The sequence below is a fragment of the Serinus canaria genome, chromosome 1A (genome assembly GCF_022539315.1).
Source record: "Serinus canaria isolate serCan28SL12 chromosome 1A, serCan2020, whole genome shotgun sequence".
Lineage (NCBI taxonomy): Eukaryota > Metazoa > Chordata > Aves > Passeriformes > Fringillidae > Serinus > Serinus canaria.
The window spans coordinates 44,572,956-44,645,044 of record NC_066314.1 but is presented as its reverse complement, the minus strand read 5'-3'; positions in this window follow the sequence as shown (position 1 = coordinate 44,645,044).

The following is a 72,089-nucleotide window of genomic DNA, read 5'->3' as shown; positions in this document are numbered from 1 at the left end:
CAGGATTAATTTCAAGGAAAATGTATATCTTCTTTTTAGACAGCTGCTACTTTGAGACTAAAAAAATATTTGGATAAGACAGTTTGTTTAAAAGACTAAGAATATAAACACTGCATAATTAGCTGTTAATGATATTGTAAATCTGTTCCTTAAGACACATATTTGTCTGCTGATTTTAGAACTAATCATTAGATGTACATTAAAATATAATCTACTCTCTCAGTTTCTGTTCTAATGTTCAAAGATGTCCTTTTTCTCTGTAAACATATTGACACAGAATCATTGCAATAAACTGTTTTATAAGTTTCTGTCTTTCAGGTATTAAAATACTAAAGACGGAATGTGAATGTGATAATATCAAATTTCACAAAATCAAGGGGTGTTCCTTTTCACATGATGAACATTTTACCTACAGAAGACATGATAAATCAAAGGTACCTTGGAGGGAAAGGGTAGGCTTCAGCCTGCAGCTGTTGGAAGCAGGCAGGATCTTTATTAAAGCACACAGGGTTACACCAAATGAAACAAGGATCTGGTCAGGGCTTGTCACAGTTGGAGTAATGCAAGTTGCAGCCTTGAGAGAGAAAAAAAAAATATTTGAAGCCCACAAAAATAAAGTTTGCTGAATTTTACTGTCATGAAGGTTTTTGCTGGCATTTGTTGCCTTATCTTGCAGCCAGGTTTAGTATTTGACAGTATCACTTGACATGCCCAGGCAAAGGGCTTAGGTTGCTAGGTTTTTTTGCTTCCCAAAAACTTACCTTGATGCAGATCTCCACCTTTCCATCATGCTTCTTAGCAAGGCTAAAAGAAAAAAGAGAGATGAAGGGTTGTAATTTGGAAATAATTTTAGACACTATAGGATTATGAAGACCTTTGAAATACATTCTGAGTTTCATGTAACACCGTTTCTTCAAAGCAATGAATAACTTAAATTAGTGTTGCTTGAGAACATTTCAAGACCGATTTTTCTGTAAATTAATTTCTTTTGCATTTTTAACTGGTTTTGGCTGGCAGTAATTTAATCAGAGTCTGTAATCTTCTATCAGTTTTTGTGCCAACCCATAATGTTCCTTTACACTTCAATGGAGTCCCCAAGTATGCTTCCATCCCATTGAGAGAACAGATTCTAGGTACTGCTGGTCCTAAATGTCATGTTTCAGTGTCTGAAAAGCAAAGAGATAATTGAAATAGGTCAATGTCAACTTCAAGTATTCTATTTTTCTCATTATATGCATTGAGGATAACATATTCTCACAGAATTATTAAGTTCTGTATTCTATTGATAGTTTTTTCTTGTCTCAGCAGAAATTGTTTTGAAAATATGGAGATTCCCTAAATAGCAACATATCTTTCATCTGAAAGTATGAAATAATTTAGGAAAAAAAAATCCTGATTGTGCAGACCAGTTGCATAAAAAATATTGTTTCCAGCTGTAATTTTTATTTGTAGTTTATGGCAATTTAAAATGGGCTTTTGCCACAAATCCTAGGTGGAATCTATCAATCTTTCTGTCATAAAGTGAAATAATGCTTCACTCCTTTTGTGTGACCCGGTGCTATAATATTTTTCTAATTAATATCACCATAAATTCATATTTCTTCTACTTCCTCCTCCACATCCCACTCCTAATTTTCTCTCAGAATAAGAAGGCTACTGTTTCTTTCTACTACCAACATAAATCAATTCCTAGCAAATAGCCTAGTGTGATATCTATTAACTTGTCACCAGGGAAAAAATTTATTTAAAAGTTAAGAAGTGTTTTGCAATATAAAATTCTACCTAGAGCTGTAGTGAATAGCATGTGCTTTCTTCATAAAGTACTTTTTCAGGCACCACTTCTAGAAATGCAACTTCCTGATCCTGGAATGCTGAATGAAATTCACAAACCATGAACATCTTTAGTGATTAGTGTCTCAAGAGTAACAGTCACTTTTATGGACAGGTTGCCTTTCATTATATCAAACAGATTTTCCATTGCTTTGCTCTCCCTTCCTTTTTTTTTTCTTGTTTTCTCAAACAAGCAAGTAGATCACATCTTTTGGATGGGGCTCTAAGAAAAAAAAAAAGCATATGAATACTGCAAAAATTTTTCTGATAAAAATCATGGCATGAAACTTGGCTAATTGCATTTTTCTCTTCTCTAGGCTTTACAGTAATTTGATTTTAGTTGTACAAATATGAATGCATTTGTTAATCAACTCTGGCATGTCCAAAACTCTGTAAGAAATCTCATAGTTTCTAAGCGGACTTGAAAAACTCCTTTTTGGAGGAAATACTTCACTTCATGGGTGTACAGAATAAAATAGGGTAAAATATGCATGATATGATTTGTTTTTGAAGTCGTAGCATTTGTATTTTTCTGTTTTTCTCAGTTTACTAATAACTAATAAGAAAGAAAAAAGGGAAAGAGATGCAGAAGTCACAGGCAAAAGAAAACAAATCACAATAAACCAGTATTTCAGCATATTACATGCAAAACCAGAAGAAAAGAGTTCATCTCCAAAGAGGTACATGAATCTTTTCAAAGATAACAAGCATAAAGAAAATAGTTGGCATTTCATTTTAGAGTTCACTTTAAAATCCCAACCATTTGTAAAGGAGAAAATATCATTGTATTTTTCCAGTTCCATGAACCACCCTGTGTTAACTTCTCCTCAGAGATATGTTGGATAGGTCATTTAGGAGTTTTGCATAAAATGGAATGTTTCAGATTTCCCTTACCTAAGTATGATTCATTTAGCCACTAAAATTGCTATTGAAAACCATTTTGCATTGTTAGCCAGTATTACTAAATCGTTCAGCATGCTTGGAAAACACAACCCTGGGAAAACATATGTTCATGTGAAGCACTTTTGATAAGCTGTTATAAAGAGAGTTCCAGTACATAAACCCATAACTCCTGCCTGTAAAATGAAATATGCAACAAGTAGTCCAAAACCTGATTATATCTCGGATATTAAAGCAACAATTTTGGTTGATTTTGCCATGCAGTAATTATACCATCTGTGATGGAACCCTTTAAACTCCTCTGCAGCATTCTGTATAAAGTGAGAAAGAGTAATTTTTATGGTTTGCTTCCATTTAATATTTAGCTTTTGGTTTAGTTGGTCCATGATTGCTGGCCTGGAATAGGAATAAGGAGTTTTCAGGTTTTCCTCTCAGCCCCCAGACCTCTGGCCAGTAACTACACTGAAGCTCTGGGATGAACTCCCTAAGTCACTGAAGCAGTCAGACCAGAAACTCCAAAGAATTTCCCTGTTAACAGAGTGTGGTGAATTCATATCTTCCTTCCTCATAATAGTCAAGCAAGGCAAGAACTACAATAAAACAATTTTACAAGCGACAAGTTGCCAGTTTCTTTAAAAACCCATATTGATTCTTTGCTGGAAAAAGACACAGGAGATCCAAAGCTACGTTCTTTTGACTATATGACCAAAGCTCTTTAAAAAACAATAGGGGCTCCCTTCCAGAAATCCAGTTAATTAATTGGCATAATTTATGCCTTGCAGGTTTTTGCATATTAATCAAAAGACAGAGCGGTTCCATGATGCCATGAGGATCAAAGTGCTTGGGCATTTAGAGGCAGGTCTGCTCCAACTAGTTCCTGCCCCATCCATCTGTCCTTTCCAATGGCTTGCTCCTGGCTGTGAATCAGGGTGTGCCTTCTGCTGCATTTGTGTCCATGAGGTCAGGTAGGCTGGAGGAACTTGACTCAGCTGAAGAATATCCTCTGGAAGAAAAGAAATAATCAAGAATATTTACTTTCCAGCCTGCTTCATTTCTTTCCCAAAATAAAACAGCTGTGCCAGCATGGGACTTAGGGATGAGGAGAGAAGCACAAAACACAGGGCAAGAGCCAGCAGCAAGGGCAGCTGCTGCTTGTGCTGATGTGCCCACCAGGGAGCTGTTTGGGGCACTGTGCCCACAGCACCCTGCCTGTCACCTACTTGATTTTTATCCTTCTCTCTCTAAAGTGATGTTCTGTCTCTTTCCTTTTGTTTCTCAACAAGCAACTCCTCAATGTGCAAAGCTCCACTTAGCACTCGCATCTCTGCTGCTTTTTGCAGAGGGAGAAGCTCTAGCATGTGCTCAGGCAAGTCACCAGAAGCAACCATCCTTCTGCCTGGTCAGCAGCATCAGTGAGGTCACAGCTGCTGGCAAACATTTCTTCACTGCCTTGATCCACCAGCAAAACAAATCTCTCACAAAATCCAGTTAAATATAGCAAACCCACCATTCATCTTCCTCTCTGAAAGATATCACAAGGACATTTGAAAATTAACCTGAATGATCATTAAACATCCTTCTGACACAGGGCAAAGATCAATCTCACCAGCAGGTAGCACATGCAGGTTGTCAATGAGATGCCCTTGCAGAGGGAACGGAAGAAAGGTGTTGAAGCCTCCATGAATGAAACATCCTTCCCAAAGCACTTTCCCTTGCATTACATGGGCCCTCCATGGCAGAAGGGAGCCTGCATGACTTGGTCCCTTCAGTGTGGGCACAGAGGATCCTGCCAGGAACACTTGGTAAGTTGCATGTACTAAGCAGTGCTCTAGCAGGCAGCCACTCGTCACTTTAGACTTATAACCAGCACAGAGAGCCAACTCGAAATAGCCACAAGGAGCGAGAAAATGCTCAGAAACATCAATGTCTCCACTACCTAACTTTCAGACATGCTGTGGAGGTAAAGATGAAGTGGGATACCTTAGGGCAAGAGCAAGTTGCTGCTAAAAAATTGTGAGGTCTAAAATGACCCTTTTGGTGGCTTATCAGTCCCCACAGCACCAAAGCAAGACAGAGACAATCGACAGCTTATGAGAAGTACAACACCCTTTCACCTAACCCATGAGTCATCAAAACATTTTTATGCCCTGACTTCTGGTGAGAATAACTCCTAGACAAAGCTGACAATGATAGGCATACCATGTTTGCTGTAGACTATCACCTCTCAATATGGACACAAAAAAAGATGAGGCTTTTTAAAACTCATGGAAATACCACCACTGTCTGAACCTCCACAACACAAACTGAAACATTTTCTCCTTTCCGACAGCCCAGCAGGCTGGCTGGCTCCAGCTGCTGAGGTGCTATTTTTGTATCACATCACTCAAAGCCATTGCATCTTGCTGCAGAGAGGGGTGCTGGGCGCGAGGATGAAAGGCTCGGATGCTGCGTCTAAGGAGTCGTTTTTAAAGCGCCATGGGTTTAGCTGCACAGAGCAAGGGAGGGTTGCTGGCTGAAGGGATGCTCTCTGCCATTAATTAAAGTCTGTTTACTTAGGGATCATATCCCAGTGCAAAAGAAGAGAATTATTTTTAGAGAGATTTCACCTTTATTGCCATTGAATGAAATTAACGTTAGCTGAATGGCTCACTTGGAAACATAAAAAGCAAAAGCATCTTAGAGTGCCAATTACAAGCATAAGGTCTGGAATGGCTCTCACCAGCAAGCAGTAGCTACTGGTCCTTGTGAAACAACTCCACAATGCCCTCTCTCTCTCCCTTCCTGCTGCTGAATTTGCTGGCTTGTGATTGTGCAAAATGGCTCATTTTACTGCAGACAGGAGCAAGGACAATTAGCTCACTGTCCAAGCTGACTAAAGCTGTCCATGTTCATGGCAGAATGGCTACAACCCCAAACCTGCCCCTTTGAGTGAAATCATTATACATTGTTTATTCTGAGATGTTTGCCTGGTTTTAGAGTGTATGTTTTGATGAGCTGAAGAAGCACCTTTCCCTGATTAAACCAGGCAGTTCAGGGAGAGCTTTGATCTTTGCATGCCTTCTGTGCAGCAAAAGGATTTTGCAAACAGTAACCTTGGAGGAAGTTGGCTTTCAGCCATGAGCAGGAAAAAGTAAATATTACATGTCAGTTGAGAATTTAATAGAGAATTTGGGGGTAAGACTTTTAATAGAAAGCAAATTTGTGAGAACTGAATTTTTCTGCCGTGTTTCAATTTCTGATGTGCAAAATGAAAATGAAACAGATTGGCTTAGGTTGGACTGATCCATGCAGGGCTAATTTAGTTTCCTAAATACAATTAAAATATCTTGTCTCAGTACGGTTCAACATTAATCTTTCCTCAAGCTGCCACAGTGATTCACGGGAGCTGCAGTTCATTCTCTTTTGAGACAGATACCTGACAGACCTCATACCTCATGGTTCACACCATTTTCTAAACGAGATAAGGCAAAATAAAGCCATCACTTCACTGAATTTCATTTTGATATACTATCTTTGGTTAAACCTGAAAATGCAGGGGAAGTTGGGGTAAGAATTTAGGAATCCACCTGCATGGTAAGATAGAAATCTCTTTGTACCAGGGCCTGTAAAGTACAGAAGTAGATTATATCTGGCCCTTCAAAGTGCAGAAAGAGAAAATATCTGGCCCTCCAGGCAGGTGTTAAACCACCTGGTTCTTTGGAAATGAATGGCTTCTCTGGATAAATTTGGAGACCATGACAGTGATGCATAAACAACAGCCCAGATCCCTCAAGGTGGACCAGGTAAACAAACTCAAGGTCCACTGCACATACTTTTACATTGCAAGACTTCTGTGCAGAAATCATTCTCCGTGATTGCCAAAGGTGCGATTTCATTGCTCTAAAAGCTCTCTGAATTGTGCCATTCAAGAATAAAGGCAGCAGTTCTCCCCTCCAAACAGCCTTGCACGGCTGGATACCTTACCATTGAATACTTACCTCTCGGGATTTTCTTCTTTCCAGCACAGTTTCCAAATTGTTCCCTTTTCTTTCAATAAACTCAGGATTTGAAGGGTTCAGCTGCAGATGTAACAACCAGTTTTCAACACAGAAAATGTAAGGGTGGAACAGTATACACTTAGAAGCAGAGTTTCAACATTTCATTTTCACAGAAAGGCTATTTCTTTCCAGGACACTAATGAGTAGAAGTTTGAATGGGAAAAAAAAATTAGATACACAGGTGGTAAAGAAACTGCAGAGAGTTTCACCCTTTAGTGAAGGCATATTAATGCCAGCCTGCTGTTACTCTGGCTGCTGGCTGAGGGGACGTGAGTTTCTCTGACCACTCCCACTGGAGCTCTGTCCTGGGAGGACAATTTGCACAGGGCAGTCAGCTGAAAACTTCCAATTGATCTTTCAATTGATCTTCTATCATGGGTATATAAAGCATTTAGTGGTTTGGGGGTATGTGTTACAATTTTAGAAGAATCTCTGGTTAAATGGTAGTTCCTCTGTTCTGGTGCTAGCTTTGAATCTGTGCATGCACACTCACATATGCTCCAGCACTGCTTGTGCACAAGATAAGATAAACAATTGCCTTCTTTTCACTTCAACTATACCACAAGCAAAGACAAGTACATAATGCAAACAAATCCCTGAGCAGTGGAGTTCCTGGAGGACACTGGTTGCACCAGCTGAATAGTCCTTGTTTCTTCCCTAGGATATTTTTTTCCTTAGGCTTCATGGATCATTGGAAATGAGATAATTGTAAGAAGATTTTAAAGATATTTTATAAAAATAGTGATTAATTTTAATGTAATCAATACCACATGAGAGGCTATACACTACACTAGATGGAGTTGTTAGGCATTATGCACAAATAAAGAAATTGCCCTTGCCAAACGTATCTACCTCCTAGCTTCTCACTGCAGGTAGCTTTTCTAACTTCCACAATGCAGCAACTTTCTAAATTTTCATCATAGAGTCACAGAATAGCCTGGGTTGAAAGGCACCTGAAAGATCATCTAGTTTTCCAACTCCCAGACTGTGAGCAGGGTCAACTTTTTATTTTTAAAGTTTTCCCTGATCACAGCTTAATGTTCTGTGCAAGTTCAGGTTCATCTGCACCTGCTGATTCAAAGTGTTACATAAAAAGAACTTATTAATAAATAAGTTTTTCTGTCATTCTCACTCATTCATTGCAATCACAAGAAAGAGAATTTTATCAGCAGCAAAAAATTTAAAAATATAGCAAAAAATAATGACAAATCTCAAAGAGATCACTTTTAGAGATATAAACTTCAAATCATGATTATCCATTGATGGATGCAAAGGCATTCTATATTTTAAGTCCTACTATTTGTGGCCTTGTAATGTGCTTTAAAAAGTGCCTTTCCAAAGGAGCATATTGGAACATATAACAGTGGGCATGATTCTGATTTCTCTTGTGTAAACACTGTGATTGACAGCTGTGTGCTGATATTCTCTAATTCAAAATTTATTTCACCATTTTCACTGCATTAGCCCTTACTTCAAGTCTGCTTTAATTTACCTTCTAATTATTTTTAATGGTATGTGAGCTGGGGAAATGGGAACACTTGATCTTCCTGTATCCAGGACACAGCATATCCAGATTTTGCAGAAATCCTTGAAATCACACAGGATCTGGAAAAAGAGTTACATTTGATAGCAAATTTGAAATATCTTACCCAGCAGAGATAGAGAGCTATGCTACGCTGTGCTCCTCTTGTCTCTTCTTCTGGGGAAAGCAAAAGAAAATCTGGCTGGTCCTTGACTTTCTGGATTAAGAGGGAATGTTAGAATTTTGTTTCAGCTTCGCTGACACTGAAACTAAGAGGAGAAAAAGATTGGAATAAAGGGACTCAGAGGAATGGAAAAAGGTGAGAGAGGGTATCTGAAACCTGCACTGTCTCTGTCTAGATCAGCCAGTGCATGGGAAGTTTTCCATCTTTCTTTTGATTACCCAATATTCCCTGATAAGATATAAGATCACTATTACTTTTGTACATACATTTTGTACACTGCTTAAATATAAGAGCTGGAAATCAAATCTGTTAGGTAAGGTTACCATGTGAACCATTTACTATTCATCTTGCTAATTATAGACACAATGAGAAGCGAATGAACTGCAGTGTGAAACATTTGACTTCTTTTTCACCCAAGAAATCAATGTCAGGTGCTGTGAAGGATCATAACGGGCTTGGAAGAGGAACAGACTTCCACTATGGTCCTCCATATCCAGAGAAAGACAAGATATGTGTACAGTCAGCACATTTTATCACTAAGCAGCATCTTCAAATGCCAAACTTATTTACTGAACTTACACTTCTATGTTATCTCTTACAAGCACTGCAAAAGAGTAATATGCTTCGTATAGATTAATCCTCATAATTCTATGCTGCTTATTCAGACAGATAACTCTCACTCACTTTGTCTTCTCATTATCTAAACAGGCATGCCTTTCCTTAAGTCATCAACAGAGGTCATCACACAAATGCCCTTGTGGAATATTCATTAATCAAACAACTAATTTGAAATGGATCTTCAAAGCATTATTCATTCCCCATCATTCTTCATACATCAATTTAAATGCTTTATGTGTATAATGATTAGGTTGATGTTTAATTAATTGTGAAAATGTGAATTAAAGCTAAATTACAAGACAAATTATTCCAAAGCACAAAAAAAAAACCCCTTAATTCTCTGCTGTTAGGTTTGAAATCTCATCAAGTTTCCATAAACACCTTTTCCAGCTTTTTACTGTGTGGTTATAGCAGATCAGTTGGCTACACTGTTTAAAAGAGGTTATAGTCTCAGTGCCACTAATTTACTTCTGCAAATGGCAGAATAAGCAAAGGTTAATGCAAGTACACATCACCTATGTGTAATTAAGAATAAATAGGATATTCACTATTTGAGAGGCAACTTAAGAAGGCCCAAGACAGAGGAAGATGCAATAAATATATTCTACTTCAGCTTCAGAATTTATTTAATTTCATGAAGCCACTAGATCTAGTAATTAGTTTCTCAGACATCACCAAAAATAAGCTACAGAGTATGAAGTAGGTGATACACTGCGTGATATGTCTTAGGCATGGCAAAAGTCAGATGGTTTTATGACAGAGTAGCGTCCAAATTGCAGCATGTGAATTACACCTGTGCCATTTACAAACCACTGGCTCCACGTTTCAACTGGATAAACCATTATTTATGTTACTTCCTACAGGTTTTCACACATTGTTGCTCTTGCAGAATGGATATTGCTTTTAAATGCCAGGAGGGCATTTAATAAATGGATGGCTGATCTCAGTACATTGCAGCCCAAAGAACATTGGTAAGCCTTCTGCTGAAATACATAAAATGACAAAACTGATTGCATTGGAACAGCAACAAGCTGATTTACAAGAAGAAGTTTTTCAATTTGCAGGTGAAAAATAATAAAAAAAATTATGTAACAAGAATTAGAACAACTTAAAAATTTCTAATTCAGTGTATATGAAGTCCATATATATGAATACCAGTAGAGACTACATATATATATATGGACAAAGAGGTCCAAGAGAATGATGCATGATTAAAAAATAATTCTGGAAGGTAAGAATGTCATCTAATTATTATTACAAAGTAAATATGACATCTAATCAGGTTTATAAGTGTCTGGTTATTTAATGGAGGTCAAAATAGGCAACTCAGATTAAAAATCTGAGGACAAAAAAGGCAACTCAGATTACAAATCTTTCTTCTGCTCACAAAACGAATATGAAAAAAAACTGTACAAATGGCATCATATTGAATTCACCCAGAATCAGAACAGGGAATGCACTTTACAGGACAGTGTGACAGCAATTGGTTCCAGTGTGGCAGGCCAGTAAGCACACACATTTGTTCTGAGCCTTACTTGTTTTGAGTTCACATGTACTCCAGCAAAAGGACTTAAACCCACATCCTTTGGGCCTCTCCATATGCAGTGTCACGCCAAATCAACAATTAAGGTTCAATTAGATATATGCTTATATGTGTTGTATGATAAGGCTGCATTATTAAATAAGTGATGCCTGAAGGAGAAGCAGTAAGATATGAACCAAGCTGCTCAGAATGAGACAATTTTTTTGTTTTTCTTTTGAAAAGCCTGCATGAGTCAGTATAAGGTGTCTTCAATGAGAAGTGGTGTCCATCTGAATCTCTCACTAACTCAGCATCAATGCGCATTCAGTAATAGACCAATTCTCTCAGATTTACTTTCTGCAAGCATTCAAGTAAAACCACCAACTTTTAAAAAATACTGCTGCTTTATCAGCAAATCCTTGAGTGTACAGACCTAAGCCACCAAAGAAATTTGAATATTAAAGATGTTGACTCTTGGTTAAAATGAAATTTCAGTTCAAATCAATGTCAAAATACAGTGCAAAAAACCCCGTAGTCAAGCAGCATTTCATTCCTTTTCTTGTTTGGGGAGAGTTCAGTTGAGGTTTTCAGATGAACCAAGAATCCTCAATCTGTTCAAGTGTCTTGAATAATAAGTACCTTCCCCCCCCACTTTTTTTTCCTTCCTCCTCTCCCCCATCTGGGATAACAGCTTTATGGTCTACAAGCCACACATGTTAAGAAGAAGCAGAGTCCAAATCCTGCTTCATCACATGACATCCCTTAGCAGGTGACAAAGCAACATTAATAAACCTGGTCTCATCCTAGTCAAAGCAGATATCATTCAGAAGACACAAAGTGAAGCAAGAGGGATGGAATTATGTGTCTAGTTTTCAGTGATTTATTTATGAAATTCCTAGGGGACATAGGCATACCAAGGTCTCAAAGCCATCGTCTGTGGTAAATAGTATGTCATAATATATTTAACAAATGATAATTCAAACCACAGAATACTATAAGGAGAAAGGTTGAGAAAATGTTTCTAGATGGGAAGTTACTGAACACTTGGTTTCAACAGTTTTATTATAGCTTAGGGGTACACTCACTGATGACTGTACAAATAAATAATTCCCCCCCTCCGTAGTAGAGGAGATTTTTTGCTCACAGTAAGGTTGTTCAAATACTAGAAAATTTAGAGGTCAAGATGTAGAAGTTTCCATGAAAATGTCCCTGTGGATTGTCAGACACTAATGAAGGAACAGTTTCATATATGGCAGTAAGCTTTCAGAGGTTATTCAGAACCAATAACTAGAACAATAAAATATGAGCAACAGAAAATTGATTCAGCATCAGAGAAAACCTCAGGTATAAATCATCCCAGCTCTCAGAATTAATCACTGAAAAAATAAAGGGAAATACTGTACAGGATCCTGTACTCTATTCTGTAGTGCAAAGTGTCTGTTTGCAAGTAAGTGGCCCATAGAACAGTGATGCTATGCTTCTAATTAAAAGGTCATCCCCTCATCTGGTACTGCTGCTAGAATCAGCATTTAAAAGAATCAGCCAGAATTTTCAAGCTTCCTATTCCACAGCATTCCCCCCCTTTATACTGCCACAAGCAATTGTGTTCTCCCTTTGATTCTCATATATGTGGGGTACTATATGGAAAGTGGATTATCCAACTTCATGGGTGCCTCTCTTGTACTGCTGCATGTTGCATTTCCCAGGAGTTTACCTACATCACCTTTCACTGTCCCATGCTACAATTTATAGGATATTTCCTTATATTATATATGTTTTCAGTGCTGTCTGCTTTTACTAACTGGGTTTCCACTGGGTTTCCATTTTTACAAAATACTGAATAGTGTTAATAAACTGGGAAAAATTTACAAGAATTTAGTTGAGTTCTGACATCCTACTGCACTAGATAAAGTTTTAGTCTGGAGTCTGTCATGCTACACACGCTAGGCCTGTTTTCAGTCCAAATGCTCAGAAAGAAATTCTGGATGTCAAGAAACCCTAAGCTCTGGCTTTCTGTCAGAGGAAACCTCTGTCAATGTACTTTTGCTTGCTGCAAATAGCTTGGTTCTGACTTTATTTTCCTTGTTGCTTCTTTCTCTCTTCTATAATTGCCACCTGCTTTTTCTGTTAAAAAAACCCCAAACTAACCAATGAACAATCACAAAAGCCATAGAGTCTCATTAAGCTTGGATACAAAGTTCATCATTTGCAATGATGAGGACTGTGCAGAAATGTCATTCTTTATGTGCAAGCAAGACACTTCAAAATCCCAGCCATATCTCTGCCTGGCTCCCAGGAGATCATCCTGTAACTTGTCATACTCACATTAATTAATTCAGAGCTTATTTGTTTTGTCCTAGATTTTTTTCCCTCCTCTTTTATAAGGGAAGGCTACTGGATGGTAACAATGAAAAGGGTAAAAGTCACATATACAGTATCTTCAGAAAGGTCAAGTCATTCAGAATTTGCTTATATCCTTCTTTGTGTCTGCACTTTTGGTACTGATATGGAAGTCCCAAAGCTGAGCAGGAGAGGCAACTCTCCCGCTCCAGCAGGACACTGCATCAGCCTCCATTCATCTGCTCTCCGTAACCCAGCTCCACCCAAGGTTCTCACTGAAATTACCTCCAGTGTTCAACATCACAGCCCTTCCACTCTGTGTAAGCAAAATACCAGAAGCCATTGGTTCCCCCTTAGAAAAATTCCATCCCTGAAATCCTTGACTACTGTGACAGAGTGATGAAATATGTTGATTAAACAATATATTATCAAAAAATTTGCAGTGATTACAGTGAGGTAAGGGTTATACTTGCCACCAATTCTCCAGCCATGTTGGCTGTCTGCTTTAAGGCTCTTCCTTATTCTTTTTATTGATTTAAGAGTATAGTATTTGAGGACATCTATATTCCTGCTACACACAAATGATCGTCAAGTGAAGATAACCATCATCAAAGAAAAAGACTAATTTATTCTCATTTGCCCCTTGAACAATACCTGTTCAATCAGGAGAAAAATCAGGAAGAAGAAAGGATGAAATAAAACTCTTCTAGAAGAAAACACTTATACCAACAAGAAAAATAGCCTATTGAGTTAGCTTTTACTGTTCACTTCCCTTAAAAATGGTCTTACCCACTGACTTCTATTTTCTCCTGGATCTCCAGAAAGATAATTCTAGCTGATGACTTGTGGAGCTTCCAATTTCCACCTTTTACTCTTTATCAGGCAGTCAAGAGAAATGTCCTTAACAGCTTAAAGCTTTAGTTCCTTTACTGGCATTATTGCTTGTCTTCAAATATGTTTTCTATCACCCATCCAATATAATTTCCCAGTGCTGATGCAATACAATAGCAAAACCGTGGTTTACCAGTACACTTCAAATTCCTTGCATTAAAAATATTTGCTACAAAAAACAACTCTGTCTCAAGAAAATAAAAACCCATGGAAAAGGCACCATTAGTCAGCAAAGTAATTAATTGCAAGGACCTTTATTCTAAAAAACAGTGGAAAGTGCTTCATTTTCTTGTTATTTTTTAAAGACAAATTTTAGAAGAAAGAGCCATGTGAATGAGAATTCTGTATTTTATTTTTACTATCATTTGTCCTAAAGTCACTGGATTAAATTTGATTCACTCCCTATTTTAATTTTTCTAAAAAATGTGACAGTGTTATCCAGTAGATTTCAATAGCATCATGATAGTGAACTTGGGGCACTTACGATAACTTATCCAAGCCAGCATGAACGTGGCTTTGGTATCCTCCAGAAGCCCAACCCCTGCTGTTTTTCCTTTCACAATACCCTTTACTGATTTTACCTTTGATTTCTGCTCTGAAAACAGTGTCGGACATGAATGCTTTCCAGGCTAATCACGCAGCCTCCAAGATCTCTCATTTTGCTTTTGTGAAAAGAAATGTGAGTGTTTCTGGATCTTAAGGACATCTTAGGACAGTCCTGGGCATGCTGACTTTCAGATCATTAAGCACAGTACCAAGCCTGCAGTGTCTCCAGGCTGTGAACTGCGAACCAGAGGTGATGCAGACACCAGCTATAGGGCAGCTGCTCTGTAGAAGGTTACAGAAGCCTTGAAAAATAAGGGTTCCTGGGGTTCTCTGATAAGTTTTGGGGAATGGCAACAGTCTTTGATACAACAGCACCCCCCAGGATGTTCATCTCAGTGGTATTTAAAACAGTTGCACTTCTAACATACTTGGATTGGTCATCCTTGCAGCATGGCAATGGAAAATACATAAATAATACCAATGGCACCCTCCTTACCAGTCGCAGCTGACCTGTGTCTCAGAACTTGGCTCACCCTGAAAACAGCATCCCCAGCAGATCTCACCCACATCTTGTGCCAGTGCAGGGGACAGGCCTTTCCCCCATATACAGTTAAGGTGTTGTTCCAGCAGTGTGAGGCAGCCTGACAGTCACTTCTAGATAAAAGGATAATGCCCTGACACATTCACAGTCTTTAATACTCCAGGGTCAAAATTGGACATGAACACAGATGCACCCACAGAATATGCTTGTATCAGCACAAGTTATTGGCTTATTTCCCACAGAGTAATAAACTACTGGTAGAAGGTAGAGTTATCTAATAGTATCTGTATTCAGAGTAACACTCTGGGAGAAAAAAGCTTATATCCCTCTCAAACATAGTTACAGCAATTAAAATACTGCAGCCAAGTGGAAGCCTAGAAAGCCATAAGCAATATACATGCACAAAAGCTGATGTTGTTTTGCTTGTGTGGACCTCAGGCCAGCTGGGAGTACACACGGGAGGATGACTGGTGCCAACACCCTGGAGCAGAGTCCCATCTCCCCTGGCCACCTCCCAACCTAATCACACATGCACATTTCAGCATTATCAGCACAGCTGCTTCTGCACCACACAGCAAACCGGCCTGGGGGTTAATTGGTTGCAAAATTAACCCAGAAGGTAAAGAGAAAGATAAAGTTGGGGGGTCTTTTGTTTCAACTCACAGACCTGTCACATGCAACCAGTGCTGCTGGATGGGAGGGTGTTCCCTTTGAGGGCATTATTCTGTTTGCTCAGCAAAGGTTTTGCACCATATTGTCACTTCCTTGCCCCCATCACCATTTTAAGGCATTATGCAGATGCATTGCTTGTCTGTCCAGCCAGACATGGATCTTCCATTTCCACACCAAGTGCACCACCCCCATCAAAACAGAGCATATATTTCAAGTTCTTTAGCACTGTAGAAACAAGTTTTCATCACCACATCTCATTTCACTGCTCTCTATGCGCTTTGCAAATGGGAGAGAAGTTGTAAAACCCTTTTTACTACACATGCATGCCTTAGTTGACTAGGTAGAGCCTCAGGTACCTGGATGTATACCAGAAAGCTCTTAAAATACCAGCCAGCAAAACCCATGTATAATTTCAGATGATATCTGCCCTTCTCTTGCAGTCTAACCACAGTTTCTCTTATCAAAATCAGTTCTGCTACAGGAACACAAGACACCAGTAATACCCTTGATTTCTCCTGCTCTCTCCTTCTGTGCTGCATAGGTAAAAAAAAAAGGGGTTTATTATCTTGTCGGGGTGCTTTTCATCATTTTCAGTGCACTTCTCCCTTGGAGCAGGGTTTGGCTGAAAAGCTCTCTCTTTTCAGACTGCAGACATCATCTGCAGATTGCTAACTGTGGGAACAGGGATATCTAGCATCAGAACTGACCTGGGTGGGATTTAGAAACCATTCAAACAGTGACAAGCTGCAATGAAAAAACCATAAGGCTTCCAGAGGAAATGATATGGAAATGCAGAAAAACAGGCTACTCTTAGCTGCACTTGGAGTTCTTTCAGTCTCTGTTAAGAACAACCACTGAATCTCAATCACAGTCTTGTTCACCATATCCATCAAGCCAATGTTGTATCCTCCTGCTCTGAACAACAGCTCAAATATTTACTTACAATTCAGTCAGAATCCTTTTGGAATTCCTTTATACATCATGCTGTTGTTCTAGTTCTGATATAACTTACTTGACTGAGAATTAAACCAATAAAACTCTGAAATTCAGTGACATATGAGACAATACTTCATAAACAGGGGCAAAATTCCAGTTGAACAGTGCTCCCTTCCTGCTGTGAGGAAGTCTCTAAATTCTGCAGTTAAATTCTGGAGACAAAGAGTGAAAAAGTGATAGGATTATCTGTTCTGCCTCCCTTCAGCAGACAGCAAACTCTTGTCTATATAAGCTGAGTGTTCATGGTTATGTGGCAAGCTCATACTTAGGACTAAGCCATAATTTTTATCTGTAAGTTAAAATATTTAAGTCATAAATAAACCAAAGGACAGCAGGCCACCCAAGTGTATTAGGTGACATAATTGGAAAGATAACATAAGCCTCTCTACCCCTTAGGTACCAGAAATGTAGTAGCTTAGAGTGCAGTTTTCTCATACCTTCTCATTAACTTCAGTGAGAATTGTGGGGTCTTAGAACTTCCTAATTTAGAGACTTGAGTTAGAAGCATTCTCAAGCTGTAGTGCTGAAAATATCACCTTATACATGAAAAGCACAGGCAAAATGTTAGAATCTCCCTTTCCTCCCTGCACAGCCTTGTGCTGAGGTCTTGGTCTTTATCTGGCTCCAGAGCAGCTGCTGGAGGGGTGCTTGGAGCATCCTGCCAAGGCAGTGCCACACAGCCACAATGGTAGTGCTATCAGTAATGAGGTAACTTTGGACCATATTACCTTTAAATGAAAAGGGATGCTGCCCCTACTGTTGGCAGCAGAGGACCTGAACAGTCACAATTTTAATTGTGCTCCCTGTGCTGCTATTTAAAGACATAAAGAGACAAATTTCCAATCTGTCTTTGCTGACCCCAAGACCCTTCCTGTTTCAGGTTCATTTTGGTGCTTCTGCCTTAGGTCAGATGAATACAGACGTCTCTACCTCTCTGTGACCTAAGTGCTCACACAATTTAATTTGTGGATTTGTACTAGCAGAATGAGAGGTCAGCTCCTGAAAACCCAGCCTTAATGTGTCCTGTTGACAGCTTCTCAGATATTGCCTATCTGCTACCCATATGACAGTGCCTGTATTCTCTCCTCATAACAGTAACAAACCTCCCTTCATTCTCCAGCCTGTCATCTTTTTGCCCTGTGAATTTCCAATAACATCCTGAAAAAAAGAGCAGAGCCTGAATGAAAGAGCTGAGAAAATACTGCAGTCGATGCTCCTGCATAATCCTCTAAACCATGGCATATATTAATATAAATCCATAATGAGAGAAAATCCTTGGAACAAAACAGCACAGGTTTTCCCTTGTCTGTTTGTTTGGGTTCCTCTTTGTCACTCCATGTATGTTAATATAAAAGACTGTAAGCAGAGGTACACGTCCAATGCATTACTCTCAGCTAATGCATGCCTATGAGGCATTCCAGCTGCTCCTTCAACCTGAGCTGTTTTGTAATGCCTGTGAACCTTGTTTGAGCTGCATGATATAGTATCTGGAAGAGCAATTTAATGCAATCTCTCATCTATTTCACTGATTGCAACCATTTAGTGCAATCTTAAAGAAAGATGATTAGAACTCTCTGGTTCTTAATGCTTAATTTATTTACATTCATGTCAGCTAGAGAGCCATTTCATTCATCTCCTAAATGATAGCATAAAATCATTGAAAAAGGATGTGCAATAAACATTATTATTATAGTGCTGTCCTCACTAGCAGATAACAACTGCTGTCATTCGTAACACTGATTGACCTATATGGCACTGGTCTTTAAATTCTAGCCATAATAAAACACATTACATGCATAACCATTCTCTATTGATGCCTGGCACAATAACAGGTTTTTAGTTAAAATAAAATTCAAGCACGACTGGCATTTCTGTGCAAGTAGGTTGAAACACAGCCATGCTGTGAAAGAAAAAAAAAAGACGAGACACATAAATGTCATATTAGCTGAAAAGAAAGGGTGAATTTTTGGAACCAGGACTGCATCCTAATTGGCACTTCTGGTGATGTTGCCTGGTGCAGAGGCATTTATATTAGGCTGAGCAAATGCCACATTTGCATTTCCGGTAAGTGATAACATTTTTCACATTTCTCATGCAACTCTCAGTTTAAAAAGCATACCTGAAAAGTTGTCTAAATTAGTCTGCCAGGAGAAATTACTATCTCATTCTCATTGGCAGAATTGTGAATTTTTTGCAATAATAGCCTTGATTCAAGGTAAAGAACCCTGCCAACAACATTTGGGGGTTTAAAATTAGAGCAATATCAAAAGTTGAAGTGCCTGCAAAATATACCTTCTAACAAAGCAGCAAGCAGCCTGTGCCATCAAACACTAAATGCTTAACTAAGTTTCCAGTAAATGAAGATATCCATGAGTAAAAATTTTATTTTTTTTAATAATGTAATACAGCTATGTTGTGATTGCAATGCTCTCAAGTGCTATTACTTTCATTTGATAAAAATCAATATTTTTCATATTATTACTTCTTTCAAATATACAGCACCATTAGGAAAGAAGGTATCCATTTTCCACGGTGTTATCAAGGTACTAAATAATTGAGTCACTCCTCATTGCAGCTGTGCAGTATGGTTTCTAAGTTTCCAGTACAAAAATTGGAAGTAAAAAAAAGTTATTCCTGCCTAATGTGTGAATATGTGTAATAAATAAAGAAATAAATGGAAAATACATAAATAAATTAATTATATTTTTAAAATTATACTTCTTCCTAGACATAACACTGATTAAACCTATCAGGTTCCTCTAACAAAGAACCTGGCCTCCAAAAGCATCGCCCTTTCAGGAAAATGTGTGAAATGGGAACTTTCCATTTACACCAACTAAAAAAACTTCTTACTTTTCAAATTTACAACATTGAAAGAGACAGACATACAGATGGAGGGAGCGATGGATGGATGGATGGATGGATGGATGGATGGATGGATGGATGGATGGATGGATGGATGGATGGATGGATGGATGGATGGATGGATGGACAGACTGTTTTCTCCACATTACACTGCCTTGCGATCTGAATTCTAGGTAAATTCCAGCCTGTCACACATAAGCAAACTCTGGATGGCTGGTGAGGTTGCCCAGGTGCCACTGTAATTATCTAGTAAAACTGTTGTTACCTGGAAAAACTGAGCCTAATTCTGACTACAGGCTGCAGTTCCACAGCTGGAAAGCAAAGGAGCAACTTATTTCATTTGATGGAGGCTGAAAATACTGCACACAAAATTAGTCAAGTGTAAGAATCCCATGCTTCTTGCATAATGTGAATTCTGTGACATAACTCTTGAGCAATCAGGATCGATAAATTGCCATTGCTTCTTATACAATCATAAAAAAAAAGCTTAGAACCACAAACAACCTACTCCACACAACAGAGTTTCAATTCAGACTTAAAGTTGTACAAATGGTACTGACTTTTCCCTTATAAATTGTATGGTGTCTTTTACCAGATTTAATTAGTTCCTCTTAAAATTCTGGGTCTGCTGTCTATTAGGAAGCCCTTCTTGGGACTACTGGGATAGGAGGTTGAGAGCAAAGGTTGTTCAGGACTTGGTGCACTCACTTCTCTTTGCAAAGCACTGAAGCAAACCTCATCTGATACCAACGGGCGGCTCTGGCACCTCTCAGTATTCCTGCCTGACTTACATTGCATCAGTTGAAAAAGAATAAAATGAGAAATGTTTCTCTGATGTCCTCTCAATATACCTAACTTATATACAGTACCCTGAGTGTCTGAGGGCACCAGCTCTGGGGGTATCCTTGGGTCTTAGTTCACCGGGTTATCTTTGGGTTTTAAATCTCTCAGGATTCTTCAAAACCCAGCAAAGGTTGCTCAATATATCCAGGCCTTCAATGAACCTCTTTGTTGACCAGACCCACACTGTCATTGCATGAGGACAACTTGTTTTCTCTTGAAAGCAAAGGTTCATCTGTTTCAAGTGAGTTTAGAAGCACTTTTATTGCTTTCATTGATTTAGGGTGGGTTCCCCACTTTCCTCCATGTTGCCAGCAGAAAGGAGAGAGAACATTTTCTCCAGCTGTGCTGTCTCTCCAGCGTGGTGTACACATTGTCACCAAGAACAGCTTTAAACAGATGAATAACAGTCTTAAACTGGAGAAATTAAACTAGGACGATTTAAGATATTTGATGTAAATATCAAGAAGATATTTGATGTAAAAGAAAACTGGTTTCCAATGACCATAGCCACTATCATCCAGCTAGACTAGAACAGCCTAACAGCTCCAGTTGTGTTTGTTCATGCTTGCTCAGTGCAAGAGTGGATTCAAAAGCACTGGGACCAGAACTATGCAGATCAGCAAGACTCTCTTAATGCTTTGTGATCACTACTATCCTGAATACTAACTGCCCTGATTGCTACAATTCTGATTTGGGCTTTCTGATAAAAGCAGGTTTTGGTGCAAAGGTTAATAAATTCAAATTATGTATCAGAGGTGAGGGAGCAGTGGAGGGAGCCATTAGTCAACCAAGTTGCTTTGAACTGGTAAAGTCCAAACCAGGGGCGTACAACTGTGCCAGCCAAGCCTGGAGTGTCCCTGCCTCCAGTCTCCTACAAGTGGCATGCATTCCTTCATTCATTCATTAATTCATTCATTCATCCCTTTAGTTCCTATCCCACCCTTCCTAACTACTTAGGCTATAGGCACATGAGTATGTTGACTCTTGCAAGCAATCTTGATTTTACCAAGCTGTAAATGACAATACAACTCTTAAAAGCAGTGCAGGCTTACCTGAAGAGCAGCAAAACCACAGTGGATGACTGGGGGCAAATCATGTCACACTTCCAATCACTTGCACAGTGTAATTTGCTGCAGGTTTATGACTTCAATGTCAGCTCCTTGCTCAGGGGTGCCTAGTCTTACAAAGTCTGAGCTAGTCACACAGCAAGATTTAATGCCAATAACTCTACCTCCCAAATCCTTGTTATGTGTGTGCTGTGGATAGCAAAGGATGGAGCAGGGAAAAGGCAGCAACTACTCTCTTAAGCTCCTTTTGAAGCTTCTGGTATTTCATGGCTATCCGAGTGCCAATTAGGACTCTGATTTAAAGTTTCAGCAGTCCCCAAGGACAATAGCAGCCACAGCAGAAAGCAAATACTTGAGCTTTCCTTTTCCTTACACTGATCAAGGGAACACTGATGCCAATACATTTTCTCATTTCTCTGTGACTATTATTCTCCTCCAAAAAAACACCTCTAGAGAGAATCAGGCAGAATGGTGAATTGGGCACGGTGTGTTTCATTCTTAGGAAACAAAATTATTATATTGTGCTAACCAGAACAAGGCTGCAAGAGCCAACCTACATGGATAATTCCTTTTATTCTGTATAATAATTCCTCTTACACTGTACACATAAGCAGAGCTGCCCCTCTTCTTACCTCTAAACTGGCCCTTCCTTCCTCCATGCTTTATAAATTTTTGAGAAGAGTAGGCAAATTATGGGCCTGGAAGTCTACATGGTTCTGTTTTGTACAAAGCATTGTGACCTTTTTCTGCTCTCCAATAACCAAAAAGTGTCTTGCTTTTAAAAGTTCAAACTTGTCATGTTGTTAATCCTGGAAGATGACAAGTGCACACCATATATTTCGAAGATAATGGCTGGAAAATAAGAATGATATTAAGATTCAAATTGATTAACCTTTGCAGGGATATTGTATTATACTGGCAGAAGATAGGCTGAATATAAACAATACTCTTTCAGATACCTAGTTGAAGCTGTCTGATTCATCACAGATCCATTTCTTCCCTCTGGCTCAGGGGTAAAGTTGACCCCTCCATGGCAACTACTGCCTCCTCCACTGTTTCCTTTACCATGCTTTAAGGCATGACACAGCTTCAAACCACTGCTATCCAAAGCATAGAAGGATGGAAGAACAGGGCAGTAGAAATCTTTTGACAATAAGTCTAGGGGCTTTACAGTTTTCATTGCTGGCTGGCATTCCTTGGAGCATCCTGCAGGTATGGTCCCACCTCAGGTGGGGGTGCCACGGCTCCGCACAGAAACATTCCCGTTGCCCCTTTGCTGTGGCATCAGCCAGCACGGGGCACAAGGCCAGGTGATGCTACTGGTGACTGCTTCCTTTGGAACACTTGAGTTCAGCTTTTTGAGCACTCCTTTTGTCCTTCAGTGCGAAATCATCAAGCTCAGCTTCAAGGCAACTGTGTCAGTCTCATTTCTCTATCAAGCAAGGACCTGCTTGAAGCTATTCCCCAGTCAGGCACAGAGTCCAGCTGGAAGTAGCCAAGCCTTTTTTATGCTTTTAGTAAAGCCAAGCCTTTACTAGAGGGTAAAAATGGTCAAATTCCTCATGAAGAATATATTTGAAAAGGTTCTGAGATTTCTGAAATCCATCATGAAAAATAATACTACCATATCTCCCATTCAGTTTGGGCACCAGAATTTGGAGTGTTATAAGTTTTAATTTTTTTTTCCTTTCAGAAAAATCTCCTATTTTAGAGAGAACTATATCTTCTTTCTTCTAAAATCAGCAACCGGGAGTGCAAAGTGAAGAATGAAAAACCTCAGGTTCCTGAGAAAGACAGTGAAGGCTGCTACACACGGCAGCTTCTGCTCATTTCCTTTTCTGAGTCCGTGTTTAAGAGTGGGCTCACTCTACAATAAGCAGCATTGTGAAACAAAGGAGCAAATGGCAACAATGAACACATCTTGGAAAGAGAAGTGGGAATTAGGGAATGGGAGCTGTCCTGGAGAAAAAAAGTAATATGCAGAAGATACCTGGCTAAACTTTAAAGGTATTCAGCTTCTTCACCAACCTACAGACCAATTGCCTTCTCAGGCCATAAAATTTGAGAATGGGAACAACTAGAATCTGAGAGTGCTTTTACAAGTACTACTCACTATTTCTGGAGCAATTACATTTTCAAAGGTTATTACCATTACATGTCAAACTGATTAAAAAGGTAAAACATAAGGCTTCTATTTATAAGTAGCATTAAATAATCTCTGGATATTTTTTAATGTACAGAAAAGGTATATTGGAATTTAGAAGTGTTGTTAAAGCTGCTGTTATTAGCCAGACAGAAATAATTTAAAAACATTCTGGAAATCATGTATAAGGCACTAAAAGTGCACAGAGTTCAGATCCTGCTTCTATTTAAATAAATAATTTTGGTTTTTGCCCCCCAATTTCTAGAGATATAGTTGAATCTGGGAACTCTGTAGACAGAGACTCATCTGGTACAGGTCACCTTTATTTTCTGTATGTTGTTCACTGCCAATCTCCACCCCATCATCCTGGTTTCAGGCCTCTAATGGGCTCCAACAATTTAACAGAAAGGTTAGAGTCCAAAGAGTATTTTATTTCCTCACTGTGCTAAACACGAGGGTGAGAAAGGGCAAGCCTGAGCAACACTATCTCCAGTCCACAGCATCATCAGGTCACAGAATCATAGAATCCTCAATCATAGAATCATAGAACATGATAAGTTGGAAGGACCATTAATTCAAACTCCTGATCTTGCACAGAGCACCCCAAAAGTCACACCATGAGCCTGAGAGTACTGAGCAGTTTCTTTTTTAACTCTGTCAGGCTTGCTGCTGTGACCTCTTCCCTAGGGAGCCTCTACCAGCGCTTTGGGTGAAAATATTTTCCAGATGTCTAACCTAAACCTCCTCAGGTTCAGCTTCATGGCATTTCCTCTAGAACTGTTAAAAGAGTCAAGGTATGGGCACTTGCTTCTCCTAGTCTGCTTTTGGGGTACCAGACAACAAAAATCAGCTACTGAACTACAGCCAGCCCTACATACCGGCTGCTAAACATATCATTTTATTTTCCTTTGGTAGTTCTGAGGGTACTTCCCTATTTCAATTCTTCTCAAATTGCAATCATGGTAACTTTCTTCCATGGCATCACTATGACAGTGTGTTTGCAATTCTTTAATAATTTAGGCACCATCTGACCGACCATCTTCTGTGAAGGTCATGAATGCTTTTTTCATTTTATGAATATACAAAATATTTACCCTCGGGCTACTCTTTTTTTTTATTGTACTTTTCTCTTTGTCCTGAATTCCAACTCTATTTTTCACCCCTGCCTGCTTCCAGTGATCACATGCAACTTCCCCTTATAAATACAAGAATTATACCCATATAACTCAGGGCAGTGCCCTCTCATCTAATAGCAACTTAAAGGGGAATGAGGGCCTGTGTATGAAAAGGAAACTGCAGAATGCTGCACCTAAACATCCTGTGACCTGGTGGTCTCTTGCCCCTAAAGGGAGAATAAGGAAAAAAAAAGCATATTTACATCACTGTATTTCAATGCCTCCAAAGACCTTCCTGTCTTTCATCAGGCAGTGAAAATTAAATGATTGCTGATCTAGAACAGTGGGGGCAGTTACCACACACTTCACATTAATCAACATCACCAATAACTGAAACTTTGTTATTGCAGTTATTTCTCTTGCTATTTCTCTTCCTCCTTCCTATTCTTTCTCATGCTTTCAACATCAAATTTCTTCTCCCTTCCTGTACCAAGACTGCAAAGTCCCATCCAAACCCCTAGCTGAAACATTACCTGTCCACATCAAGGCCACTGTTTCCATGTGTGTTGCTGAAAAACCCAGGCATTTGGCAACCAAAGGATCTTTCTGCAGTGTGTGTTGCTTAATAAACAGCCCCAAAGAGTAGAAAACTGAGATCCATAATATACTCCTGACGCCTCAGCTTGTAACATTCAGGGAGGGAACAGGTGGAATTCAGGTCTATTTCCTCCACATGACTGCAAATTTGTCACTGAACATCCATCCAGGAATGGCTGTGAACTGGAGGACAGCAGTAGCTCTGCACTAGAGACAAGGCTGGGCAGAAACTAATTGCTGCTCTCTCTCCCTGCTCCAGCTTACAAACAGTTGTCAACACATACAAATAGCTGCCTTCTTGTACAAAATCATCCACTGTTCTTCTGAAAGCATCACTGATAGCAAACATACTGTGAATAAATTCCTGCCTTTTTTGCATTTTGTAAAAATGCAGCATATTGTAAGTATTCCCCTGCAGATGGCTTGTTACAGAAAAATGTGGAGCACGAAAGGGGTGTGTAAGGCCTTGTACCCTCTCTCCTCCTGTGGCCGTGGGGCTGTACAGGAGCCCGGCTGGGTGCTCCCGGCGCGGCCAAAGATGCCACACGAAGTGCCACTGCCGGATTCCCTCCGGAACCCTGGGCAATGGTTCCCGTCTGCGGCCTGGGTGGCGCAGGTGAGATCTCGGCTACAAGGTACCAAAGCAGAGGAAGGAGGAGTGGACACCCATATAGGTACCATGGATCTTTTAATCTCCCTTGGCGGTGCTGGGGATGGGTGACAAGAAGGGGATCTCGGGGCGCAGATAAAGGGAGTGGGTGTGATGGGAGGAGACACAAAGCCAACCAATAACCAGGACCCAGGGAGGAGCGGGGATTACAGCTGAGCCACTGAGGATCACACAGGGGAGGGGAAAAACCCCAGGGACAAACCATACATCGAATAAGGGATGACTGACACAGAGAATTTTCCAGATTAGGGGGGTGGTTACCATGACAGGCAGGGGAGGGGGGACAGCTCCAATAGGGAGAAACCATTGTGAGGGAAATACATGGTGGGAACCGAGGGCCAAACGTCATTGAGTTACAAAAGGAATAACCAATTCTAAAAAACACACAATGCCACAAGGCCTCCCTTTCACACCTCTAAGGCCACAGACTTCACTGCAGCTTCTTGGGCCAGTCAAAGGAGCAATCACAGCACATTCCCTGCCCCAAAGGACAAGCCTAGTGCTCACCAGAAGGACAGTATCTGTGTGATTCCCAAGGCGTGGGGATCTATCTTCCTTCTTTTGTCAGTACCTGGATGGAAGGAGACAGTTCTTGTTTTCAGTGGGTGGGAAACAAAACCTCATTTCTCAGGCCTGTATTAATACTACATATAAAAATGTCCCTTCAGTGGGCAGGGGTTGTGTATCAGCAAGGTTGTAAAAATATTTTTAACTTCTCTGACAAACTTCTTTCTGGAATGAGAGCTACATAGGAGTTATTTTATTACTGAAGTGATTTCCTGGATATTTTTTATTTATGTAGTGATATGTATGAAATTATTGATATTTCTATGTAGCAACAGACACAGCTCACATATTTCTAACAAATGAGACTGTGTTACTAGGTGTATGCTGTGAATTGCCTGGAGATACTACCACAGGATTGTGTGTTTTATCATGCAAGTTGAAAACGAAATTGTTTTGTTCCCTTGTTGACTGCAATACACAAGAAACTCTGTAAACTCCCAGTTACAGCTGTCACACTTTTGCACATTCCCTAGTCAATTCAGAGAAATAAAATGGATTTTTGAAATCATGATAATCTGAAGCAGCTGGAAGATATGCGGGTGGAACGGGTGTAAAGGTGAAGGAAGAAAAATGCACCGGGACACATGTAACAAAACCACATCTTCCTCGAAGTTTACTGCTTACACGCCTTTTGATGGAGAGGGATGCAGCAGCTGAGATGAATGATACAGTGCAAATCTGAAATCAGTTCTGCTTGCTGTGCTGTGTAATGCCAAGGTTTCAAATCTCTGTTAACGCCTCCTGTACATCGGTTTTGACACTAGCTGTTCAAAAGCCACAGAATCACTACTGCCCCAAATGTCAAAACACAGACAGTCAAAATCACAAATGATAATTGCAAGGCTGTCTTAAGAAATTAAAATAAAAGGCTGAGGAGCTCAGCAAAGTAGTCAGATTACTCAGCCAACAGACCTTTTCCCAGTCAAAAGAGTTCTCCCGTCTCTTTGAATGTGTAAGAGAAGGTATTCCACCACTGTTTGCAACAGCTACCCAAAAGCAATATAGAATGAGCCCAGTGTGGAGAATTTAAGGGTCAGCATTTGCAGTTATCACTTTTTTTTTTTCATTCCATTATGAAGGGCAAATTCTTTTTTCGGGCAGATGAATATATGAAGGAAACTTTTAAAGAAACTGTGGATGTATCAGCTCCAAGCATTCTAAAAGCACACAGAAATGCATGACCTTCAGGAGTCATAAATTCACCTTAAACATCTGAGATGAAGACGTATTCTCAGAAAAGTAGATGGCAGATTTGATTTCAACGGAGTATGGATTCCACTCGGTCAGATTTCCTAAAAAGCTTCAGGTTGATTTTATTTGCAGGTCAGGTTTCTACGCCTGCAAGGTGCATTCAAGTTACATTTTCTTTTTTTTTTTTTCCCTGTGGAAGAGCTAAGAAAAAATTACTTAGTTGAAGAGCTGAAATTCTCATTAAAAAAAAAAAAACAATGAAACACAGATCTGGAATTTTTACATATGCCCCATTTGAAACACAAAATGAGGCAACACTTGTATAGTTCAGGGTAGTAGTTAAAATCCACCTAGTTAATAAACTTGAGAAAGCAGTAGTATTGTCAACTCAGCTGAAACTTTGGTTGGATTTTGTCTGGGCTTTTGTTTGTTTTTCAATAATGAGTTCTAAAGTAACTTGGTATAATAAAAAGCTGAAGTTTAATGTTAAAACGTTATTTTGGGATATAGTAAATGAGCCTTGCTCCTGACCAGGTATGCACCAAGGTCTGGAGTTTTAAAAAGTCAGCAACACAATCTATTATTCATCTTACCAAGACAGGATTTCACATGGGGATAAACTCTCATCTACCCAGACAGGTAATTTTTTGCCTGCAACCACCATGAATAAAAATTGTCAAGTGTTAAAAATAATAAAACCACATATATTACATTTTAAAATTATCAGAAATGTTAACCATTACTATAGAATTTTCAAATTTAGAGTACACAGGCTCTAATACATTTTTGTTGTGAATGTAAATTCTATTCAGAAACACACAAGTTAAAAGTCATTACAACTAACCAAAATGGAGGTTTTGTAGGCTATTAAGAACCAAAAAACCAGCTTGCCTTCAGAAAGCTTTCAGAAGTAAAAAGAACAAAACAAAACAAAACAATTTAATTGGTCTAGCCAAAACATTACCTGTCTCAACAATTTAAAATGACCCACAGGACTGCATGAGGGTAAACAAGGCCCCCAAAATGTGCTCACATTGGCTGTGAGATGCACTAGTAACTTGTAATCGTGCTGAATTGCTTCTCTTATCTGTTTCTCAATTTCTGCTTTCCTATCTCTCAATAAATCTGATTAAATTGTGCTTGCTTAGTCAAGGGCAAAGGAAAGAGGAGATGGAACTGGCTAGGATTGAAAAACAAGGAAATGAAAAACTCAAGAAATTTAGTGAGGTTACTTTTTAAACCTCCTGAACACTGTGACACTTAACACCATGCAACTGAAAACAAAAAGGGTTTTGGAAAAGCTCAGAACAAATTCTATAAAACAAAGGGGAAAAAATCCACTTCAGATAAAATATTTTTCTAAGCCTTGTGGCTAGATTACGTTGTAATAACATAAGCAGAGGCAGGGGCTGATTTTTAGATTACCTGTTCAACTCCACTCTAACCAGCTGTATTAGTAGCTTAAAAACTTGGAAGCCTTTTTTCACTTTGAAGAGTTACAGAGTTAGACACCAGTCCTTCACACCGTTGTATAAGCCTTTATGTCATGACTGCTGAAAAGATCTCTTCTGAATACACTTTAGACACAGGCATGGAAACAAAATACAGAAAGCAGGGGTTATTTGTTTGTTTGTTTTAATCCCTTGAAATCACAAAATCACAGCCTGAGAGGAGAGGTCAAACTCAGTTTTCAAACCTTACATTCACTCAGGGTGCAGCATTACTGTTGATTGTTTTCATGGTTGCCCTGTGATGGAATTTATGAAGGATTTTCTAAGTTTTATATTAAAAAAAAAGACAACAAAAAAGCAAAACCAAAGCAAAACCCAAAACATTACTGAAGAAAAATCCATGCCACTTGATCAGGCTCACCACCACAGTTTTTAGACGACTACTCCATATGATCTTTTGTCTGTCTCCACTCCTCCCCGTCTGTTCAAATGGAACAGTGCCCACTCGCAAATTGGACAGTCCTTGTTGCAGAGATGGCAGATGCAGAATGAATGCTTGAAAACAGGGGGGAAAGTAGCTTGCAGACTAATGCTGCGTGCCAGCGAGACACAGCTGCATTGCAGAAAGCACATTAAAAGAAAAAGCAACCTAGACAAAACCCTCCAAGAAACAACTGTGGCTAACTTTTAAAAGGATGTAGCTGAATTACAGCTGCAAAGCCGACAATTGCCTCCTCAGTCATGCGTGTGAGTGCGCTGACAGTCCAGCAGGTACTGGCAGCACAAAGTTATTAAGAGTTAAGATGTGCTGGATGCATTAATCAAAGAATAAAATCTTTTTAGTAGGTCAGATAAGAAGGTACATTATTTTCAGTGTGCATCTTAGTGCCTGAGGAAGTCCTGGCCAAGACTGCTTTATCCCTGCTAACATTCCTCCTGCCTGTGCTCATTTGGTGCTTAGGTGGTAGGCTGCAAACACCACTAGATCTGAGAAGCAGCATTTCCTACATTTTTCACTGCACCAAAATCACAGGAAATAACATTTGCCTGCACATTTGCTCCCTCAAATATTGAGATCAATATTTTATTCAAGTCTATTCCATTTGCTTGTCAATAATTGCAAAATACTATATTCTATTGTACTATAGGAAAATGAAGGAAAATAACAGGGACGTGAAGGGAAAATTAAGGCACTGAAAAGTGCACCCAGCAAAACACCAGACATAATGATGCACCCCACCAACCTCATCCAAGAGTGTGCACCTGTAAAAAAGTATGTTTTCAGATTTCTTCCAGATGCTGTGAAAATGGACTCAGGGCAACACAAAAAGCAGCCATTCAGATAGATAACCAGGGTCAAGTCTTGACAGAAGTTCAGGGAAAGATGTCTAGAAGAAGAGAACAACTTTTGCTGATGGCTGAGGAGGTGGCAATGACCTATGGAATTGCTGCTCTGCCAGGATGGGAGGTGAGCCCAGGGGCAGCATTTGACTGTTTTATGACCACGCTGTAACTTCATGTAAGTAGCTTAGACAGATACTGCTTAAATTTTAGGCTAGGTGATAAAACTTTTAGGCTCAATCTATTGACGGCACAGTCCCAACCAATTTCTGTGGCCTGCTGGAAAACCCAACAGCCGTCACTGCTTCCCTTCCACTACAGCTTCAACTCTATGCCCTTTTGCCTTAAACTGCCCTAAAAACAGCTGGATAGAGAATACAGTTCTAAACAGGCAAGAGCTCCTAAATGCTAAATTTTTACTAGTATAAGTCATTTAGCATTAATAACTTCACTTCATCATTTGCTTTGCATGACAACAGTAGCCAGATATCCTCATGCTGAGATAAGCTACAGGCTTCTCCGCCCTGGAGATTATAAAATCAAAACAGACAAAAGAGAAAAAAAAGAATAATATATGGAGAGATTAAGTGAATGTCCAAGGTCACAGAAACCATGTGCCAAAGAGGATGGAGCTGAACCTAAAGATTGGAGCCACACTGCTTCTGTGATTATTTTAGTATTCCAGAAGCAGACAGCCCTAAGGCAGCACAGCGAAAGGAAGGCGTATTATGGATTTAACTTCCATCTCAGGATAAGCCAAATCAACCATCAGAGCAGGGTGTGATTCACCTGCAATCTAGAAGGTGGTCCATCATTCATCAGAGCTCCACAGTGAAGGGTGAGAGCGGTAACTGACATCTTTGGTGGCATCATTTAATTCGATCTTTTAAACTGACTCTGTCATGAGTGCTGCTGAGACAATAGAAAAGTAGATGAATGTCACAGTCATGTTAACCTGGAGTGATGTTAATGTTTATTAACCTAAAAAGGTTTGGGGAGCATTGAGAAATAAAAACAGCTGTGTGTCCTGTGTATTTTTTTTCCTGCCAAAGCCTTGTCTCGCTTGATTGTTTGCCACTGTGATTGTCACTTAAATAATTGTTTCTCTTTTTCTCACTGAATGTCTAAGCATTTTAGATATCCAGTGAAATGAGGGCACCTCTTTACTTTTCTTGATGATGAAGGAAAGACAGGAACAGGTGGTGCTGTTTATCTGCTTTTTTATTGTTGGAGTATTAGCAGGTTATCAGTATCTCTAAAACCTATAGCAATTTGATTTTGAAATTGGTTTCATTGATGCCCTTTTCACCTCATTTCTCAGGAGATTTGGAGTCCCATTCTCCTTTGATTCTCTTCCTTTGACCCTAGGGAGATTGAAGAGATACTTGGGTTCAGATGTAATGTTCACTAAAAACTCAAGAAAATCTCCAGCATCTTCTCTGTCATGGCTTTGTTTTTATCAGTCCCCTGGCTTGTTTATCATCACTCAACAAGCTACGTACCTAAATGAGATAGTGATCTTTGCTATATTTACAGAACTATCCAAGAGCTGATTAATAAATTAAGTGCTGCAATTATCTGCTACTGAAATTCAATCACAAATGTAAATAGAAGTTGTAGACAACAAATTCAACCACATTCTTTCTCACATACTTTGAGAAATCATACATTGGTTTTCTCTTTTATTGACTAAATCTCTAATACATAGATACATCCAACTTTGAGCAGTGTCTTTTAGATCAGAATAATACTAATGATTTTCTGTATTGCCTTAGACATTTGATCAGGCAGAACAGAAGATCACATCAGATCATCCAGTCTTGAAAAAATTGTCTTAAAACACAAAGATACTAAAGTGCATTCTGTGTACTTCTTCTGCAGGGGACAAGGGCTGAGCTCAACCCTGCAGTACTCCAAGTAGCTGTGCCTGCACAGGAAAGGTTAAAATTGATCCACTGTTGGTAAATCAGTCGAAAATCTTGGCTGATGAATCTGGGTTACCTACAGTACAAACAACAATAAAATCATGCCCTTCATTTAATGCACAGTTTCTGATCCTGTCCCTGGTTTTGGGTAGGACTTTCAACAGTTTTCTTTGCTTGTGGAAGAGGTAGTGCCTTGTAGAAAATGAGTCACTTTCCTGCATCTGCAGGAAATCATTAATTCTGCTGAGCTCCATGTCCTTATATTGAAGCTGTTTGCCTATCTCTTTTTTTCCCCAGAAACCCATATGCAAAGGAATCTCTGTATTACTGCAGAGAAACAACTGCAGAATGCACCTATTTTATTTCATCTTCATCACTTCACCACTTATTCACATCATCTCTCACAGTATTTCCACTATTGAAACAAATGTTTGACTCAAAAGGGGAATTGTTCCCCACCCAGAGGGTGGTGGCACAGGCACAGGCTTCTCAGGGACGTGGTCACAGCACCAGCCTGACAGAGCTCTAGAAGTGTTTGGACGGAATCTGAGGCACAGGATGTGACTCTTGGGGTGTCCTGTGCAGGGCCAGGAGCTGGACACGATGAGCTTTGTGGCCTCCTTCCAACTCAGGATATTTTATAATTCTGTGATCCTAAGAAAGCTGCCATTAGCATCTTCACTTGACCAGCGTCTTCTGAAACCTACCTTCAGACAAATTCCTACAAGTTACAGCCAATTCTCTACTGGTTTTATTTTAGATCACATAATTATGAATCATCTTAGAAAAAGAAAAGCAACAAAACTAAAAAAAACCCATTCTTCTTCAGCCCTGACAGGCATTAATGACAGAAAACATATTGACGGTAAGATCATTGCACTGACATATTCTTTTTTCTTTTCTTGGTAATAGCTTACATTTAAATCTAAATCACTCACTCACATAACTAAATTAAGGAGTAATAGATTAGGGAAGAATCTGATATTTTGCAAAGGAAAATCCCTGCAACTGTTATCACTAGGTCAGTCAGGAGCTGAAGTTTTTCAACTCAAATTGCCTAATCTGAGGTGAGTTTCCCTTTTTAATGATACTTTTACCAAAATTCTGCATATATATAGAAAGTTAATTTACTTCTTGAGAGATCAGTCATGTTATCATCTCAATATAATTAGAGAAAATTGTCCTTAAAACAATATTGATTTTGTACTAAAGCTTTCCGTTGTATTACCAGTAGGCAGTGTTTCCCTTATTTAACTTTGGTGACAGATAATGTCAAATTCAACAAAAAACACTGTTGAAGAGCATAGTCAAAGCAATTCTGACTCTTAAAAAAGAAAATTAATTAAACTGTGCTAACTGCTCTATCAAATAAATATAACACATTTTCTTATAAAGGGCAAAGTTGTGTAATCTTTTATTTTCATTCATAATGTTTCAGAGCCGTTAGAAAACATTTCTGCTGCATGGACAAGGTACCTTTAGTCTTTACTGTACCTTCAGATTATGGTTTGGCTCCCATGCTCTTTTTCACTGTAAAATCTCATGATTGTTCTCAAAGGTAGGTGAAAACTAGTATTTACTCATCTGGTGTTATGTCCAGTTAAGAATCTATTTTCTTTTTTCCTGAAGTGTACTTTTGCCAAACAAAATGAATTCTTGTGAGAGATTACCTTCCAGAAAAGAAACAGTCGGCCAGGGAACATGAGTCAACGTGAAATTTGGAAAACTGAAGTTTGTAACATTTATAAACAGAAGCTCAAGTGCCTCTCCTGAAGTAGTTTGAGGCAATGAGAGAAGTTTCAGTGCAACAGCAGAAGGGCTGTGGGGCTATTCCCCCTTCCATCTTCACAAGTGCAGCAGACACTGGTCAGTGGGAAAGTGAAGGCTGGCACTAGGCTGAGAGCAGGTATTAACTCCATTATTATTATTTCAGCCAAAGCATTGCAGGTGGTCAGCACAGATACTTGTCCACAATTGTAAAAAAGCCTGGATTTGAAGCAATAGAGGGGGAAAAAAAGGTCTTCTGTCCCACAAGCAGATTCAGCAGCCAATGGCCCAGGCTGTGAATGCACTTTAAAAGATGATGACATTTTTACCAAATGGTATGTCATCTTTCACTAGCCCCACAACAAGCATGAGGAATCCACAAAAAAAACCCCACAAGTTTCCGGAAGATATTTGGAAAAAGAAAGAGCAGTAAAGAGGGAATAATATTTGGCTTGACTCTGCATATTTTAACATCAGTATAATTGCATATTTTAGCATCAGTACAGAAACTAAGACAGAAGCAGTTTTCAGAAATATTGTTTGCAAGATGTCCAATCTTGAGGCTGTTTTGTGCATTCAAACCATGTCTGCACTTTCAACTGCACTCATAATAGTAGACTGCAATAGCTGCACTTTTCTGGTAATGGGAAAATTCCAGTTATTTTGGTTATGTTGTTTTCAGTTCATCATGGTTACAATCCATATTTTCTTGCCAAAGACTGTATGAATGATGGGGAAAGTAGATAATTTTGCATTTACTATCATTGTGGTCACTCTTTTCTTGGCAATTTAGGAACTTGCTGTAATAAAAGCAGCTAATATGAATTGGATGTTTTTGTTCAGTAGAGTTTAGTGGACTCCTGGCTCTTTGGAGAGGATTTGGAAAGCTACACCTGGGCTGAACAAGTATATATCACCTCTCCTTGCTGATACTCTATGTTTTTCATGTATTAAAAAGTAGGTTAGGAGGAGAATGGTTTTATATTTTTCCATCCCTGGTCACTGCTAGAAGTTACACAAAAAACATCGCACCTGACCAGACCACACAAATAGGTGCCTGACCACAGCCACATTGCTGGAATCAATGCTCAGGACTAAGACAGAGAATGGCACTGCCAGCTCAGTGAGCTGCACCTAGGGACAGGGACAAGATTATAATTTTTGAAGACCCTCCAGTAAACCAGTGGCTGATTATAGTTAGTACTCATCCTCAGTGGTCTCATTTCCTCCTCCATACACATGTTAAGGCTTGACTGAGACAAGACAATTTTGAACACCATTTATCCTCTGAAATTTACTTTCTCATTCATTAAGAAAAAAATTAAAAATCCAGAGGTGCATTCCTCTTCATGAGATTCTTGTCTGGAATGAATCTGATACTGTCAGATTTTGGCTGTTTCATTAGGATGGTTCACCATTGATTTATATTTAAAGTAAAAAATCCTATGAAGTCCAAACACACTGATTTGTGTTATTAACATCATATTATGCAGCAAATGGAAAGAAGGAGAGGATCCTCTGAAGGCAGACCTGTTTCCTGGACCTCCATCTGTCTGTTTACCATCAGTAAAATTCTTTTACCCTGAATGCCTGGCTGAGCCACCACTCTTGCAATACTAAGTAACAGCTAGAATTTAAAAAGCAAGCCCTTAAATGCTAAATCTATCGTAGGCAGTAACTTCCCCCATGCCCAGTATATTTTGCAGAGTTTACATAACTTTTTGTCAGCCATTGATTATGAGCAAGAGGCTTAATTAATTCTCGTGAGTTTTTGCTAAATGGTAGCTGAGTCATCACAAAAAAAACCAGAAAAACACAATAAATGGTCTGGATCCTCAGTGCTGCTTGTCATTTCCAAAGACAGCCAGGCAGGCTTAAGCAGGCAATCCTTTCTGGAGGAAAGGATTGTAGGAGGAAAATGCATCTGCAAGATGTTCAGACCAAGCTGTTCTGTGCCCAGAGAGCCCACTGGGCCCACTGAGCACTGCAGCCTCTAAGTCAAATCATCTCACTGTTCCCACTGTGCCGGCTGGGTGAGCAGGGATCTCTGCAGCACAGATCAGGCTGTGACAGGGCCAATGGCTGCTCCTGCCTGTTGCTGATTCTGGTGAAGATAAAGGCATTTAGCTCTGGGCTGGGTCCCCTTCCCCACTGGAAGACCTGCCAACGCCCCATGTGAGGAACCACACATTGGTCCTAAAAATAGAATGCATGTACGTGGGAAAGAAACTGGCCACTGAACTCGGATTGGGATATCTGTGAAAGGTGATATGAAGAAACATAAATATCAAAATACAGCTTACAAACAATTAAATATATATTTTTAAGGACCTTCAAAAGACTTCAATGCCAACAAGTGAAGAGTCACCAGTGTCTCACTAAACAACGTGTGGAGGATGTGACATAGATTTCTAGATGCTATTTTATCATAATATTTAAAGTTTGAATACATTGTTCCACTTAACTAGAATAACAGTCTTGTAGAGCCAATAATCTTCCCGGCTGATGGACGGCAGATAAGACATAACAGGATTACATTAATTCTTTCAAGAGTGTCCCCTATCTACTCAGTCCTCACTCCAATTTCTCCACTGGAAATAATTGGAAATGTTCTAGTGCCAATGCAGGTGCCGTAAAATTGTCAAAACAAAAAAAAAATTGTGATGAAGTTTATTTTTAAAAAGATATTTTAAAGTTCTGTGAAGTCATTCCTTTAGTACTTCACCTTTTTATGTCTTGCCAAAACTTCTAAAATATTTTGCAACAAAATATGAGGAGAATCTTTCAGATTCTATTATTTAAGATTATTTTCATACATTTCTAAGAAGGTTGTTGACTGATTTAGCATGAAAAAATAAGAAACTTTTATTTCAGTTTTAGCACCATTTTTTTCCATTTCAGTGGCTGCTGCTGTTTTTCTACTTTAAATAAACTCCTGGGTGAACTTCTGGACCAGTGGTTACTGGATACTGTTTTCAAAATGACTGAAGTACACTAAATCTCATTGACTTTCAGTTTTGCCCAACATGGCATGCCCTCTGAGCAGTAAGTGACAGATGTGTCTATTGTCCACAGTAGGACTTAAAAGGCATCAGTGCTTTTTTGACAGGATTCATTTTCCCACCTAAAATGCTCTGTCAGACAGAAGTTAGCTGAATTGCTATAAAAATTCCTTCTTCTTGGATCATAACCATTAAAAGAGAGCTTTTAGAAAGGCATCTGGAAGGCTTCTGGTTTGCTCTCCCACATTCAATAAACCTGATGCATCTTGCTTGATGATGGATTCAGGAAGCTTTGAACTTTGAACTCCTTCCTGTGAAAAAGAGAATTAACCTACTGTCAATTGTACTGTATTTTGGACATACAAGTCCACTCTGCTTTGGGGGTTATTCGCATGAAACTATTAAAATTTATTCTAAAATAATGGCTGATACCAGAAAAACTCCCATACCAATTGCTCACATGGCAAAGGCTTTGTCTTTTTCCACCAAAAAAGAGCAAAAGGAACATGAGAAGTGATTTTTAAGATTTTCATCAGCTGGAAAACAACTGGCACCATTTCACAGGCACAGCAAAAGGAAGCAGCCAGGTGTGGTGGCTGCCCAAAATGTCCCAGGCAGAGGGCTGCAGCTGGGCTGCTCCCCTTTCTGATGCTGACAGCAGAGCAAAGCATACTTCATCAAAATTCCTGGTGCTCCCTAGTGCAAGCAGAAATTTGGCTACCATTGCCAGCTTTATGGTCACATTGAAGCCTCCTGTAAGGGTGGAAATCTGCTCAGGAAGTATCTGACCAGTTTAGGCGCTCCTTAGCACATAGCAATCAATCTTAAAGAGTGAAGTTAATGAATTTGGGTTGAAAACATAAATTTTTGCAACCATGTAATTTTAGATTGCAAGTAGCCGGCCTCTGTTGTAACCCTCTAATCTTGTGCACTCGCCTCTGTATGTAAAAGAGCCAGATCTCCAAGGAAAACAGTCCACCCTGTGCAAAGATTTTAACAGCTGAGGCACAAAAGAAAATAATGGTACCCGACAACTGCTTTCTCTATAAATGCCTTCTTTGAAGTTGGATCTGCTAGTAAAGCTCCCTTTTAAGTTTGATGAGCAAATGCTGATTGCACCATGGAGACAGTTTCTACAAGTAACCACAAAGTAGTGAGAAAGTAGACAAACGTCTGTAATATTCAGGGAACGCCTCCCTCTGCTAATCAGAGAAAGCTGAAAGATCAAATGCTTGCTCAGTGGGCAGCTGTTACTGGGTTTGCTTTTTAGTTCAGTTCAATAAATTGACTTGCTCACTTGTTACTAAAGCAGATTATTGTTAATGGGCTTCTTGGTCAACAGCACCTCTTGATAACATTTTAATTAAAATGAATATGTGTCTCATTTAGGTTTTGGGGTCTAATATGTGACACTTCAGAACACTGACATAGTCAGATGTCATTTTCTTCAATTAATTGGTGTGTAATTATTCTCAAATGGCTGGAAAGCATACAACTTTTTACTCTTGCCATATTTACTGCTTTGATACTCAGTCCACCAGTAGTGCCCATTAAAAAAGTAGTGCCTTCCTTCTGAAAGGAGACGCCGAGTTGAATTTGCAGATCAGATTTCTGTTGCTTACAATCATTCTTAACTCAGCATCAACACCTTTCCAGCTGGCTCTGCCAGGTAGTCCTGTGTGGCCCTGGCTCAAGAAGGTGAAGGGATAATACCAGGAACCAAAAAACCCATCCTGGCTCCTGGCTTTCCCCTGAAGGAGACTCATAGCACAGGCAGAGGTACTTCTGGCCAAGGTTATGCTGGCAGCTTGAAAATACCATTGCCATGCTGTGCAGGATCAACATGAACTTGTGAGAAAGAAAATAAATTAAAATATACTGCAAAGCAAATGCAACCAGAGTCACTAATCTTTTCCTATGTGGTCTAACAGGAGCTCTGCCTAGCTGGAGCTCCTGCCAGGGCCATCTCTGTGAGGCACTTGTACACAATCCTGAATGTACTTAACTCACCTGCTGCGTTTAGGTACAGGAGTGGCATCCTCCTTCTTCTGCATTTAGGAAACTAAAGCACAGGGACTGGTTCCAACATGCACAAAAAGGCTCCCAGAGCAAAAGCAGCAAAAGGACATGGGACTCCCATGTTTCCAGCTACCACATGAAACCCTGCACAGTTTCCCCAGCATTAATGGTAGCTAATCAGAATTATGGGCTTAGATCTTGTACCATGTATCCTTCTGGCAAATATACATCTAATTCCAATCAATGACAGATTTTTCCCTCTGTTTTCATCTTCAGAAAGGGGACTATTTTTTCCCTTTTGCACCAGTTCCACTAGGCTAAGAAATAATGATTAAAAAACATGGACATCATCCTGCTTCTTTAGCTCTGGCATCCCTATCATTATAAATGTTTTCCTACACTGTTACCATTACACGAGTTCTATAATGAACTATTTGTTCATCAGGGAGCTAGCTTGTAAGCTGTAAAGATCAGAGCCTTATTTCAAAGGGAGGGAAAACATTATAGCATTTCATCTTATGCACATTTGTCATGGTTTAACTCCAGACAGCAACGAAGAACCACACAGTCGCTCGCCTCCTCCCCACCCCCTCCATAGGATAGGGAAGAGAATCCGTTTCATGGGAGTTTAATAGGTAAAGGAAAAGCTGTGCATGCAGGCAAAGCAAAACAAGGAATTCATTCACCACGTCTCATGGACAGGCACATGTTCTCGGCCATCTTCAGGACAGCAGGGCTCTATCATGAGCAAGGATTCCTTGAGAACAGTCAACAAATATCTTCATTCTAAGCATCCCCCCTCTTGTCTCTTCTTTCCCCAGCTGGGTATGCTGAGCATGACACCAAACTGCATAGAATATCTCTTTGGTCAGTGGGGTCAGCTGTCCCAGCTGTGTCCTTCCCAGCCTCTTGTACACCCCAAGCCCTCTCACTGGCAGACTGGAGCGAGAAGCAGGAAAGGCCTTAACACTGTGTGAGCACTGCTCAGAAGAAATCATAGAATTGTTTAGTTTGGAAAAGACTTTTAGGATCATTGAGTTCAACCAGATGATGCAATGCAACACTGGAGGCAATGCACCAAAAACCTTTGGCCATATACCACAGCTGTGACCAGCCACAACCAGTAACTATCTCCCAAAACTTCACATTCAGCTAAGTCTTGTCACCATACAGACAAACCTTGAAAGTCAGCAGCACTTACCTGTCCGGGTCTCCAATTCCTTTGGAGTAGACATGAATGTGGCTAGGGAAGTCCACTATCCAAGAGTAAAAACATCTACTAGCACTGTTTTCAGCACAAATACAAAACATCCTCCCATGTTACTATTACTACTAAGAAGAAAATTAACTCTACTCCAGCCAAAACCAGGGCAATATTTAGGTGAATTTACAACATAGAGTAGAATCATAGAATAGAAACATAAAATCACCAAGGTAAGAAAATGGCTCTGAGATCATTGAGTCCAAATGTTAATCCAGCAGTGCTGTGTTCAACCCTAAATGATTTCTCTAAGTGCCACATCCACATTTTTTTAAACACTTCCGGGGATGGTGTCCTTCCCACCAGGAAGGGGGCCCTATTCCAATGCCTCACCAGCCCTTTCAGTGAAGAAATATTTCCTAATATCCAATCTAAACCTCACCTGGCACAACCTGGGGCCATTTCCTCTTGTCCTGTCATTTTTGATTTGGGAGAAGAGGCCCACCCTCACCTGGCTACAGCCTTTCTGCAGGTAGTTGTAGAGAGCAACCGAGCTTCATAATTTGTTCCAATAACAAATAACTCCAACTCCCTCAGCCTTTCCTCATCAGACTTGGGCTCCAGACCCTCCAACAGCTTCCTTGCCCTTCTCTAGACTTGCTCCAGCAGCTCAATATCCTTCTTGTAGTGAGATGCCCAGAAGTGGACACAGGAATTGAGGTAGAGCTGTACCAGTACCAAATACAGGAGGCAATCCCTGCCTTGGTCCTGCTGGCCACACTATTGCTGATCCAAGCCAGGATTCCATTGGCCTTCTCAGCTTGTATTCAGCTGCTGTTGACCAGCACTTCATGAAAGACATTACAGGGCCTCACTCACAGCTCTGGGTGCACCAAAGGGGTACAGCAGGATTTAGACCCTTTAGGTATTTCCAGAAAGAGCTGTGGACTCCATTTTTCCACACATTTTATCCAATGATCAGAGAAGTTAGTCTGTTTTCAGTGCCCATAAACTCTCTTCTGCTTCACCCCTCTATTTGTGCAGGTGATTTTTTTTCTGTGGTGGACACCTGTCCATTTGGAAATATCCAAGCCACAAAACAGCTGTTAGACAGGAGAATTTTTGGTTACTCAGAACTAAGGCTGGATTCAACCCAACAGTGACTGAGAAGGGAGATATTTGGTATCATGTTATCAATTTTCTGAGCCATCTGGTTCAAATTTGTGCAATTTAACAGTGAAGGGTTAAATTTTAAAACCAGGTTATTTATTACCACAAATAATCTAGTATTATTTATGAAGTATAAGACTAGAATTAACCTCTGAAAGGCTAATCCTTTCAACTTCATCATATTACATGTTTAAAATATACCTGCCATTCTCAGTGAAGCAAAGATACCTATGTATCTTTGTATTAAATCTAATGCAACAAAAATTATGCTCTTATAGAAATGATATCTCACCAAAGTGTTGGATCTGTGTCAAAGTAACACATGTAAAGACAAAGACAGCAACACAAGATAAAGAATTTAGTATGAACAACTGTACAAATCTCCATCAGAGTACTTCACTTTTCACACACAAGGTAGAATACAGCTTCTCATGTACTGCACTGTCTGCATGCAGTGCCATGAACCGTGGCAGTGTGTGACAGTCTTCAAAGCCTGAAGAAAGTAATTTAATAGCTTGCTTCTATCAAACCCACTGCTCTAACTTCTGAGTGTCCCAAGAATTTCAGTTTAGACAGACCAATTCCTGGTAGGATATACTTTTCAGCCTTCCTTCCTCCATTCCTCATTATGCCCATTTTCCAGGTGGGAACATGAAGCCCAGACACCTACCAAGACCTGCTGAAGATCATTTATAAAGTCACTAGCAGAGAACTGAGCTGACAGACTTTCCTCCAGCTTCAGGTTTGCATCCTTGCTGGATGACTGCATGACTTTTTCTTCTCCTCCTCTAATGCACATGTTATTTTTATGATACATACTTCCAAAGGTGTTGGACATCAGCCTGGGTGGACAGACCTTGCAGCCATTTGGAAGCTTTATTAAAGTTAGTACACATCAAAGAAAAGGAGGGCTGTGATCCCTACTACCGAAATAGTAATTCAATATTATTTAAGATTTTTTTTTAACTTTTAGTAAAATATTAATTCTTATCCTGGTCCTAATATAAAATTCTTTATTATGTACTGGTACTGATTTTCAGAATCTTGCTGTACTGATTTTCAGAATCTTGCAGTTTTAAAGTAGGCCAAATGTTAGGTTTAAATATCTTGAAAATGTATTTCTAGAAGATAATAATCAGTCAAAGGCAAAACTGAGTTTGAAAAGTAGCATGTCTATATGGATCATTGCAATTTTGAAGACTAAATCATGTCTAATTAACTAGGCTGAGATAGTAGCTTTTTTTTTCCCCCATCTCAAATTTAATTTAATTGTTAAAAGCCAGAATCTATACATTAACCAGCTCTCCACCTGAAATGTGGGGGAGTTCTGCTTGCAGAAGTTTCTAAAACCAGACCTAAGGTATCAGGCTGTGCAGTTCCTTGCAGCTAGGAAACGTGTCAAATGCTGCTCTCTGTGTATCACATCCCTGACATTGGCTTTTAAGGAAGGATTCAGCCTGAACACCCCTTTGAAGGGGAGCAGAAACTTTGAAGGCATCATCAGAACAAAATCATGTTACACTCTTCACATCACTCTGTGTACTTGGCAGATGCCACACACCAGTAATTTAAATTTTCATTTTCATTTTTCATTTTCAGGCATTGTGATAGTTCCAGGGCATTTCCTCCATCATATTTGTAACCTATTCATTATACCATTTTACTGCATAATGAAGACAAATGCCAACACTTTAGCAACAGATTTGGGTAGTGACAAGATGTACAATAACACAGAGTAATGTGACCAGGCCTTCAAGTTCTAATTGAATATTTTTCTGATCCTGCTTTCATTAATCTTTCCTCCTTTTTCATTTTTCAAGCCATTTTACTGCTGCCTGCCCCTTTTCCCCGTTCCCCCTCAAACCACTCTCTGGAAGCTTTTTTGGGAACTAGATTCTGCCTCCATTGTGGGTCCAGGCTTTCTCCTTATCAGAGCACACGGCTCACTTGCTGATGAACCACAGAGCCTCTGACGGAGGCAGCAGCGTGCATCCCTGGCATGGGGCTTAATTGGTATGCTGGCCCATGCAAAGCTATCTGATTGCACTCAGTAACTGGCAGGGACAGAAAGCATTTCCAAGGGAAATAATATCTAGCTGTGAATGTGGAATATGTGTGTAAGAACTGAACAGTAAACACCAGCCTTAATTTTAATATCTCACATTATGCAAAACTAAAAAAAGATGAGTGCTCCGATATTCGAGCAGACCCCTGCGGGATAGGAATGTTATCACAAGAATATTACAGAAACCAATGCAAAATATCCAGCTGCTGGGAGAGTTTAAGGGGCATCAAATGATTTTGAATCACCATTTTCCTTCCACAAATGAAAGTATTTACCTATTAACAGCAGCAAAACTATATTATTTTGCTGGGCAGTACGACCGCAAGCAACATTGCCTTTCAGTTTAAGCTCTGATATGTTAGCACTTAATGTCCCAAACAGCCCTTAAAAGCTCCAAGGTAAAAATGTAAAACCATAATCCAGTCCTAAATGGTCATTTAAAAAATGATCATCCCAAAGCTCAAGAGTGCCTTTATCTGTTTATGAGGCATTCCAGTTAAAATAGTTACACTAGGAATGCAGGGGGGATGATACCTATTTAATTTTATGGTTTTTTTCTCTCTCTCCAATGATAAAAGGTGGCTGGGACTGCAGCAAAAGCCAAATCCTGTTTGCTTTGTTCACACAACTAGTCACACTGACTGCAGCAGAAGAGATTTGCCCTCACCTCTTACTGTCTAAATTATCTTTCTTTATAAGCCACTTTCTGTTTGTGTCCTACTCTCTAGTGAAAGTGTTACTCATATGCTTCCAGAAGGAATGTGGGACAGGTAAGAGCTAAGACATGAAAGCAGAAAAAAGAAACATCCATTCAGATCAGTGGGTTCAGATTAAAAACAAAATCTTGACAAAACAAACTGTCTTGCTGACACAATTTTTTGGGAGTTGGTCAAGGAAGATTTGCTCAGAACTGTTTAGACAATACCTTTATTGATCATCCCTTAGGACTTACATCACCTTTCCCAGAAATGAGAGGGCAGGAAAGAATTTGTGATATTCAGAGAAAATTTGTGTACAATTTGCAGATCGTAAAGATGTACTAATGTTCTCAAGTTGATCCTACTTTTTTTTTCTTTTTCCTAAAGCAATGTGTGACATAGAGAGAATTTAGTGCTGGTCTTGCTGGGCAGTCATTTAGGCCAGGGCAATAAGTAAACAACCTGGCAGCACCACAGAGCTCTGTGCTTGAATCCTGCCCTCCGAGCAGCCCAATGAGCTCATGCTGGTCGCTTTTCACACCTCAAGGCTGGATCTCAGCACTCTGGGTCAGTTCCTGGGTCAGACACATCCAGAAGCACCTCAGCATCATGGTGCTGAGAGACAGTGGCTGCCCTGGTTTTCCTAGAACTGCTTTTGCTGCTGTCCAGAAGGACTTTTGCCCCTCCAGTTGTGTGTCCCCACTTCCTCAGCCTGCTTCCAGCTCTGCTTTCCAGCTTTTTTCAGGGTTGCTTTTGAAAATAAAAAAAATAAAGTATGTTCTCTGGTGATGGCTTTCTGGGTGAGGAGGAAGAACTGGACTTTTGTGACCAACTTTCCAGGCTCCCCTTGAACTCTCTGCTCCTGAGGGATAGGGTTGTTCTGTAAACTTTTTTTTTGTTCTGCAGGTGGCGGAAGAAATCTCAGCAACTTGGGCAGACTAGCTCCTTGTAGAGGTCCAGCCCTGTGAGAGTAATCTTAGCATCACTGTTCTCTGGGGTATGCCTCAGGAAGGAAAGAAGTTTCTCTGCAAGAGCCCAGACATTCATCCTGAGAGGTGAAAAGCATGGTAGGGTACTGGGTCCTTTCTGCAAGCCTGGAAGAAGCACAGAAAGGTCTTGGGAAACAATGCATATCTACTGAACAGAAAAACTTGCTCTGCTTAAAACCAGCAATTTTATAATGCAAACACACCCCAATGAAAAAACTCCTGGGAAAACACCACTGTTATTTCCAGAGCATAAATGCAGTATTTTAAACACTTTCCATTGCTTTTTGTTCCAGAAAAGATGAGGATCCTATATTTATTTGAGACCAAGTCCAAATTGTCCTCAGTCCTTGCAGATGCCTTCCTTCTTGTAAAATAATAGTAGGGGAAGGTGAGAACCTTAAAAACTATTTTAGCCCTGAAGATAATAGCAACAAATTGCTATTTGTTTATGCCATCTATTTGTTTATGCTATTTGTTTATGCCATCTCCACAATGGCATAAACCTTCAACTTCCCAAATTTAGGATTCAGGTTTTTTTCAACTGATGGACATTAGGGACAAAGATTTGGTACACTGCTCTGTGCAGGTTGTGCCCTATTCTGGGTGTGGTTCCTGCCCTGCAGCAACTGGAGATGTCAAGTCTAGCTGTCAAGGCCAAAAAGAACAGAGATAAATGGTCACCCTGCCTCACAGCTGTCCTTACTGCAAACCAAGCACAAACACCATGTTTAGAGCCCTAACATTTGAATAGGTTACAATGCACCTCCAAGTGATAGTTTTCATAATTAAAAAAAAAAAAAAAAAGGGACAGAATTTCCTTGCCTTCTTGTATAAAACTATTCTAAAAGAGAATTTGAGAGAGATGAGATTCACCTCAGCAAGGCGTGCTGCACAGTGAATTGTCTGATGCTTCCTTGGTATATTTTGCCAATTTGATCACCAGTAGTAAATTGGGTGAACTTTTGGATTTCAATGCTTGAGACTCCTCATGCGTCAGGATGAGACAATTCTGTGGCTTGGATGATTACTTCTGAAGGCAAAAGGCCAAAGTTTTCTCCTTGAACTTTACATATGAATTGATCAGCTCAATGCCTTTACATAGTTTTAGGTACCTCCCTGCTTTGCCTAGCCACATCAAAGGAATGCAGTGGTAAAAAGCCATTTTCTTTCTACTTGCAGAACACATTAGCATTTGAGAGGGAAAAAATCTGTAAAAGGCTCTATAAAAATATTCAGAGAATGCATTAATCCAAGATATTTTGTCCATAGTTCCTTGCAGAGCTATCGGAGTGTCTAGGTTATTGACCTATAATCCATTAATAGGATTTTTAAGAGTTCTGTTATGGTTACTCTTCAAGAGATGAGTGAACAGATGGATAGGATGGTCACCCCCTTGCTGTAACCTTTGCCTAACAAAGCCGATTAATTCAGTCGTTCTAGTTGATAAGGCATCAACTGTGGCTTTGTCTACAGATAATTAACTAAGATCCAAGTCAGAGGAGTCAGAGGAGGTGAACAGCAATGTGAACTCTCTAGCCTAAATCCAAGAAATTGAGGTCTAGAAGCAGGGGTGAGGTAAGTGATGCTGTAAAGTGTAAGTCAGTAAGCACCACTGTGTCAGCCCAAGCTTTTGTCAGCAGAGGCAGGATGGAACCCAGCAGATGAGCTGGTGGTGAGTGATGTCAGGCACCAGGAGCACTTGCTGGAGCTTTAACAGGGTACCACAGCTGCAGCCCAGCACCTCATTCACTGCTTACTGCACTTACCTGCCCAAAACCTTTCAGCCACCTGAAGACAGTCCACCTGCATTAGGCAGCACTGGAGGTGGCATAGAGCAGCACCCCTACCCTGCACAGGGGCATTTCCAGAGCAGGCAGAGAGGCAGAGGGAACAGTGCTATAGCTGCTGATGCCTTGCAAACCAGTGGCAACACAGTTCTCTCCCTTCCTGTTTACTTTTTTTTGGCTCTTTGAAGCATTCCCACAGACCTGTGCTGGACCAGAGGCTAGCAGGTCTCTGCCTTGCCTCATTAGACATGAGCAGTAGGGGTTGCAGCCATCTACCACACTTAAGACATTCAAAAGCACCCAGACACATAATTGACTCCAGCTCCTTTCAACCCCAAAGCAAGCTAGCTACAGTCAACAATGATGAATAAAGGAGGAATTCAGGCCTGGTAAATAACCTGAAGTAGAGCAGCTGCAATGGGAAGGGAAGCAGCCAAGTGAATCAAGCCTCCCATATTCCTTTCTTAGCCTTTCTTTTCTCTCTCTGACCTATAGCTGAATACAGCCTTTTAGCACTGCTCCTCGTGGCTTGCAGCTGCAGCTCTCCAAGGCTGTCAGGAGCCTTGTAACACTCCTCTGGTCAGTAGGAGGGAATTTGGGATACCAAGGCAGGTACACCAGGGTGCTGCCCCTTTCACTTGCTCCTCTAAAGGCACATCTGCCTTCCTTGGCATCCTCCCAGCTCACCCATGAGACCACTTCAGCACACACCACTGACTTCATGTTTGCAAAGTCTGAGGCTGACTCCTAATAAAGTACCTTAGGAGTCAGCCTCAGCCATCAATTTGCAGCAAGGGGGTTGACATAGATATAGGTTAGCAGGTCCACTGCCTCACTTTGCAGTGGGGAGCAGAAGGAACACACAATCCATACCTTGTTGGGAAAGTGGTGGACAAACTGTTTTTCACATCTTTGGTTCAGAACTAACACTTTCAAATGTTGCATCTTACGAGCAGCTGTGCAGAGGTTTTATTCTATTTCTGAATGGAAAAAAAATTAAATTCACTGTGCCAGAGGCCCCCTTTTTTTTTCCCAAGAACAAAAGCTGAAATACTAACACTAAAATAGGAGGTTGTGCAAAAGCTTTGGGAGATTTTCACATTTAGACACCAAATTCTGATTTACTAAGTGCTGATCCAGCTGTGGAATAGTACCACAGCTTACCAAGTTTCTGCTTTGGGATTGCAGAATTTTGCATTGTGCTACTCCCAGAAATATCTGAGTGCTGCTAAGACAATCCAGCTCTAACCCTATCTCATGCTCATGCCTCATCAGAGGGCAGAAATAGGCAGCCCTCTTTTTACAGGCTAATTACCAAATTGAAGGCTCCTCTGGGGTGGTGTCATGTTGAGGCTGGCTCACTGGAAATAATGAATTTTGGTTCAGTTGCTGTCCCAAGATCTATCCAATGCATTCTATTATCTTCCTATTTAAGGTAAACTACATATGCAGTCCACAGGAGAGAATAGAAACCAAATTCAGATTTGCTCTGAGCCATAGTCAAACTGACACATTGCTCCCATAAGAAGCTATGATTTACCCTCTTTATTAGCTTGCTTTTTTAGATCATTTTCTTAGAAGCTGTAAGACTTAACTTTAGTGCCATGCAGGCAGAGAAGAAACTGAGCTCAGGTTTATCTTGTCCTAGAAGGTTTATCTTGTCCTAGATGAGCCCTTTGAGCACCTAAGTAATGTAATAAAAGGTGACAGTGACACTGGTACATGCACAATGCTTTACAGTAAGGTACAGATAGGAATGGAATCCTGGCTTAGCCAAATTTTAAAATTCTATACATCTGTATACAAACTCAGGATTGTGTATATACCAAATTTCAGTAGGTAGAATTGGAAGGAACATGCACAGTTAAGCATTTTAACAAGTGCATAATCATTTATGAATGTTTCATGCATTTTGTGTTTTTGCTCTCTTTACTCAAATGAGCAGCACCACCAGAGAGGCCATTCATGTGAGTACAGCAGCATGATTTAGCTCTGTTTGATTACTAAAACTCATAGGAATCAGGATACAAGCTTCAAAATCAGGGCTGACTTGGATATTTATTAGCACAATTATGTCTGCAACCCCTCCTAGACTGAACACAATTTTGGTAGTAATTTTCAAATCATTAGCAACTCTTTTAGTAACATCTTATCTCAGCTATTAGACAGGCTGTACTTAAATTGAAGTCATTAGCAAACACTCCATTACTGTATTGTTTTGCAGTATGCATTTAGTATATTGGATTATTTTGTAAAGTAAATATCCTCTGAATATGAAACAAATCAACATATATCTATAAAAAATAATTATAAGGCTACTTAATTCTGCAATATATAAAAAGTATTTTCAACTTTTATATGAAGTAGCTTCTAAATAATAGAAATTCATGGTACATGATTAATTACAGCAATCATCTATCTGTGCTAAAATATGACAGTTTAATCTTCTAAATCGCATCGGGAATGAAACAATTCTGAATCCAAGATATCCCTTTATAGGTTCTAAGTACAGCTCATAAATTACTGTGGCTTTTAAATCTCATCTATATTTCTGCAGTGGATAGGCAAGACAAGACTATGTTCAAGTCTGCAGTCTTCTTTAAGTAAAATTCTTGTTCATTAAAATATTTTAGAGGTGTCTTCACAACAACAGTGCCAGATAACCAACTTCCTCTGGAAGAGCAACTGCAAATTCAGTGTTTGATAGGGTAGGTAACATTTACCTTTGGGGGTTTTTGAGAAAGAATTCCTTGGGCAGCAGCTTTGCTGCACGGCACAGGTGAAATCGCTGAGAAATCCCTGTGAGATAAACATCAGCTTTTTAGCTCCTTCCTTTTTTTAGTAGCATTAAAAGCTTATATAAGAGTCTCTCACCTCGTAAACAGCCTGAACTGTGACTTTCTCTGCGGTTCACTCTCCTTATGGTTGCCCTGATCCAAACTGGGGGAGTCCACACTGTGACTGAGGTAGCTGTACAGCTAAGTTTGGGGACCCCCTGTCCCTATGCTCAGGACACTGTGTCAGGATGTGCTCTCTGAATCACCTGTAGGCCACTTTGGTCATCAGTGGGAACTGGGGAAGCTTGCAGAGCAGACTATCGCTCAGCAAGCACAAGACAATTTGAGACTTCCATTTGGAAAAAATTGTTAGCTCAAACCTATCCCACTAGCATGTAGATCCAGCTTTAACAAAATAGTGCTGAATAATGTCCAGATTGATTTAATCCAATGGCACTAGGCAGAACAGCATCAGAATGCAGCTGAGGTGCATAGACCCAACCATGGCTCAGTGATGATAAAGACCTGGGGTTTCTCAGTAACTCATAGGCAAAGGAAGAAGAGAGGAGACAAGAAGCTGTATCATTGTGTGTGCACCTCTTGGGCTTTTCTGCTCTACAAGGCTGGTGGGAAGGGAGCAATGCTATGCTGCCATCTTCATTCTTAAATATTTGGCAATGCTAACTGTTCCTGTGAAAAAGACTGGTTTCAAGGCAAGGCTGGAAAAGGTCAGGGTATGGCAAATCTACTTTCCTTTTATTCCCCTTTTCCTTGGACTTGTCTGCAATAATCACCAAAACAGCCACACTATTCCACGGTGGTGGGAGCAGGGGGAAAGGTCTCAGTAAAAAAGACAAGTTTCAAAACAAATAGCATAAAGAGTAAAAATTATGGACAAGTTCTAGCAACATTTACAGAAGGCGTTTAACCTTCTGTTAAGTGAGCCACCAGCTTTTTTTCTCCACCCTTACCAAAAATATATAACACCAGAGTAAGAAAAAATTTTGCTGCACAAGTATTTGGTTATAAAAGTGATCCAAAAACATTTTGTGGCATAAGAAATTCTTATCAGGATGATGCAGAGAAAGTGCTCAGTAAAACCTTGGTTTATATCTCCTGGAGCCCTAAGAGCACTACAGTGCCTCATGCAATGAGACAAGCAATGACTCTGCAGCTGCCTTTTAGAAGAACATCTTTCTACCATCACACTGATCCTTTTCCAAAATATTTTAATGCACATGTCAGGCTCAGGAAGACACTTGGCTGAACGTTGTGATTGGACGTAAATTTTCACAATATAAATAAAATTAAGTTTCCTTTCAGCTTTCTAAGCTGAAATGGTGCTTAGATGTCATACATGCATTTCCAGTTCTCTTCTCCAAGGTCAGAAGAATTAATAGCTTAGTGGGTAAATTGGCCAACAAGCAAATCCTCTCCTGAGTTTTCAGTAAAATAATTCCTCTTCTATCAGACTGCCTGAAGGTAATTTGCCAAACACAAGAGAAAAAGGGGATTTTTATATGGTACAAAAATGTTTTTTAAAGAAATCTGATTTTGCTTCCTGAGAGGCTTTCAATGAGAATAACATATTCAAAAAAAACACTCACTTTAGAGTTTTCATTTGGCTGTGTACTTTTTACTTCTTTCAACAATCTCCTCCAAGTTGTCCCTGATTTGAAAGCAAATGCAGGGGAAGAGGAAACTGTAAAATGTAGGAAAGACAAAGTGAGGCCTTGAGATAAAAAATAGCTGCAAAAAGCTTTTATTTTCTGGTTTTTTTTTTTTTTTTCAATCCAACTGGATTGTTATTGCCTGAAAACTTCGTGAGAAAATAGCATAGTTCAGTAATGCAATACACTACAATGTTAGGCACCCAAACACATAATCCAACATTGCTGCACATATGGATGTCCTCTGGGTAGGTGTTGGTTATTATGCATTCCAAGTTACTTTTAAGATATTTTTTCTCTTTAGTACTATATATCAGCTCTTCAATTAGTTTCACTTTCATGTTGCTATCTGCTTTGACCTAAGTTCATTACAATCTTTATTTATTCCTCATTTTAATGTTTTATATCCATTTGCCCCTGTTGAGAGCGCCTTCACAAACTCTCAGCAGCAGCAGGGGAAAACAGCTAGTGAACCACAGGGAAACATAATCTAGAAGCATGTCATCCTCTGGACAATCTCTGCTTCCTGCTCCCATGTTGGCAGCTCCCAGCTTGTTCCCACAAGCAAGACCTTGTACTGAAACACATTAAAAACTCTATTTTACTTCTTCACTCTGTTTTAGGAATAGGGTCAATTCAGGAATTAGAACTCTGTGAATTAATACCAATACATTTCTGCCCAGTTTTAGCAGCTCTAGGCAATGGATTTGGGGAATCTCTGCAAGCAAGATTTCGAAACCTGCCCCAACTTACATCCCTTTGGGTATTTCCTGATTTTTCATAGCTGTTCCCACCAGTCATCACTTTGAGAGATCAATATTGTTCTGCAGGTTATAATGTCTGAGTATTTATGCATGGCCAGATAGGCTGCCTTTATACATTGCCCTAAAGATAAAATACCAGCTACCAGAGTTTTTCCTAGCTTAATCAGATATACATCTCTTTAGTGTATTAGATACAATAACAGCATGATAAATATCCACAATTTATATGGATATTTATATATGGATAAACTGTATGACAGATTTAATCATTAATGAGCCATCACAAAAAATCTTACTAAGGTTTTTTAATAACATCAGTACATTCTCAGTTTAGCACGTTTTGAATACCAATGAATGGTGATCTATAGATTTACTAAATTAATGACATACTCTATATTCCTGATGCTGCTACTTCATGGGACTTCATTTTTCTTGCTGCACTTTTTGAAATATCTTCTAATGTCACTATTTCCTCTGCTATATCTGGAATCCCCTCATTTTCCCTACAGTATGCTAAATATAACTGTGTAAAAATTCACAATTAGACATTTTAGAAATTATACAATATACATTGATTTTAAGAGCTGCATATTTTTTTCCAGAGGAGCTGGTATTTCCACCAAAGTGAAACCTGAGACCAGACAATACTATTAAGACCAGGGAAAAAGCATGTTTTCTCAAGTGGGTTGGATTCCTCTGGGCATTGATGTCTTTTGCATGATAGGTCTAAACATAGTGAATGCAAAGAAAAATTTCTGTGTGATGGAAAGTAGACTCCTCCTCAAATGCACCTATTGTCCTATCAATTTTAAGGTCAGGTGACATATCAGAGTAATCTAAACCACTTGGTCTAAAAAGAGATCACTGGGATTTGCAGATACGACAGGACTGAGGTGGCAAACTCACCAGCAGGATTTCTGGTGTGCATGACTGCAGTTTCAATACCTATTACTAATAAATCATTCAATTTTCCCTCCCTCTGCCTCCATTCAAGTGCACAGCATTCACATGGGTGGAATATGACATGGCAGAATGTACTACTGCTGACAAAGGACTCCCCAGAAGAACTGTCTGAAGCACAGGTTGCACAGATGATCAACAGCAACTGTCAGTGTTTTGGGCTTGTTTGGTTTCCCATTTACATGGAGTAGAATCACAGCTGAGAACCTTAATTACACACACTTCAGGACTTGCCCTGCTCAGTAACAGCTCTCCAGGAAGCCTGCAGCAATGCCTCTGTCACACCTGTGACAGCCAAGCCTGGGCAGCTCCCCTCCCTGCTGCACAGAAAAGATCCTGGAATTCTGATATCCTGGGGTGACAAGGGGCTCCCAGCTTCCTGGCATGAAGCTGGTACTCAAACCACCACATCAAAACAAGGATCAGAACAGTTCCAGCACAACCAGACTGTCCAGAGATGACAAATCTGCTAGTTGTACCCCCTCTCACCAGCCATTAGGAACAAGTTCTGCCTTCATGAAGTTCTGCCTTGCAGCAATCAGAGATTTTTTAAACCAAAACCAAAACAAACCCCAAAAACCAAACAAAGAAACCATAAAAAACAAACCACAGAAACACAACCTCTAAAGAAACCAAAAAGTGAAAAAAACCCACCAAACCTCTTCATTTACAAAAATTGAGCTTTTTGTCAGACAGCAATATTTCCAATGACACAGGGGTTGATGTTTCCACACCTGAGGATTAGATGCATTATATTACTTTCAGAGAAGAAGTGCTTGCAAGGCCTTTGTGTTCTGCATTTGCAAAAGACATCATTGAAGTACCAGTGGAAAAGGTGCTATCACAGACTAAAGCAGAGGTACATACATTAGCATTATTGACTAGCAGCACTGAGCGATCTATTTTATTTAATACCAGATTTATCTCCCTGGTGTCTGCAACTGTAAGAGCTGTAAGATTAGCAATTTACAGGAATTGTCATATGGAAAGACAGGATAAAATGATGTAGTGTGTTTTCATATAAAAATCAAATTCAAATTGAACCAATAAAAAAACCAAAACCAACCCCACCTCACAATGGAGGGCAGTTTTTGTTTTTGTTGGGTTCTTTAATCTTTAATTGCCAATGTTGCTCATTGGCTGGAGGTTTGAACCATTCTGTAGGTGCTATTCCAAAAAAGCAATGTCCCTGGAGAATTAATAGCATACCATCACTAGAATAACTATTCACAAGTCCCTTGAGTCTCTGTAATTAACACGTTAAACTGCACTTAGAGGGAATAAAGTATCATTATACACAGAATAAATCATTTCAAATTACTGAATTATTTGTCTGTACAATTACCCAGATAATTATCTAAACTTTATTAATAAAAGGTTTCATTAGCTACCACTTGCTCTGGATAGAACTAACCCATCGAGCTTTTACTCTCAAATACACGCACAGTGCAAAATACAACATAAATGTTATAGACATTTTAAAAAACAGAACTAAATTATATGCTGAACTAGTCTCATTTTGAGACCATATTTTTGTTATATAGGGTGCTTTCCTGAGCTGAGCTAACTAGAGGCAGATTCTGCAACATAAAGCATAAGAAAGGAACTGAGTATTTGCCAAAGCATAATCAGCCTGGGTGAATCTTAGGCTTAAGATACAGAGTTGAAATTGAGGAAAAGTGACCTGTGACACTTTTGAATATTGAAGCAGAATTTCATGGACCAGCTTGCCTATATTCAAAGGCAGAACCTTCCTTCAGCAAATTTAGAGCTTATCTAAGCTATTTGCATGGTGGTAGATAGTTTGAGTCTAACACAGGGGTAAGATAACAAAGTGAGAACTAAAATTGACAACAAGTTGGCATTACTGAAAACACTAAGACCAGTGCTTAAGCAAGGTCTTCCTAAGCAGCATGGCTGATCACACACATGCCACTGCTCTAAGGGCAATGAAATCTGAAGGTCTTGCTCTTTCTAGAGCTGAGGCACACCAGATGCAGATATGTGACCCAAAGGGGATGATTTTATCTCTGGAGCCACGGCTTAAACTGTCTTACACTAAATAAAACTGCCGTATGAGCTCATTCTTGGGAAGATGTAAAACCTTTGGGAATTTTGCTTTCTTTCATTTTAAATCAAGTCAGTAATGACTTTATCATTGTTATAACCTGCTGCAGATGCAGGATTCATGCATGCACTTGGTATCCTGCTGTGGCCCCAGGTTCAACTCCATAATCCAGCCACCACATCAGCTCAACTCCAATAGCTGCTGCCAGCCCTCAGCAAATGCAAATTGAAATGACTGAGGTGCAAAGTCATATTTCCTTTAATTTGCAGCAGACTAAAAGCACGTACATGGGCAGCTATAATGCTGTAAACACCCGTTCTGCAGCTACCTCAGGCATGATTCAAGCACATGTCTAAAACCTTAACCATTATGGTACGTGAAGAGACATGTAATGTTTTACACACAGACTCCCTTGCCATTTATAAGTTCCACAATCACATTTTTCCTCCCACAAATCTCACTTTTGATCAAATATGACTTTCCAGGAATCAAGCTCAGAAACACCTTTGTTTTCTGGCTCTGGGAACCTACCAAATCCTAAACTTCACATATTAAATGTTTCCTTCTGATACATCCCAACCTCAGCTGCACAACTCAAAAATGTACTCTAGAGCTGCACTCTAAATCCTTTGACTTCGAAAAACACCCCATTCCAGATGTGATACTGGTGGTGTTCATACTTATCCAGCTGATGAGTTATTAGGATGCTTAAGGCTTTACTTGAAAGCTCTTGAGCTTGTATTGGATATGTGAGCTGGGATACCTGGAGTGGAAATTCCTCACCCTTTCCAACTAAAATTGTTCCACTTCAGGTGAAACCCTACCTGTCTTTGCAGCCATAAAGATGGTTAGGTCCCAAGTGTCCTTTCCACTGGCTTTGGTATGCAGTGTGGGACCTTCTATTAACTCACCTACTATATGTAACAGGAGACTTTGCCAAAATGCATGTAAAAGATTGCTTCTTCCTTCTTTTGAGATTTGTATGTGCCTACACTTCCAAACAGAAACCTGGACATCTTTTTGTTCTTCTGTGGTTTTGTTATGTCGCTTCATAAGTTTTTATGTTGTTTTATAATTCTATCATATGAACATAGATAATATTGAGGAACTAATGCAGTAATATAGCTCATTAATAGTGTTGGAAAGGTTGTATTCACCCAAAACTATTAAGGCAATGTTGATACTTTTTTTCCCCTAAGTAGTTTGTGATTCCAGGGTTTTGGTTTGAATATTTTTGGTAATCTGCTGAAGAAAACAACAGGTATAAAAAATTTCAGCCTGATCAAGGTATTGACAATTGAAAGCCACATATTATAACAAAGCCTTGTGCAATCTTGACTTCAAGTATCACTATTTCAGATAAATAAAGTAATATATAGACTTTCACAGTGTCTTCCAGCTTTATATTTGAAACTGCCTTATAGTAGAGAAATATCAGAAACACTAATTTTCCCTCAGCTAGAAAAATTGTCAAAGTCAGGACAGATTTGGCTACTACCAAATTCCAATTCAAGATACAGCCTCAGAAAAAGATTGCTAATTACTGGGATCCTGCTCCCACTCTCAGGAAGGGAATCATGGCAGGTATGAGCATCCCCTCTGAAGCAGCTGTAATGACTGGAAACAAATGTGGGTTTTTAGACACACACAAGCAGAACATACCTTGCAGGCACATCTGTATGTGCCTGGTGACTGAACAGGAGACTAGCATTTCTTCTTCCCATGGTGTGGGAAAAGGAAAGAATTGCACCTTGATTTTTATGAGTTTATAACCCCACTTTTCCATATTCAAAGGTATTTCTCTGTCTTGAAAAGCACAAGAGATGGAGATGGATTATAGAAAGTCGTGCTTAGCAAGAAGTTTTGTGAATAGCAAGCAGTGTGCACAATCCTAACTGGTCATGAACCCATCACAGCTCAAAAAGCATGTCTGGCAGTCACAGAAGACCATGTAAATATATTGCTATATGTTAGAAACTCCATTACTGATGCAGCTCATTGAAGGAATTTTTTGGAAAAGAAATTTTACCATGGCAATGGAATTCTTACAGCTCTGTCCTCAGGATTGTGTAGCCCCAGTCTGCTGTCCACAGCTGTGAGGGAGGACACACAGACCCCTCTGAGGGCAACTATCAAAGCAATTTGATTTAACCATATTTGTGGTATTAGAAAAGAGCCAGGCTTCAAGCCAGGAGTCCCTCACTCAGCATGCCCAAGGATTTCTGCCAATAAAATGCATGAGTAGAAGACACTGAAGGTCTCACTTCACCTATGTGCTTGCTATCCAGCTCCACCAAACTGTGGTTGAGAATCAGCATGGTGCAGAAATGCTTATAAGCCTTTAGCTACCCTTATGAGCTGCTTTTCAGTGGAGAGAACTGTGCAGTTATGTTGAAAGCAAGATAGTTTGTCTAAGTGTTGCTCATTACTGACATGGAGTGCAATAAGGCAGTGCATTTGCTCACTGCTATCAAGGTGACAATGTCAATTGGCCTCCAACCTACCTGGCTGTCTCTGAACTGTCCCCCAAAGTTGCTGCATGACGTTGTCTTCTTGCTCGTAGGTCAGCAGAAAGCTGAACATTGTCACAGCCTGAACAAAAACACCCGCCACTTTGCCCAGCTTCCCACACTCCAGAAAATGCTGGTGGTGGAAGGGTTAAGAGCCTCTCTGATAGCAGACAGGTCGTGTTGAATTCTTCAGTACCACCATTGTGAGATATATATATATATATATAAAAGTGTTTTTCAAGATTACATATCTCCATAGGTTATACTGTCATTAGAAGGAACTGCATTTACACAGTAGGGAATTTAAGTTGGAAATGTGACACTCCTAGCAAAAAATGTGAACTGGAACAAAAATTACCCAGGAAAGAAGCACCTTAAACCTTTCATTTCAAAGAATCTGCACTAAGCCTGAAAAGAGCAAATAATGAGCGATGAAAGGCGTCTTTGTTATGCTGTGATTTCAAAGCTCTGCCAAAATGTCAAACAATCCATTTAATCAATCAGAAAATTAAAGAATGTGGTAGATTCCCAAGGTAGCTTGACGTTTTAGCTCTGCCAAGTAATTCAGCTACTGCACAAAGCTTATGTCACAATAGCAATTACTTAATAAGGCATTTTTGTCTAACTCTGTTGATGTAAAAATACAGTTCAGTTTTCAAATTATTTGCAGCTGTGTTCCTACTTGGATCAAGCATGCAATACCTCCGAAGTTTAGATTTGGTGCTTCAAGCACTGATTTAATTCAATTTTTAGCAAAATGTATCCTTCAAAAGTTTTCTATTATCTCAAAACAGAAAGAAATTTATTTCTTAAAATAGGCATTCATGTAAAAAAAAGGAGGCACTGTCTGTTGTTTCACATACAAGGCTCATTACACACTTTAGACACCACTAGCAGGACTTCTGTGATTTCAAATACATATTCTTCATGATGTTTACATTTCAAATTTGGTTATTTATGTCAAGACAAAGTTAAACAATCTTGGGAATCCTGGATTAATATAAATTAAATTTTGGGAATGTGAAACAGTCTACACTGAACGTTTTCTATATTACAGGTAATTTATTTTCTGTTTTTCCCAAAGGAAAAATTTGATAGATTTGTTAAAAATGTAGATTGTTTTTTCCTTCTGACAAGCCAAATAAAATTAAAGATCCATTTTGTTAGTGTGAAATTAAATGCAAAAGTTTTAAGGTAAAAAGTTCAATGAGCACATGAATACATTGTTACTTTAGAAAACTTGGGTATACTAATATTGTCTGCCAAAATAATAATCCTCAATTAAAAAAAAATTCATTTTATTAATGAAAATAAAAAGGCATTAAACCTAATGTCTTAGCTTTAAATCAAATTGTTTGAGATATGGTTTTGTTGTCTACACTTGTGCACATTCCAGAAATTTCTTATGAGCTCTACCTTGTGTCAGTGGCAAAAAATGCATCCCATGTCTACCTGCAACTATATGGACAACATCTTTTTTCCAACTATGGACAGTTTTTCTTTTTTATATTTTAAAATTTGAAATGCTGACATGAAAGAATCATAAACTCTGCCAAATATATACCTACACCGCAGTTTTTAAAGAAAAAAAGCATTCAGCACAGCAAACAAAGCCTGAGCTGCACTCCTGACAGCAGGTGGTGGGTGTCTTTGTGATCCTGGAGCCTATTAGTATGATCTCCTTCAGTGGCCAGATGAATAGGGACCTTCCTTTCAGAAGCCACAGTGAGTTTCACAAAAGCTTCTCTGCAGAGGAGGGCTGGAATGAATCCAGTCATGCAGCTTTCACTAACCCCCTGATCCTTTCTTTGGCTCCCCATCTCCACTGCCTACCTACCTCTCCCTGTCCCCCTACATTTTGTTTCCTAGTCTGGTCTTACTGCCAGTGGGAAAAGACTACAATGAAGGCAGCAAAAATATCCCACAGAAATGTACTGAAATGGACCATAAGTGGGGAGCTCCTCAGCATGACCAGACCTGCACTCACAGAAAATTCTGCAGAAAATGCAGGAACTTTGGCCAGAGATGAAGCACCAAATTTGTATCACCTCTGAGTACTGTCAGTCTCCAGATTTTATCAGAACAGGGCATCCCTACATACCTCCTCTAACAATTTTCAGACACACGAGTGCTTCCAGGACTGAAGTATCAGGGAGACACCCTCCCCATTATATTTTCTTGTGGAGGTAGGAAAAATTACCATAAACATTAAGAAACATAAGTGAAATAGCAATAAAAAACCTATTTGTCCCAAATAAGGATCAAACTTTTTTTCTGTAATGATTCTTGAAATTTCCTTACTTGCTGATGCTCTGAAAGTAACCAAGTTAACTCATTCAAAACAACACATAGGATTGACCAAATCTATTGAAAACTTAGATCAAGCCAAAGCGTTTCACTTCAAAGTTGAAAAAAAAAATCTTCTCAAAATATTTAGCTGCTCAAGTGGCTAATTAGGAACAGGTGACCCTCAAGCTGTTTGCATTTTCCAAGAAAGACTTAGGAAATCCTGCTTGGATCTGAGGTTACCAAGATGCTGCTTCTCCTGAGAGCTAGTATGTCCACTACCTCAGACAGTATTTTGGAGGTATAAGCAGAACATTTTCTTGCTCTTGACTAAAGCTGGTAATTTATTAAGAACACACGTAATATGGACATTTACAATATATTAAACAAAGAGGTAACTTCAACATTTCATCTTTGTGACAAGACCTTGCTTTTTTCTGACAACTGACTACATTTTAAACATATACACTTTTTACTCAATTTGACACTGATAAGAAAAATACACTCTTTGCTATCATGGCAAGGTGTCACTTAAAACCTGATTGTCAAGGTCTTACAATGCATAATTCAAAGAAGTATATCTGAATATATCATATTTCAGGATATATAAGAAAGCATATTGCTCAGGAAAAAAAAAATAGATCAGCTCCACCCTGGAGGCAGAAGGAAAGGAAAATAATTATGGTATAAATACTAATTTTTTTTAGAAAAGAATAGACTAAAGAAGGTTATCTGCAACACCTACAGATGAACTACTAATAGAAAGAAAATATAATCCCAAAGTAACACTCTCTCCTCCACCAACACCTTAAGGTGTGACCACTCCAGGACAGGTCATTGCTCATTAACTCCAGGGCTGAACCCTCATGGGCACTTTGCAGCTGCTTCTGAAGTGGTCAGAGAAGTTAAATCTGCAAACATGTTATGCAGAGTTATTGAAGCACTTTTGGGCCATTCTAGTGCCTTGTTTCCAAGGATGAACTCACCTCTGGTGTTATTTCAGAGTGCTGTAAGTTTTGACTCTTGAAATCATTTGGAAACAAAATACAGTACTGAAAATATACTCTACAGGTGGGATTGTAGATTACTTTTCAAAGTATACTTTACAATAAAGATGAATTAAATTTACCAACAGAATAGTTTAATTGAAATTCATCATTAAATTGGGAGAAATGCAGAAAAAGAGTACAGGGGCCCATGTTTAAAGGACTTTGTCTCAGTTCTCTGAAAAGTTACAGCCAAAGTAGGTATTGAAAAGACGAAGACAATTTTTAACTTAGCCAAATAAAAAGTTGAAAAATAAACACAGGTAATTCTCTTGGCTGTACACCCTGGATACTATTGGAAAAAGTTTTGTTAACACATGAGGAGGAAAATAGTTTTTCTTTTAATAGGAGTCTGAAGATAATGTGTTTAATAGGCTTTTACACTTTTCTTTCACGTGGCACAATTGAAGAAAACCTGTGTCCACCCTTTCTAAGCCCAAGTAAGACTGAAATAATTGCCACACAACATCAGAGAATTTAATAATGGTTAATTTCTCCACATGCTATTTGATTTAAAGAAGCAAATAAAATTTATAATAAAATGGAAATACACATTCTGCCTAATTATTGCTGGGGCTTTTCACCAGAAGATGACCTTAGTTACAACAGAGTCAGTATTTTTAGCAGAGAGAAAAAAAAATCATACCTAAGAGAAATAATAAAGGAGTCAAAGTACCAAAAAATCATTTTTAGCAGAGAGAAAAAAAATCATACCTAAGAGAAATAATAAAGGAGTCAAAGTACCAAAAAATCAATAAGGTTTTATTAACATATGCTTCAGAGCAATATTACAACAGAAAACTTGGAAATAGTTGCATCAGAATAATTAACATTCCCCAAAACATTCTCAAAGGAAATTGGTATACAAAAGCAAAGGAGACAGAGCAGTATAAGGCAATATGTGGAACAGAAGCACTGTAAGGAATTTGTCAGAAATTGTTTTCTGAGCCCAGCACTGTCAGCCTTCATCCCAGTTCCAGAGAGGAAAAGTACAAGCACTTTCAGAAAGACATGCAAGCAGAGAAAAAATTCTTTTTAAATCCCTGGTTACATCTCAGATTTGCTCTTAAACATGGAAATAAAGACTCTGGACCAGTTGCTAACAGGGTAGACCTTGCTTTGTTTCCTTCCTTATTTCCAAGCATTTAGAAATTCGTTGGCATTTCTTTGAATTCATTTTGGCATGTGTTTATTAGCTATATTAAATTCTTAGCTAAGTGTTTCATATACAGTGTTATCTTTGGCAGAAAATGAAAGATGTATGAACAATTTAAATACTGAACACCAATGTAACGATGGACCATCTCGTTACAAACTGATTTCCTCTCATCAAACTACATGGGTGAAGGATGAAGAAACAAAATGCAAAAACATGGAAGTCAAAGTGATGACACGCTAAACCATCTTCCAATCATTCTCCATAACTCTACAACTACAGCATGCTATCCTGATGGCCCCATCTGAGTTGATGATTTTTCACAATGTATTTCATGGCTTCCATCCCTACATGAGACTTTATTACTATCACATAGGAATAAAAAGCCATAAAACACTAGAGTGAATTTATCTTGATCAGATGCAATACTTATTTTCTTCACATGATTTCATCACCATTCCAAAACTAACCAATGATTTCATGCTACATTACTGAACATTTTAAACTACATTTCAATGACAAGAAAGACACTGAAATGGTTACATCACAAATTAACAAAGCTTTAGCCTTCAAACACATTCCTACCTACGAGAATCAAGAAACGATCACAAGACACGACCATTTAATTCACTGATAAAAGACAGGACGCCACAGAAAAATATCACTTCCACATACATCTTTCAAGACATAAGGAAAGACAAGAGACACAAAAGAAACTGGTATAGATAAACGCTATGAAAGCACCACTACCAGCATCTTTTTCCTCATTTTCCTCAGTAACTTCCTGGCATGCATTATAAAAGAATGGCACTCCAACACTAAGACATCTTTAAGACATCTGAGCTTAATTGCAGAAGCAGAACAAGATTCCCTACTTATGACACTGAAACAGCTACTGTCACAGAGCTCCTGTCAAATATGACCCTCTCCTCCCTAGGACTTTTACCTTCTTGGCTATGACAAATTTACTATATAGCTCCAAAGTCCATATTTCTCCTGATGAAAGACCAAATGAGACAAATTATAAAATATCCTTATTTTCTAACCCAGACTATAATACTGAGGTCCTGGTCTGAACACAGTTATTTATTAGTGTAATTACTATTCATCTTCTTATTACTACTAATTGGCCAAGTAGAAACACAAGTCTCTAGGGTCATTGAAAAGTCAATACAATAATTTAACTGCCATTTGAAAATAATTTTCCTTGTTCACTTGCAAGCAAACTAGGCTACATCAGAAATGTCTCAAGCTAAAATCTGTGCTTTACCAAAAGTATTTTACATCTTCCCAGCCATTTAAACCCACTGGCATGGGACCAATATTAATTCTGATCTAGTGTTGACACTAGAACTCAAAATTAACTCAGGTTTGATTTATGTACTGCTATCCTTTCTTGCCTACCAAATCCAACTTCTTGCATAATATAATGTTGATAGCATAGAAAAGAGTGAGAAATCATTAAATGAAAGGAAGTGCATAAATAAATTCAATTATCATGCATAAAACATGCAAATGACTTAAAGACTGCATATGAAACTCTAGTTTATATTCATTAATCTCAGGTTGCACTTTTGAGGGAGAAAGAGACACTAATCTGATCCAGATTAATGCACTCCCAAACCTTCCCATTTGTTTTTAGGTGAGGGTTAAAATAGATGTATTAAAATAAACACAGCTGCTCACCTCCCTCAACCTTGTTTCATATATGGAAGAAAGTAAAAACTAAAAATTATATCATAGGCTTGAGAATCTGGGTTTCTCCTCAGGATGGCCACTTTTCCACTGTCCCTCTTTTTTTTTTTTTTTTCTTTTTAATGGAAGACAGCTTTGTCTGCAAACTAGTCCAAAACCAAGCTAGTGGCTTGACACAGAGAGCAGGGTGGGAAGTGTTTGGGCTTGCCTAAATCATCCCCTTCTCTTCTCCATTCCCTATCCTGCATAATGATGCAGATGGACCATTTTAAACCGTGGGCAGTCACTCCCTAAAGGGCCTCCATCCAAGGCTGGCACGTTGCTGCTTCACTGTGTAGGAAAAGGGGATTCACAAGTGGGCTTATGAGCCTGGCTTTGCTCACCCAGCCGGTAGGAACACCATAGGAATAGGGCCAAGCACCTTTAACCTGCCACCTGCTCCAGGCTTCACTGCCCAGGGATTCCCCCCCAGCCTCTGCCCAGTCATCTGGCTACACAAATAGCCTCCCCTCACTTTTCCTGCTGGAGCTGGGTGCTGGTCCCTGTCACTTACCCTTGCCTAGGGAGCACCCAGGGACAAGCCCCTGAGGAGGAGACCAGTACCCGCAACAGGGAACAAAGGGGAAGTGGAATTCCAGGGGCTGGTCCTGCTCCAGGAGAAAGGTAAGCACATGGAAGAAAAATGCCCAGAAAGAAAAAAGAATGGAAAGTCCCATTCCCTTCCACTGGGAGTGGAAGGTTAAATAAAGCAAACAAAAAAGGTCACCAAACTAATTTCGTACTGAAACCAATGAATTTAGATTAGAGGCCCAAAGGGGAAAGGTTAGGATGTTATCAGTGACATAATTTCTCTTCCCTTTTGTTAAAATGATTGGATATTAAACCCCTCCAACACAATGGGACACACTTTCTGCAGGGTGGAGGGAAGCATTTAAAATCTCACATTTCTTTGACGATTTTTTACATATTATCCTCCTGAACTACAGACATTACACCATGAAAGCACAAAAACACATACATGTAGACTCAAACATATATTCACACATATGGTTTCAGACACAGACCGACTTCTGCTGACAGCCTGGTTCAAGAGAGCCTTTTATTAGAATTAATTTCTGCATGTTTGCAGATGCTAAATTAGTCGCAATAAATGACAACAATAAGGCTGAAATCTGTCAACAGCTTGACAAATATTCAGAGAGCTATTTAGTATACACTTATAATATTCATTGCTCCTAAAAGAGAAAATGATCATACAGTACCCAAACCCTAAGTAAGAGCTAAAGATATTCACCTCATGAAGCCATTTCTCAACTAGCCCCTTGGCACTTGCTGGAATTATTCGCAGCACGAGCTCTACTTTTTCATTTTCTGCTGACTCCATGTGGGTAATTTCTCTCTTGTGATTAAAAGTGAGCTTGTCAATTCTTTCAAAGCATTTCCTTAGGTTGGAGGTGGAGTGGATCCTTTGTCTCAAAAAGGATTCCTAATAGATCATTGCAGCATCTAGGGAAAAAAACCCTGAAAAATGATAAAAAATGAACTTTAGAAGTATTTATATAAACATATTTTACACCAACACCAACAGCAGACAGATGAAATGGACTGTTTACCTTGAAAAGAATAGTCTTTTCTCCACCAGATAATCATTCAAGGCCTTCCTGAATGTCATCCAAAAGCGATTCTGCCTCCTTCAACTTATCCAGCATCTGGGGCTGTGAGATAACCCTTGTGGCATTGGTCTCCTTCACTGACTCCCTCGTTATTAGCCTCCTGGTGGGTGAGATAGAACACAGTGAATGTAATAACCATACTTCACACAACAGGCTCTCTCTCTCTTTTAAATTGAAAATCCCCTTATTACAAAACAAGGGGTGTTCTTTTTCTTCTACCTTTAAGTAGGACTGCCACATTCATTGCTTTTTACAAAAACGCAGCTGCTTTTTAAGCTACAGATAAATAGAATCTGCTAGGCAGTAATTCTGCTCAGTCTGAATGTATTATTTTCTAAGTCACTTTGTTGAGGCACTTTTTATTATGAACTGGAATGAACAGGGAAAGTCCTTTTCTCGACTAATTATGACTATGCTTTGTTCTTTACTATTAACTTACAATACCAGATTGGTCAGATTTTTTTTTCCCTTCCTTCAACCAGTTCAACAAATTACCATGCTTTTTCTGGGAAATTAGGGAGTTAATTATTAAGACTTTATGGACTAATGATGAAAATATAAATAGCACTGAACAACAGTGTATTAATGACATTCACACAATCCCTTTGATATGCACAAGGCAAGCTCCTATTTTAACACTACTGACGCACGGACAGGAGTTACTTTAATACAATCTACAGTATTTTCTTCTCAAAAAGATTTGTTAAACTAGGTATTTTCTAACTGAGGAAAAAGCAAAGCTGAAAAACCATTTTTCATATACCTATCCCTAGCATACTATTATTGTGCTCCCTATTTATGAAAATCAGGAAAGACAGAATAGAAAGGAAAGCTATAAAGACATTAAACCAAGAAAACATCAGGACATCTGTTGTTTCCCCCTACAAGACATAATGTTGTATGTTTGATTTGAAAGACACTTGTGGTTTGTTTGTTTGTTTTTAATAAACTACTTTAAGGAATGGATTAGTTTGCAAAGAAGATTTCAATATTCCCCAGTAACAATAAAAGCCAGAATATCGTTCTGAGGTGTTGAGGCCTCCAGTAATCTATAATGCCTGGCTTTGACCAGGTAAGTAAAACATAAAGAAGACATAGCTATATTCCAAATGGAAAACAACACCTTTAGCTTCATGGTTGTCCCCACAGACACTCCAAGAAACGAAATGTAAGCATTTGGATATCACAACATAGATCTTTTTATGTACTATATACTGTGCTGAATAAAATTCAAATAAATAAATAAGAAAAATATTTTCTCCTTAAAATTAATTATCAATACTTTTGAGCTGAAAACCATCAGTGTGGTAGAAAAACCTGTCAGCAGAACTGCTGCTACCCAGAATTCAGGTTTGTAAATTAGAAAGATTTTTGGAAATAAAAACTTGTTCACTGAAAGAAAATTCCCATCGCCACCACCTTAATATCCCACTTGCATTCAAAATTATCCCATTCCTATCTATTTCTGCCTGAAATATTATGGGGGATATTTATTGCATATTTTTCGAACAACTACTATAAAAAAAAAATATATATATAGATATAACAACAGTGACATTGCTTGGAGAAGCTAAAACTTGCTTATTCCATGAGGTATTTCTCAGACCTCTGATACTTGGTAAACTATGGACCCGTCTGGGTTACTCATCTCCACATGTAGAGACCAACCTGAATGCTGGAGTATCAGGAGAAGCCCAATTCATGTAGACTGAAAAACTGTTGGTTCTACTAAAAAATAACTCTGTATCAGTGGAGCTTCCAAGATGTGAAAGTAAATGAACACATTCCCACAAACACTTATTTAACTTTATTTTAACACCAAGCTGAGTGTTCATGTACACTCTAATACGTCCCTCCATATTATGTCTGAAACAAGGACATGATCTAGCATATTGCAAATTTAGGTATGTTATCTTTTGCACTAAACTAATAAAAGAATTTTGAAGTACTTATTCCTGCTTGATTAAAAATATAACTGAATCTGTCAATTTAGCAACATTTTTTTCAGGAAGTGACAGTAAGGAGACTAAAAAAATACCTGTGAATGTAAGAAGCCTTACCAACGTGGGCTACTGTTTTTCCTAAATTAATTTCAGAATTAAAGATGTCCTCAGTAATTTTGTTGAGAATGCCATTCTTTCAGGCATGAAAAGATTACTGATTATCCCACTTTCAACATGGCTAGTATCAATGGAGCACAATATATTTTGATTAAAAATGAACCTATTTAATTTTAGCTGAATCAATTAAACACAGTGAAATAGTCAGATTCCACCCTGTGCTCATCCTCTGCTAAGCACTCCCTGAGAGCTTTTCACAATAGCCAGGGTTATGGTACAAAGTGATGGAGTGACTTGACAAACATTAGAGCCCTAGTAGAGGCCCATTTGCATACCAGGGCAAGATCTAGAAACTCCCATTTTTGTACTTTACCCATCTAACCATGTTTCCCTTCACTCCAGAAGAGAGAATCAAAACGAAGAAGAATTCAGAAAAAAAAAAAAAAAAGAAAAAACCCCAAATCTCCTATCCTTACCAAACCATTTTGTAGCTGCTCCTTTTCCTTGCAACTCTATTAAGATAGCTAATATGGAAAACATATGTCTTCCAATGTTTTACTTGCATGATTAAAAGTGTTTTACAGGTGCTTTTAGATACACATGCATTTTGAATATTCTGCAGATCATTCATTAGCAGATTGCATATATATCTAAACACTGATTCAATATTTCAGAGAAGAGACATCAGTAAAGCCCAGTTTTTTATGCATTTTAAAATAATTTAAGAAATATTTTGCTAAAGACATACTTTACCTGTTTCTACTTTTACTTCATGGAGTACAATGAGAAACAAGACATGAGGAAATGGTTGCTTGCCTTTGTCACTTGAATCCTAACTTACTGAGAGGCTGTGTCTCTATTGTTTCTAAGCTCATATCATAAAAACTAATTAGAAATCAATTTAAGACAATGGACTTTAAACTTTACTTTCCCCTCATTATTCTAAAGTGGCACAGCTAAGTTGGAAAAGTTTTAAATAATGGAAGTCAGTGAAGCCTAAATCACACACAATGGTGAAAGCTGAGATGTGAGATGGAGATGAAATCTAAAAGCTAATTAAATTCAACAAGAGCCTCTCAAAGGCAACATACCAGCTTAGCCTCCCATGCTAACATTTCGTTTTGAAGGGTGCAGTAAATGGAGGGCCTTTCATGGCTGCAGTTTTCACAATATGATCCACCAGCTAAACCTGAGAGCGGAGAGAAAAAAAAGATTAGATGCATGGATTACTGTACTGAATAGATGCCAAGGCCAAGATAAAAAGAATAGATAAGTTAGGGCTTCTGAGGAGCTAAATTTGAAGCCGACCGGCAAAACGGATTGAACTTTATTACCTCTAGTCACTGAGAAATTCCCTAGACAGTTGGATGTAATTTGAAAAGGTCAGGAAAAAAAATTTCCTTCCCAGTATTATTGCTTCATGCTTTAAGGGTGTGCGATTGTGAGGTGCCAGCTCTAATCATTTTTATTGACTTGCTCTAGAGAGACAGACAGATGCACAGGGAGGCACGACAGACAGATAAGACACATCCTACCTTTGTTTCCAGTTTTAAAACATATCACACAGTATTAGGTATGTTTTAATGTTACTCATTTCATTTTATCCTTTGCCATATCTGAGAAGAATTTCCTTGTTTCTCTAAGACAGCACAGAAAGGGGGAGGGAGGGAAACCCTGTGCATAACATTGGAAACTTGCTACAAATGTTCATATTTGATCTGAGCACTCATTGGATTCTATGTGAATCTGAAATACATTACTGAAATTCGGTAAGTGTAATAGGATTTCCTAGACATTTTTAGGTACGCTCAGTTGATTTGTTTTTTCCACCTAAAGGGGAGCAGATCTTACTGAATAGATTATAGGAATGACCTTCAGCATACTGACAGTACAAGCTTTATTACCAGTGTGGCTGTGTTGGGGGAAAAAAACCCCAATATACAAAAAACCTCATGAAGAAACAGAAAACAAACCCACCCTAATTAAAGTAATTCAATTCTTTAACTTAGCATTCACAGATGCTTGTAATCAAATATGAACATTTGCTAACATTACACTTACAGTCAATTTTTTGTCATGCAATTAAAATCAAAAGAGATTTAAGAATACAAAAGAAGAATTATCCAACCCAACCCCTGGAAAATTTTAATTAACATTAGATTTTCTTTTGCTCAGAAGATATTTTTCCTTCCATTCACAATACAAGCATGTGTATCCATGTATCCTGACCCTGAATGCACAGCAGAGGCAATTAATGGCCATTAAAATACGGCTCGGTGACTTCCTCTACTGTATTATTTAAGAAATATTTTGAGGGGTTTATGACCCCTCCTGCAAGCTGACTAAACCTGTTTCCCCTTGGATAAGAAAGCCATTTCCATATGGTCATGTTCCCTCCCTTCAAGCCCTGTACATCAGAGGGTAACATGAAATTGCAGCAGAAGAGTCGCCTATATATATTCAATCCTCCAGAACTTTATGCCTCTGAAAGGAAGTTAGAAACAAACTGTTTTTCCCAACAGAAGGAGTGACAGAGAAATTAAGTTATGCTGTCCTCCTGACATAAGCTCAAAGTCGAACTCATGTACCCTATCAATCTTTTGGCCAAAAAAAATTCTTATTCATCACGAAAAAATATTTGTTCAAGACACAAACATTTAATGCCCGAACTCAATTTTCAAAAAATATTCCCCCATCAACATATTCTGATGGCATTTGCAACAAATTAACATGATGCCATGTCATTCTATGTTTACAAGACACTCACTACCTCTGTTGCTATTCCTTTTTTCCCCTGTCTCCTCGAGGGCAGCACACGTAACGGACAAGTAATTTTAATTCATTATACCACATTTGGAAGGGGTAGATCTTTAAAATGTTCCATATGACATCCTTCTCACTCTAAGACAAAAAACATGTGAGAAGCTGATCCTATTTAACCCTTAGACAGAGGTGACAGCACTCTCCACCTTTTTATAATCATTTTTATGGTACTGTTTGCCTCCCATATGACTCTTAGCCATGCTGATGGTAAAATTACACAGAATTCAAAATATTGCTGACTTGAGCATTAACAATAGGTTTGATTAACCACCAAAAGAGTTTGCTCAGAAAGGTGAAAAATGTTGAGTTACTTCTAATCAGGATTTCATTTTAAACAATGTTCTCACAGTTTTACAACAAGTTGCTCAGTTAGTTGCAGGAATCATACTTTCCTTTCCAGCCTTTAGGACTAAAGTGTTGTGATCCCAGTAGAACACCAGTTGGTGCAACTAGATCCCACCAGCAGGATGTCTTACTTTCTGTTTTCTGTGTGTGACCAGGAGACTGTGGCATTTATATATATTCAATTTCAAAATGAAGACCTTGCAATTCTGTGTCCTAACAATGAAAGAACTGTAGGTGCCTTTGTCTTGTGAACACTAGATCACTGAAACCCATCCAGCATGTGATTTTAGCCAATTGAAAAAACATGAATTCACATAATATTTTTTTTCTGTTGCAAGCACATAACCATGAGAGCTACAAGACAGGTATTCCCTGTAATGTCTTTCACTTGAATGAATCCTGCCCTTCATTTCTGATACAAAGGTCTTCCTCCCCAAACAGCTGATAACAAAGGGAAATGCCATTTGTCTGTCCTGACCAACAAGCAGAGTCCTCACAGGACTTGAAGGAGATCTGCATTCTCATATTTGTTTTACCAGGATTAGATATCACCCATGCATTCTTCAGTTTTGTTCTGACCAGCTGACATGCCTAAGCTGTATCCCTCTTAAAAGGAAAAAGCCCAGTCAAACAAAAAAACCCAGAAAAACTAGAACAACAAAAAGCTGGCTTCAGAGCATGCCCCAGACACAATCCTAGTTTTAGATGAGCACCAGCATCACTTCAACCTGCAGCAGGCCATGCTGCTCACATTCATAGCTCATGCAATAGAATTTGGTGACTATTTTACAGATGAGGAAGAAATGCTTGAGAGATAGAAATGAGTATAACTACTATGATTAACTCCAGAAAGAAGTGTTAGGTGCTGGCTACCAGTTTTACTACTTCCAAATACTCCAGCAGGTCTTCTTTCTGAATGGACTTGCTACTGGAAAAGGCTGGTGAGCTTGTTCATTTGTTTGTGTGCTTTTGGTTTTGCCTTTTTTGTTATGCTCAATATAAAAAGTTTCTCAATGAAGACATAGGAAACATTCCAGCCTCTTACATCATACTGGGTCAGCTAAACCTGTTTTGTACCCTTCAGAAGAGATCCCAAAGACTGATGGTTTTCAAGGTCTTTTCCAACTTCATGACTCTATGATTCTTTGTCACTTAATCACTTAGCAAACATTTGCTTTCTCTTA